Below are 72,089 nucleotides of genomic sequence, written 5' to 3' on the forward strand. Positions count from 1 at the left end.
TTTGCATTGCCCCAAGGATAACTAGCATCTTAGTTCCCTTTACCTTTGGGTGGGACTTCTTGAGAGTGGTTTGAGATCACCAAGCATGCTTGAATTGTATATCATTGCTTTTCTTATTTTGTTTACTAACCAAAAGCACAAAAATATGTCACTAACATCTTTTGTTTGTAGCTTAAGCAATCACAAGGTCAAAGCTTCTAGGAGATCATCTGTGCAATGATAAGGCCAAGAGGAGATGATAACAAGCATGATAATGGTTCCCAAAGCTCTCATCCATCAAATATGCTCCCCTAGCATCTCAATTCTTCATTTTGATCAAAGCAAGTCAAAGGGTTTGAGGTTTGTGCCCTAAGGAAACCCTAATTCATCTGTGCACCATAATGCCTTGCTCTTGAAGCAACCTCAGCCCATGGTCAAATACAATCAAGGGAAGTTCTTTAATTCATCATTCCATGAATATTTGAACTTATTTGAGTATCCTCAATCATCAATTCATCAAGATCTGGGTTGTGGACTTGAGAAGCGGATCAGTCAATTCATCTGACTATTTTGAAATGCACTGAGACCTAACTTTTTATGTGTTGGTCAAATGGAGATGATTCCAAAAGCAAAAATGTTCCTACGGGCAATATGAACAACTTTCATGTTCATCCAAAATTGATTTGAAGCTTGAAAATCCATCTCCCATTCCAATACATTATATGTCATTTTGACTGAAACCCTAATTTTAGGTCAACTTCCCAAGGACATAAAATGTTATGTTGAACAAAATTTCAAAATCGCAAAGGAAATACATGTGATAATGCAAAACATTATAGGTCCTTTTGGACCAAATGCATTAGAAGACAAAAAAGTCCAACTTCAAGTATCCATAAGTCTTTCATCAAAAATCCAAATAATGCAAAATGTAAGTCCATTTTGAGTGTCTAGAAAAGATCTACAACGTTTCTGTTGAAGGTTGTTCCATTTGAGGCTTGCATCATCACATAAGAGGGGCTTGAACATTGACCAAATTTGGAAACCTTCCATTGACATGTTTTGCACATTACACTTTAAACTCAAAATTCACTAATTTTCACACTTCAAATGGATTTTTTCCAAACATAAAAATTGTTCCTTACATCAAGACCTTTCCAACCATTATCCACATGCTTATGTTTGGATTTTCTAATTGGCATTTTCGAAGAGGTGAATGTTTAGGTTCAATTATGGAATGCACATGAAATCTAGATACAAAAGCAAATTCAAAGCAAATCACATGTCCATTTCATTCCAGACTGAGCTCAGCTTGCATTTGGCATTGTTTTTGGGCCTTGTGCATGATCATGCAAGCCCATGCAAGGATTGTCCATGTTCATTCACACGGAGTAATTCATCATTTCCTTGCCATTCCCTCTATAAATAGAGACCCTATTCCATTCAAAATTGGTCCCTGATTCAACCTGTTATGCTGCACAAATCTCTCCATAGCCATCACTAAAGGAATTTCAATTTTCTTCTAAAAAATTTAGATCTAAATTTCAACTACCTTGGTTGATTTTTAGACCTATAATTCCTCAGCCTTGCTTCCTCTTCATCACTAGATCTCATTGCAAGCTTTGGTTGTGAAGGATCGTGCTCTCCATACCTGTATTTCAAAGGTGGATATCAGAACTTTTTCTCTTCGAAACTCTTTGATCCTTGCTTATTTCTTGAGTTCCTTGGTTCAGCTGAAGTCCTCTCAATAGAGGCAACTGATTTGTGCTTTTAATTTTGCAAAAACATGAAGTTCATGATGAACACCATCATACTTCCATCTCTGATTTCTCCATTTATAGGAATCTAGAGTGGAAGTGAATGGTATAGGAGTGATGTAAATCTCTTCCTCTTTCGATTGATGCCTAGATCGCTTCATTTGGTTAAAAAAAATTCTCTGCAACTCTGGACGGAATTATGAGGCTCACCGGAGAAGACGTGGCTCCGGTGGCCACCCCAACTCCAGATCAAATCCTGGCTGTGCGATCTCTTTTCCAGATCTAATTTGGATCCTTCATTGTTATGGCTTTTTTAATGGTAGCGTGTTTCTCGGTTGACTCGAGTGTTTGGTAGGCGCGCGTATATGATCCGTTTGATGGCCAGCTCAATTAATGAGCTTCTGATCCAACGCTTCTCCTTTTTTCCATTTTTTTAATTTCTGATTTCGATTTTCTTTATTTCTTTTAATTCCAATTATTTCCAAAAATCAATATCTTCTTCATTTTTAATCCAAAAATTATGGGACCAATTGCATTAGTCTCCAAGTAAATTCTAGTTTTTATTTTTGATTTTTAATATTTTTTATTTCATCATTTGATATTTTTGGTGAATTTTCTCTTTTCTGGTTGTTTTTAATTCATTCTAAATAGTTTTTGATATTCAAAAAATACAAAAATATTTTCCTAACCTATTTGAATGATGATGAATCTATGAAAAATATTCTCATCAATTTTCTAATTGATTTGAGATTTATTTGAGATTTTAATTCAATTAGGTTATTTATATTCATTTTTAATTGATTAAAAATAGTTTCTGACTTTTAAAAATGCTGAAATTTTTTGTCAAACTTTGTTTGACCTTGTTGAACTTGGGATAAATCACTTGGACCTTCCAAGATTGATTTGAAGTGATTTTGAAGTTTGACCTCTCCTTTTATTTTTAATTCAAGTTTATTTTAATATTAAAAATGCCAAAAATATTTTGCTTATTGTTTGACCTCCAATCTTCATCTCATTTCTGATTTATCATTGTTTGGCTTTGACTTTCAATGTCATTTGGTCAATACATATGGATTGGAACATCTTATTTCATCTTATGCATTTTGATCTTTCCATTTCCTTATCCATTCTTCATCTTCCCATTCTTCTTTCTTCTTCCTTTTTGATCAATGAGTTGAAGGTTGATAAGTTAGCATTGATTGGGGAGACTTAATCTTCCTTGATTCAAATCTAATTCATCTTGATCAATTGATCAAGTGAATGGCTTTGCATTAAGGATAGGTTGTTTTCTAAATCATGCAAAAGGCTTTAACCAATACAAGATCATTTCTCTCCTTCTTTTTGGCATGGCAAGTTGTTGGAACTTGGTTTATTAATAAAGACTTCTAACTTGTGTTGTTGCCTATATTATTATTGACCGGCCTCAGATAGTTGTGACTTCTACATAAGTCCAATTACGATTGCTTAACATAGCGCTAAATTTGCTTTATGGCACACTAACTACTAACACTAACCATTAACAATTAACATTTACTTTTTGCTATTTAATTTTATGCAATTTACTATTCTTGCACATATTATCCATTTGCTTTTCTCTTTGCTCACTTGAGCACATGTTTATGTTAATGCCATATGCCCTTTGCTCACTTGAGCACATAATTGTGTATATACTATTGTGCTTGTGTTTTGTTTGATTGTTGAGAACCAAATGCAAAGAAGTGGACTTAGATCTTAGGACTTTCCCTATGCAAAAATGGACAAATGGACTTAGTTTCTAGGACTTTCCTTATGCAAAATTGGACTAAAAGGATCTTAATGATGAAGATGGGTAGAAGGACCAAATCTCTAAACTCGCTCTTGTCCATTCTTGGTTTACTTCATGAAACTTATGATGTGTGTGCTTTTGTGTTAGGGAATTCTATGAGAGCTCAAATTGGAGGACCATTGCCATGTTCATCCAAAGTGAAAGACACAAGATACATTGGGAATCTCTTAAGAGACTTGTTTGATTGCTTGAGCTTACTATTTTGTGATTGCTTGTTCCAAAGGATGGGAGCTACTTGGATCATCACTATGATCTCAAGAGAGGAACTCCTTGTGTGGTTTGGTTCTCTTTTCTCTTGCCTCTTGTATGCTTAGGACTTTAGCCTTTCTTCTTCTTCTCTCCACTCTAACCCAAGCCAAAACTCTTGGTGCAAACATTTAACCTTTGTTTTCAACTATTAGAAACCTACGTCTTATGCTTTTGATTTTCAAACATTCTTTTCATAACACTTATTTTGAATTGAATCTTTAAGTCAACTTTGACCATTTTGTATATACTTCTAATTGGTAAACATAACCCATTCAAATGTCTTTTTGTGGTTCCAATGGCCACTTCTTTAAATCAAACTTTTCATAACCTTTAGCTATTAGGTTTGAGTTATCTTTGAGGTAGATATAATACTCACCTATATCCTTAGTGATGGACAATGAGTCTTCCATGCTTATCATAGGGTTAACCCCTCACTAGCATGTTGAAGCTATCCTCACATGATGGATTTGTGGTTTGGTTGAGTTGTCTCCCTTTGATAACAAAAGACCTTAAGGCTTTTGGATCAATCAATTCACCAACTCTTTTAGGATTTTTACCCCGAACTACGAGGTTTTGATCCTAATCTTTTTATAAGATGGTACGTAGGCAATGGGTTTATCCATCCAATTACAAAAATGTAAATAAACTTGCATATTCTCCTCTCATCTCTTCAATCATGTTTGCACAAACAAAATTTTCACAAAAACAATAACCTTGCAACAAGTTTGAAAAGGGCTCCCTAGGAGTACCTAGGATGTTTTGGGTGCCTAACACCTTCCCATTACATAACCAACCCCCTTACCCAGATCTCTATTTCTCTTTTTACTAGTTTTTTGTTAAAACTTTTAGGTTTTTGTTCGCTTTCTAACCATTCCTTTGGATAAATAGAAGTGCGGTGGCGACTCGACTTGTATGATTTACCTTGGATTTAGTCAATATCTCTAATGGTAACGAATACCCCGCTACAGGTGTTATCCTGATATATGCAGATTCCTCCTCCCCAGTCTGAGTCTTTCCACTAATTTATTTTCATGGAAAATCCCCTTGTGTCTCTAGGAGTTTTCAAGTCATAGCCTGTCCTACACATATCTTTTATCCCCAAATTCTTTGTCTCCCCAGTGAGTTTTCCTTATGGAATGCATTTTTCTCCAGTGGACTTTCAGTTTCTTCAGATTCTTTTCCTTTGTGGCAATATATTCCCCATAAGGATTATTTTGCATTCAAATCATATGCATCATGAGGTCTCTTAGGGACTAAAATTTGTATCTTGATGTTGTTATTTAAGTCCATTCTACTGAGTTAATACGAAGATTTTAACCATCACATCCTCAGCTAGAATGTCCTTAAATAGTGGCAGCTATAAGACCCCAATTTTGACCCTAAGATCCCTCGTGTTATCCCATCATTTGCATTGCCTTTGGGATCACACCTTGGTATCCTCCCTACCCCTCATTCATTGGGGTTGCACTGGGAAAGGTCAGCAACCACTTTCGACTGTATCATACTTTGTTTTTCTTTGTTTACTAAACAAAAATACCAAAAATATGTTTATGTGTAGCTTTGTTTCTCTTGTAGGTGTGGGAGTGTCCATATGCACCTCACCAAGCTAACAACTAGGGTTTAAGGCCCTTAATGCAAGAGATCAAACAAGAAAAGGTTCATAAATTATCATATATGGATCCCCATATTCTTTATTTATCATTTTGATCAAAAATTCATCAAGAGTTTGAAGCTTGTTTGCCTTGGAAGCCTTAATTCATATGGGTCCCTTGTGTGACTTCCTCAGTAAATATCTTCATCAATTTGTTAATGATCTCAAGAGATACTTCATTATACATCATCTCAAGCATATATTATTCTCCATGAGACCCAAGTATCAAAGGAACTTCAGGTTTGCAAGTTGGTTCAAGGAGGTTGACCAGAGAAAGTCAACTAATTAAATATAGGGTTCCGTAGACCCTATCTCCTACAATTTTTGTCATATGAAAATGAACCCAAGATCAAAAATACTCTTTATGACATTTCAAACAAATTTCATGTTGGAATAAAGAGCTGAGTTTTCTTGGAAAGTCATTTTTTTATGGTGAAAGATTATAGGTCATTTTGTATGTGCCCTAGATGGAAGGTCAACTTACAAGGATCATAACTTGCTCAATTTTTATGATATGAAGGCCATACTAGTTTCATGACCAATTTCAAGATGTCTTCTCCGATGTTTATTATTTGATAAATGCTAAAATCTACTTGCAAGGGCATGTGCCAAGAGGAAACATTATAGGTCATTTTGGGCCATCATCATTGAACAAGCAATTTTCCTCAACTTCTAAAATCCGTAACTCCCTCATGCAAGATTCAAACAGTGTCAAATTTGTTGCCAGATTGAAGAGGAATGAAATATCTACAACTTTGGTGAAGAAAGATTTTTCATTTGCTGCTTATAACATAAGTTATTGAGGTGGAAAAACTGATCATTTGACTTTATACTTAAAAAAATTTCAACTATGTTTGATTTCTCCAACTTCCACCTCAAAATTGATCATGATAAAATCTCCAAATGGAAAGGTATTAAACAGTAAAGTTGTTTCCCTTCATGTTATCTTTCCAAAGAGTCCAAAATCATGGCATTTGGAGAATATTTGAAGAACTTACGCATGGTTGCATTGCATGGTCCCATTTGGGTGATTTTCATGACCAACTTTCAAATACATTTGCATGGCCTCATGTTAAGCTTTCAACATCACTCATGTACGATTTTGGACCTTTTCCAATCATTTCATGGGTCTATCACACGCCCATGCAAGCATGCACATGAGAATTGTTATTTTTGGACAAATTATGGAGTGTGTGGAAATCAATTTCCAAGCCTATAAATAGAACTCATCCTGCTCAGAATTAAGGACACCTTACCCAAGCTTTGCTCCTGCAACCTTCCCACCCTCCATTGATAGGATAATCTTGAAGGTTTAATTAAAAATCGAGTTTCAATTTCACTTCTAGTTTGAGGTTGAAACTCGAAGAGTCCAAACCATTTGAGCATCCAAATCATCTCCTGCAATCAAGTGGAAGCAAGTCTAAGCAAATTGAGATCCAGAGCTTCATCACTGCAAATAGAGGGTGACTTTATGAAACTTTCTCTCTTTGATTCTCTCTTAATTCTCTATTATTTCACTTGATTTTTGGTTGGCTGAAGTCCTACCAATGTAGGTAACAAGATTTAGTTGCTTTGAGGTCAAATCGAAGCAACTTAGGTCATACTTCTAAAATTTCAAATCATGTATCTTCCAATATACGTGAAATTGGAAGAAATTGAGGTCAGATTTGGACTCTTGAGGATTTTTCCTTAAAATTTGTGTATTTATTTTCCACTTTTATGGAGGTTGATGGTGGACTAGTCCGGTGAGGTCCACCGTGGTGTGTTGGAACCCTTCCAAACATTTGATCATGTTTAAATGTTTTAATCTTGACCCTCGGTTTGAATTACCATTGTTGCAACGCGTTGACTAGGTTCCATCGTGGACAACACACACGTGGCCATCAGATCTGCCACCTCAATTAATAAGGGATATCTGATGGCCCTTGTTTTTTCTAATTTCTTTTTAATTTATTATTTTCCTTTTAATCCACTTATTTTTTTTAATTCAAAATAAATTTATTTTTTATCCAAAAATATGGGACTTTCACCAAAAATCTTTAGATATTTCCCTATTCCATATTCCGAATTAAAATCATTTTTTGGATAAATTTTGATATTTTTTGTGAATTAATTGATTTTTGACTTGTTTTTACATATTTTTTAATACTTCTGACATTCCAAAAATTCCTTTTTTTTGGTCTAAGGTCCTTTGACCTTGTTTGACGTAGGATAAATCCCCTGACCATTTATTTGGTGATTTAGAGGGATTTGAGGTTTTTTCTATTTAAAATAGATTTTAATTCATTTTAAAATTGATTATTAATTGGTTAATTATTTTTAAAAAATTGTTGAGCCATTTAATTGATCTTGTGATGTTTGACTTTTCTATTTGGCCTTGTTCATGGTTGATTTGACTTTTATTTGACCAATACTATTGGATTTAGGGGGTTGATGAAATGTACATTTCATCCCCCAAAGTGAACGAATAGTATTTATCAGATGAATTTCCCTCTGTGATCAATTTGGATTTCTATTTCCCCTTCCCTCTTCATCTTCATCCCTATTCTTCCCCAATCCATCATTGACCAATGACTTCTCTAATATCCAAAGGCTAGTTGATTCATCAACATGAGATGGATTGAGATATGTCCATCCTATTTTTATTTTTGTGTGTGGTATGTTTTAGGAGTTTGGTTCTTTGTACCAAATCTCTAACATGCATTAACACCCATATTTTTATTGTCCGGCTTCAGATAGTTGTGACTTCTACATAAGTCCAGTTATGATTGCTTAACATAGAGCTAAATTTGTCCCAAAAAGGCATAGCATTCTTCATGGAATTGTGTGAAGACTTGACCTTTTTTCCTTTCATGAGAGCTAATGGCATACTTAATGATTTATCCAAGTTGGAGCCCTTCTCATGGATGATGTCTTGGTTCATGTACTCATAATTGTGAATGAATGGTTAAGTCTTCTCCAAAGAATGACTTAAACATTCAAAACTCTTCACTAACTTTGACTAACTCTTTATAAATATTTCTTTGCTTTCAAGTTATTTACTTAACGCAATTTAAATTTCAGTACCTTTATCATTCATTTCCATTTTATATTTCATGCAACTTATTTATGTTTCAGTCCTTTTCATTATGCTCACTTGAGCCATATATTATGATTGTATATATTGCTTGCTTGTGATTTTTTTCTGTTTGTGGTCTTAGGACCTTAAAATACCTAATAACAACAAAAATCCTATAAAATATCTTGGTGGACTGTTGGACTTGATATGAACTTTTGGACTTAGAATAGGCAACTTCACTATGCTTTGAGGACTTGGCCAATGCCACTGTTTGAGACTGAGTTATCCTTGATTGTGTTTTTCATCTAATGCAAACCTTGGGTGCTTTTGGTTCATCTGTCACTTTGTCTTCGTGCTTGATTGTTATATTGTTATTATTGTTGATGACTCATGATTGTTTTTGAGAATTTGCCAAGGAATATTTTCATATGATACATTGGAAGACATTGAAGACTGCTAGCTATTGGAGTGCTTGCTTGGATATTATGGCTATCTTTATTTGATGCCTTGGTCTTTATATAGTTTGCTTGTATATTGCTTATGCTTGTTGCTTGCTCAAAAGTCCAAAAGGAAATGGGTTTCTATCGGATATTCTTGTATTGTGGATTAGATCCCATTGGTTAGATCTTTTTAACTCTTAACATTTAATTTTTGTCTAGGATAGTCCCTTCATCTCCTCCCACTTCTTTAATTTCAAAATCTCTCTCTCTTTTTAAAACCTTCTTTGATTGTGTTTTTTCGACTTAGACATGTTTTAATGATTAGAAACTTTGTCCTTATGCCATTGAATTTTTAAACTTTTTCTTAAATCAAACTTATGAATGAGCTTAACTATATTGACTTTAACTTTAAAAAGACAAACAAAAAGAACTAACAACCTCATTCAAGTCTTTGGCCTTTTGTGCCTTTTCTTTTAAACTTTTGTTAAAATCAATTCACCAACTTCTTTAAAAAATTTACCACGAACTACGGGGTTTTGATTCCTCATTTTTATGTTAATACATAGGCCTAAGACCGAAAGTCTTTTCAAACACCAGAATATAATTAATGAATTCTTTTCCCATCCCCTCCCTTTATATTTTTATCAAACATCATTTTGACCAAATCACTTGCACACAAAAAAAGGCTACATAGAAGTACCTAAGACACTTTGGGTGCTAACACCTTTCCTCTGTTTAACCAACCCCCTCACCTGTAATCACTGACATTTTATTAGTTTTGATTTTAAAACTTCTTATCTTTGGGTTTTGTTCGTACTTTTGCCTTTTCCTTTGGAAACAATAAAAGTGTGGTGGCGACTCTGGTTTTATTGACGTCAAGTTTATCCATAGCTTGATAGTCATGAATTTGCCACTACATATAATACTTCTCAGAAAGATTTATAATTGTAATACCCCAATTTTTACCCCTAAGATCCCTCATGCCATCTCATAGTTTTGCATTGGCATTAGCATCACACATTGGTATTCTCCTCACCTATCATTCATTGGGTTTGTATTGGGAGAGATCACCAAGCATATATGATTGTATCATACTTTATTTTATTTGTTTACTAACCAAATAACACAAATATGTCTAGTATAACTTTGTTTCTTTTGTAGGTAGTGTGTGTGTCCATTTATGCCCCCACCAAGCCCACAACTAGGGTTTGAGACCCTCAACGCAAGAGATCAAGCAAGCAAAGGTCAAAATTGGTTCTAAACATCATATATGGATGCCCATGTTCTTTATTTGTCATTTTGATCAATAGTTCATCAAGAGTTTGAAGCTTATTTGTCAATGAATCCCTAATTAATCTAGGTATCTTTTGTGCCTTCCTCGACAAGTTTCTTCAACAGTTGGTCAAAGATATCAAGTGATACTTCACATTACGTAATCCTCCATGAGTCCCAATAGGTTTCTTCAACAATTATGACATATTTCAAGGGATAATTCATATTACATAATCCTAGAGATATATGATCCTCCATGAGTTCCAAAAGTCAAGAGAATGTCAAGCTTGGAAGATTGTTTGTGGTGGTTGACCAGAGAAAGTCAACTGGTCAAAACTAGAGTTCCCAAGGCCCTATCTCCTACAATGTTTGTCATATTAAAATTATTCCAAGAGAAAAGTTACTCAAAATGACATTTCAAACAACTTTCATGTTGAAGTCTAGAGCTAGTTTTACTTGGAAAGTCATTTTTTATGGTGAAAGATTATATGTCATTCTGTCTAAACCCTAGTTTGGAGGTCAACTTCCCAATACCATAACTTTCTCATTTTTTATGTGATGAAATCCATTAAAATTGCATGGTCAAACTTAATATTTCTAATTCAACTTTTATGTTTGGATAAATTTCAAATTCAACTTGCAAATGCATGTGCCAAGAGGAAACATTATAGGTCATTTTGGGCCAATACCATTGAACAAGTGATTTTCCTCAACTTCTAAAATGCATAACTCCTTCATGCAAAATCCAAATTTTGTCAAATTTATGACTAAATTGAAGACGTTAGAAATAAATACAACTTTCATAAAGTAAACTTTCCCATTTAAAATCCATAGAAAAAGTTATTTAAGGTGGAAGAAGTGAACATTTGACTTGGGACTTAGAAATTTTTTAAATATGTTTGATTTCCCAAACTTCCACCTACAAATTTATCATGATCCAAGCTTTAAATTAAAAGGTGTTCAACATGAAAGTTATTCCCCTTGATCGCACCTTTTCAAAAAGTCCAAGATCATCTAATTTGGCCAAAGAATGAAGGACTTGCGCATGGGTGTAAGTAGAAGGACCATTTGGATGATTTCCACTTCCACTTTTCATACACAATTGCATGGCCTTCCAACATGAATTCAGCATGACTTTCACTCAATTATGGATCATATTATATCACTTGATGGGCCTAGCACACGCCCATGCAAACATGCAAAGAGAATTTTCAAATTTTGCCAAAATTGAAAGTGTGTGGAAATCAATCTCATGGCCTATAAATAAGACCCTCATTGCTCAGAATTCAGGACCTCATGCCCAAGCTTTGAACCTGCAACCCCAAACCCTCACCATTTAAGGATAAGCTTGAAGATTTTCATTGAAAATCGAGTTTCAATTCTCCATCTATTTTGATATTGAAACTCCAAGATGTAACGGGAAATTCATGATCATCAAGTTATTGACAAGCTAGAGATCAATTAACAAGAGTCGCCACCGCGCTTTTATTGTTTCCAATAGAAAAGGGTAAAAGTACAAACAAAACCCAATAAGTAAGAAGGTTTCAAATTAAAACTAATAAAAGTCAGAGATCACATGTAAGGGGGTTGGTTACACAAAGGGAAGGTGTTAGCACCCAAAGTGTCCTAGGTACTCCTAGGGAGTCCTTTTTGTGTGCATATATATTTTTGTACAGAGTGATGTTTACAAATAAATAGAATGGGGGGATGAGAAAAGAATTCATTAATTATATTTTTGTGTTTGACAAGACCTTCGGACTTGTGCCTACGTACCAACATAAAAATGAGGGATCAAAACCTCGTAGTTCATGATACAAATTTCAAAATGAGTGAGTTGATTTTGACAAAATTAGGTTTGAAAGGCACAAAGGCCCAAAATTGTTTGAATGAGTTAGTTCTTTTTGGCTTTTTCTAAAAGTTTAAATCAAGTATGGTTAAGTTTATTCACAAATTTGATTTAAGAAAATAAGTTTGAAAATGCCATGGCATAAGGCCAAAGTTTCTATCTGTTTGCAAAAGTGGTCTAAGTTTAGAACAAAAAATAGTTCACACAAAGAAGGTTTCGAAAATGGAGGGAGAGATTTTGGAAATTAAAGAAATGGGGAGAATATGAAGAAACTACCCTATGCAGAAAATTTAAATGTTGAGAGTTGAAAAGATCTGACCAAATGGGTAGCAATCCAATAGACAAGTATGTCAATAAAAACCCAGAATTCCCTTGGACTTTTTAGAATCGAACAACACACAAATGCACAATTATATTATCTTGAAGAGCAAGGCATCAAATAAAGATGGCCTCATACAAGCTTATCCACTTCATGATGTTCTTCAAAATAGCCCATGCAACAGATGAATTCCATAAGTCACAGGTTCAAAATAACAACTTCACAATGATCATATTGCAGATGAATCTAGAGAGATCTTCAAAGATGTATCAGATGAATTTCAAATTGGAAGCACTTGGTTATTCAATAAATTGGCATTGGCTAAGTCCTTTAGCTTAGGAATGTTGTCTAGATTCTAAGTCCATTGCTCAAGATCAAACCAACAGTCCACTCAAATGATATAATGTGCTAAAAGTAAATTGCATTAAAGTAAAAGCTTGAAATTAAAAGTTGATAGTTAGTAGGTTATAGGTTAGTTTTATTTTGCTTTTCATTTCAAGACATTCTTTGGAGAACACTCAACCCACTTACCACAAGCATGGATCCTTGAACCAAAACGTCTTCCAAAGGCAGGAAAGAAGGCCAAGTCTCCACACAATACCATGAAAGAGGGGAGACTTACAATCTCACTAACTACAATGCTTTTGCCTTTTGTGTCAAAAATTTAGCGTTATGTTACGCAATCGTAATTAGGCTTATGTAGAAGTCACAACTATTTAAGGCAGGGCAATAGAATTTTGGTGTTAATGCATGTTGGAGACATAGTATTATGAACTATGCTCATGAAACATACCACACACAAAAAATGTGCAAAAGGTATGACCTAATCTAATCCATACTTATGTCAATTTTTCAATCAACTAGCATTAGGAATTTGAGGTGTCATAGGCCAAATGAAAATGAATGGATGAAGAAGGGGATTTAGATGAAGAGGGAAAGGGATGAATGAGATCACAAATTGGTCAAAGGAGGACTTTTACCAAATTAGTATCATTCATTCATTTTGGAAGATGGAATGTACATTCCATCAATCCCCTAAATACAATGATATTAACTTGACAAAGTCAAATCAACCTTGACCAAGGTCCAACCACAATAAGCAAACTCAAACAAGTCAATACAAATGGTAAACAAGATTTAATTGGCATTTATTCAATTAAAAATAATAAAATAATGCATTTAAATAAAATATGTTTTATCGATTTCCTAAAATCTCATCAAAACACCAAAGAAATGGCCATGAGATTTATCATAGGTGAAACAAGGTCAAAGGACCTTGTAGAAAAAATTTCTTAATTTTTAGACATTTAAAAATATTTTTAAACAATTAAAAACAAATTCAAAATCAATTAATTCATGAAAAATATTAATAATGATCCAAAAAATAATTTTATTTCACAAAATGAAAGAGAAAAATATTTGAAATTTTTTGGTGAAAGTCCCATATTTTTTGGATCAATATTAAATCTAATATGAATTATTGAAAAAAAATGCAATTAAAATAAAATTATGAAATTCTAAATTACGTGGACCATCAGATCTCCCTCATTAATTGAGGTGGCAGATCTGATGATCCAAAGCGCGCCTTCCATATGCACCTTAGTCAACAGCGCTACACAATTGGTATTTAAAACAAACGCTCAGGATTAAAACGTGAAGGATGGATCATGTGGTTCTCAGCCTTTCCAAGTCATCGCCGGAGCCAGAGCTCCGGTCATCTTCTCCGGTGGACCTCACCGGACTGGTCAAGATGAACCATCACCAAAAAGAAAAACAAGGACATGATCTTGAAGAAAAAATGGCACTGAGCTCGAATCTGACCTCCATTCATTCCAATTCCAAATATATTGAGAGATATGTGGATTTGAAATTCGAGGTACATGAACTGAGTTACTTCGATTTGACCTCAAAGCAACTCAATCTTCTTGCCTACATTGGTAGGACTTCAGACAACCCAAGAATCAATGGAATTGAGCAAGAATTTAAGAGAATCGAAGAGTTTAAAATTTCTGCAAATTACCTTCAATGGAGGTCTGAACACGATGGATCTTGATCTGGCTTGTGCTTGGACTCACTTCAATTGCTTGCAGGAAGAGAATGGAAAGGTTTAAAAGCAATGGATTCCTGGATAATTCAATTCCAAAATAGTGGAGATTCAAGCTCAAATTCAAATGAATTTATCAGGTTTATCCTATGAGAGTGAAGGGTTTTCAATGGGGGATCAAAGTTGCGCAATGGTGTTGTCATTTCTGAGCAATTGAAGCTCTATTTATAGCTGAATTGGGTGATATTTGCACACTCACTTTCACTTTCCAAAATTGGAAAATGATGATGCAATGCTTCATGGGCGCGCATAGGCCCATGAAATGATAGCTGGAGGTCCAAATTTGAAGATCAGATGGTTTAAAGTTAGCTTAGATTGCAAGGCACATGTACATTGATGCTTGAAGATTGATCCATGCCAAATGATATCAGCCTATTTAAGCCATGTGCAGCCTATGCATTTCTCATCCAAAATGAATGAATTTTAGCTCTTTGGTAATGTGAGACCAAGAGGAACAACTTTCATGTTCAACACTTTTTCATTTGGAACTTGGAATTTGGAGAAATTTGAGGTGGAAGTTCGGAAAAATTTGATATATCTAAAATTTTCTAAGTGTCAAGCCATATGTCTTAATATTCCACCTTGCTTACCTTTTTATATGACATTCAAATGATAAAAGTGTCTTCATCAAAGTTGTATCTCTCTCAAAGACCTTCAAAATTGTCACCAATTTCATGTCATTTGGCTTTGAAATGATACAGTTATGCATTTTTTAAGTTTTGAAAATTCACTTGATTAATGGTATAGGTCAAAAGTGACCTATAATGTAACCTCATATGACATGCTCAAAAAAGTTGAATTAGCTTCCACTACAAACATCAAAGTTGAAGTAGACACACTTAATTTGATTGTGCAACTTATAAATCTTTCATATCATAAAAATTGAGCAAGTTATGGCCTTGGGAAGTTGACTTCCAAATTAGGGTTTAGACAAAATTAGAGTAAGTTTTCTCTTGAAATAATTTTCATATGGTGAAAAGTGTAGGAGATAGGGTCTAGGGAGACCCAATTTTGATCAGATGAATTCATTTGGGCAACCACCATCAACCAACTTGCTAATTTCCAATTCTCTTGACTTTCTTGGCTCATGGTAGATCATATATGCATAAGATGATGAATTTTGAAGTTTCCCTTGAGAAATTTGATCAATTGGTGAGATAGCTTGTTGGAGAAGTTACTCAAGATACCCAGTCAATCTAGGGTTTCAAAGGAAAATCACCCTCAAACTCTTGAAGAAAGCTTAATCAATATAACATGTAGAGATCACTGGGACTCATATATGATGTTCATGACCATTCTCGAATCAATTCTTTGTTATGCTCTTTGTTCATGAGGGTCTCAAACCCTAGATGTGATCTTGATGAATCAATGAGATCATGCCCTACCTAGAAAAGAGTTAGGTAAATACAAAGACATATTTTTGGTATTTTAGTTAGTGAAATGATAAAAATACAAGTATGATATAATCAAAAAGTGCTTGGTGATCTCTTCCAAAACAAACCTAATGAAAGAGGGGTAAGGAGGATGCCAAGGTATGATCCCAACGCTTATGCTTATGATGGATTTGCATGATGGATCTTAGGGTCAAAATTGGGGTCTTACAGCTGCCCCTATTTAAGGACATTCTAACTGAGGAGGTGAAGGTTAAAATCTTCGGCTCGACTCAGTAGAATGGGCTTAAATAACAACATTTGAAACAAAATTGGGTCCCTAAGAGACCTCATGATGCATATGATATGAATGTAAAAGTTAATGCTCTGTGGGGAAATATTGCCACAAAGGAAAAAAAAGAAATCAGAGAGACCGAAAATCCGCATGAGTATAATGCATTCCGTAAGGAAAACTCGCTAGGGAGACAGAGACTCTAGGGTATAAAAAGGACTTATGCGTAGGCCAGGCTACGACTCAAAACTGCTGGGGGACTAGAGGAATTCCATACAGAATCGAAAACCTCAGCCGGGGAAATAACAACATTTGCAGGGGATACGAGTAAGTTAGAATAAACCTGAAGTACTCAACTCGTGCAGCGAAAAGCGATTTCACTAAGGAAATGCACACTCAACTCAACTGAGGAAAAATAAACTACAACACAGGAGGAGCAGAAATCCATTATCTACTACCTGTTACTGGGTAAAGAGATAACACAAATCTGACAGAGAGAACATCCGTCACCGATTAGGATGAACATATCAAGGATGACTCGCTGAGGGACCGCCAGGAGGGGGTATTCATTACCGGTTACTGGGTAAGAATAGCCTTGCTGGGGGAAACTGCAGAAAATAGGATTTACAACGACCAGTTACTGGGCAGAACACCAAAGGTGAGAGTATCTGTCATCGGTTAGGATGAACATATCAAGGATAGACTTGCCTGGAAATGTTAAGGAGGATACCCTTCATCGGCTATGATGAAAATATCAAGGATATACCAACTGAACAAAAGGGATGAATTACATCTATCGAAAAAAATTGGATAGAAAACCGTCGGAGAGAGAACCCGTCACCGGTTAGGATGAACATATCAAGGATAGACTTTGCGAGGGGGCAAAGAAGGATTTACAACTACCGGTTACTAGGTAGAAAACCAACAAGGAGAAAATCCGTCACCGGTTAGGATGAACATATCAAGGATAGACTCTGAAAAGGGGAGTAAAAATAGGGAATACATCTATCAGTTACTGTATAGAAAACCATAGAAGAGAAAATTCGTCACTGGTTAAAGTGAACATATCAAGGATAGACTCTGCACAGGAGAAAAAAAGTAGGATTTACAACTACCAGTTACTTGGTAGAAGACCACAAGGAAAAGAAAACCCGTCATCGATTAAGATAAACATATCAAGGATTAACTCTCTAAGGAACGAAATAGGGATTACAACTACCTTTTTACTGGGTAGAATACCGAAGAAGAGAATATTCGTCACTAGTTAAAGTGAACATATCAAGGATAGACTCCTGCGGGGAAAGGAAAGATATCCGTCACCTAGTTAAGATGAACATATCAGGGATATACTTCCGGGGACCCTACTGATGAGAAAAAGGGTACTTTTGTCGGGTATTGGGCAAGAAGTAACAAACTGCAAACTAAGAAGAATATCATCATTTACTAGGTAATAGACTCTTATGGGACCAAAACATCTATCTAGGTAAGAGCTAGAAAGAAAATGATCAATCAAGACTCAACCCATTGGGGATATAACTCAAGGGGAGTAACTCCATCCAGAAAATCTACTGGAGAGGAAACTAAAATAACAACCATCCACGAGGAAACAAACTCAGTGGGGAAACAGAGAAAGGTTAAAGTCTTTCTGCTTAAGGGGATGACACTCTACAATTGGAAGAGAACAGACGCCAGATTTGGTATGGGATAAAATACCGTCTCAAACAAATCAAATATGAAGATGCAGGATATGCAAATCATGAAATTATATGAATGTATATTTATGTGTGTGTATATATATATATATATATATATATATATATATATATATATATATATATATATATATATATATCATGATTATGCTGACAAAACGATCACGAAGGATACAAAGGTGTCGCAAAGAAATTGAACCACCGCTTCAACCTATTTTGTGAAGTAGTCAATTGCCACCAAAATGAAATGATGTCCATTCGAAGCTTTGGGCTCAATCATCCCAATCATATCAATTCCCCACATGGAGAAGGGCCATGTGGAGGAGATAACATTCAAAAGTGTCAAAGGAATATGAATCTTATCAACATAAATTTGACACTTGTGGCACTTCTTCACAAATTTGCAACAGTAAAATTCTATTGTCAGCCAATAGTAACCTGCTCGCAACATCTTTTTCGCCATTGCATATCCATTGGAATGAGTACCAAAGGAACCTTCGTGCACTTCAGTCATCAACAAGTCTGCTTCGTATCTATCCAAGCATCTGAGCAAAACCATGTCAAAGTTTCTCTTGTACAGTATATCAGCATTCAAGTAGAAATTACCGGCTAATCTTCTTAAAGTCTTCTTGTCTTTCAATGATGCCCCAGTCGGGTAAATCTGACTTTGGAGGAAACATTTGATGTCGTAATACCATGGCTTCTCGTCTTTGATCTCTTCAACAGCAAACTCATGAGCTGGCATATCAAGACGCATCACAGATAAATTGGTAACTTCATTCCAATACTTCACTACAATCATTGATGCCAATGTTGCAAGAGCATCTGCCATCCAGTTTTCATCTCGAGGGATATGATGAAATTCAACCTATGTAAATAAAGTTGAAATCCTCCTCGCGTAATATCTATATGGTATCAAACCGGGTTGATTTGTCTCCCATTCTCTTTAAATTTGATTCACAACCAAAGCCGAATCACTGAAGACATCCAAATACTTGATTCTGAGATTCATGGCCTCTTCAAGCCCCATAATGCAAGCTTCATATTATGTCATGTTGTTTGTACACTCGAAAGACAATCTAGCTATAAATGGTAGATACGTGCCTTGAGGAGTAATAATCACTGCCCCAATGCCATTTCCATATTGATTAACAGCTCCATCAAATACCATACCCCAACAGGAACCAGGTTCTGGCCCTTCTTCAAGCAATGGTTCATCACAATATTTCATTTTCAAGTACAAAATCTCTTCATCAGGAAAATCATACTGTACTGACTGATAATCTTCAATCGGTTGGTGAGCCAAATGGTCAGCCAAGATACTACCTTTGGTCGCTTTCTGAGATCGGTATTTGATATCATACTCTGATAACCACATCTACCAACAGGCAATCCTCCCAGTTAAAGCAGGCTTCTCAAATATATACTTGATTGGGTCCATTTTGGATATCAACCAAGTGGTATGATTCAACATATACTAACACAGACGCTTAGCAGCCCAAGCCAATGCGCAACAAGTCTTCTCAAGCATAGAATACTGAGTCTCACAGTCGGTGAACTTCTTACTGAGGTAGTAAATTGCAAATTCTTTCTTTCCAGTCTCGTCTTGCTGACCAAGGACACAACCCATACTATCTTCTAGCACAGTCAAATACTTGATCAACGGTCTTCCTTCCACAGGTGGAGACAAAATTGGAGGCTCAAGCAGATATTCCTTGATACTGTCAAAAGCTTTCTGGCAGTCTTCGGTCCAATCACAAGACTGATCTTTCCGAAGAAGCTTGAATATAGGCGCACATGTGGCAATCATGTGGGAGATGAATCTAGAAATATAATTCAAACGGCCAAGAAAACCTCTGACTTGCTTCTCAGTTTTTGGCGCAGGAATCTCTTGTATTGCTTTGACCTTGGCAAGATCAACTTCAATACCCTTCTAACTGACAATAAAGCCCAACAACTTACCAGAACAAACATCAAAAGTACCCTTATTAGATTCAAGCGGAGTTTATACTTCCTCAAAAGCTGGAATAACTTCAATAAATGCTCAACATTTTCCTCTTCATCAATTGATTTAGCAATCATGTCATCAACATATACTTCAATCTCTTTATGCATCATATCATGAAAAAGAGTAGTCATTGCTCTCTGGTAAGTTGCACCAGCATTCTTTAGACCGAAAGCCATCACTATATAACAGAATGTTCCCTAGGGTGTAATGAATATGGTCTTCTCCATATCTTCAGGTGCCATCTTGATCTGATTATATCTGGAAAAACCATCCATAAACGAAAAGACTTTGAATTTAGCAATATTGTCTACCAACATATCAATGTGTGGCAGAGGGAAATCATCTTTCAGACTAGCTTTATTCAAATCTCTATAGTCGACACACATGCGGACTTTTCCATCTTTCTTCGGCACGGGCACAATATTGGCCACCCATTGCGGGTACTCAGTGGTCACAAGGAAACCGACATCAATCTGCTTCTGCACTTCCTCTTTGATTTTCACAGCCATATCAGGATGCGTTCTTCTCAACTTCTGCTTGACTGGCGGGTATTCTGGCTTCAACGGAAATCTATGCTCCACAATCTCAGAATCCAAAACAGGCATGTCTTGATAGGACCAAGCCAACACATCTGAATATTCTCGAAGAAGATCAATCAACCCCTTCTTAGCATCTGGACACAGTCTAGACCCAAACTTGACTTCCTTCACATCATCTTCGGAACCCAAGTTGACTAGCTCAATCTGCTCTTCAAACGGCTGAATAATATTTTCATCTTGCTCAAGAAGACGAGACAATTCCTCACTCACTTCTACATCACTTTCCTCCTCGGCCTAAAACACAGGGAATTAAAAATTTGGAGAAGGAGAAGGATCATTGTATTCAATGGCGTTAGGAACCAACCTGCATAATGATTTGATATTTTGATTTTAGAGAAGTGAATTTGTGACCAAATATTATGCAGATGGACAATTATATTATTTATTTATGTTTTTTGTGATTACCATTTTCAAAATAAAGCAAAAAGTAAAATAAACATCAAAGATGTGGATGAATAGAATTAATTTTATTGATGATCAATTTAAAATGCCCAAACAATGTTCACTTCTCCCTTAGGCTTAGGAGAAGGATTTTAAAAGATAAAAGCAATTACATAGATCGATGCAAAATAATAGGAATATCAATGGCTTCCAATTGTTGCATGTTTGTCCATGCATCACAAAGTTGGTGCAATCTTCCTCTTTGCTATCCTCTAGCACAACAGCTAAGTGTTGTTCATTGCCATGAATGAAACCTCCGCTACGGAAGCTAAGTTGCAGATCTTCAGATCTAACAGCTGATGACCCTCTCTGGAACCCCAAATCAGTTCTGCCTTTGTTGTCGGAGACCTCTACCATGCGCCCCCACTGATCAACAGGACCTTCTTCTACAATCTTCTGGGCATCTTTCAATGAGGACATAGGTGCCCCCAACTCTCTTCTCAGCAGCAATAGATAAGGCTTAGAACGGAGTCCCAACCTCATCCTCAACTTCTACATACGAGAAAGATGACAGATGGCTAACCAACAACGCTTTCTCTCGTCCCATAATCACTAGCTTACCATTCTTGACAAATTTGAGCTTCTGGTGCAGAGTGGAAGTAACAGCCCCTGCCTCATGAATCCATGGCCTTCCCAATAAACAGTTGTAGGTCGGGTGAATATCCATTACTTGAAAAGTAATCTGAAAATCACTCGGACCTATCTTGACTGGAAGGTCTACTTCACCGATAACCGTCTTGCGCGAGCCATCAAAGGCTTTGACAATCACCCCACTATATCTCATGGGAGCTCCTTGGTAACATAACTTTGACAAAGTTGACTTCAGAAGCACATTGAGTGACGAACCGGTGTCAATAAGCACATTTGACAAAGCATCCTCTTTACAGTTCATTGAAATATGCAAAGCCAGATTATGAGTTCTTCCCTCCTTAGGGAGTTCTTCGTCGCAAAAGCTTAGATTATTGCATGAAGTGATGTTAGCCACAATGTGATCAAATTGATCCACAATAACATCCTGCTCTACATACGCTTGTTCAAGAACTCTCTGCAGTGCTTCTCTGTGCGCTTCGGAATTCAAAAGCAAAGATAACACGGAAATCTTTGAGGGAGTCTGGAGCAGTTGCTCAACCACATTAAATTCACTCCTCTTAATCAATCGGAGTACCTTATCATCATCATTGGATTTCAAGTTCCTGGATTCACCAGACTTATCTTTTGAATAGCCAACTGGATCTACAGTAGGTACCTCTACCTTCTTACCAACCACTGTTTCCTCTGGGACAACTCGACCACTTCAGGTCACCTTTGTAACATCAGCAATGCTCACCACTGAACTGGTCGTAGGTAACGGGACCTCTTGACCATTCTTCATCATTGAAGCATTATACTGGTACGTTATAGCCTTATCAGATGCATACGGGACCGGGCCCGCTAACCGTATTACCAACGACAATACTGATCTTTGACTAACGTTCTTGTTATTGCTGCTATCATACTGAATTACCAACCGCTCTTGTTGCTTGAAAACGGGCACTATGACATTGACGTTGTCATCTACACGACGGGATTTAACAATCTGAATCATTCTTTCATCCATCAGATGTTGGATGTCCCTTTTCACCACATCACACCCTCTTGGGTTCACACTACAAACGACACAACCATCATGGTCATGTTCACAGTCACTCATCAAACAAATATCTTTGTGCATCTGCACCAAAGATATTCAGATAAATCGGACATCAAAAACCTTGAATTCACCAGGACAGCCGTCCACCATATTCACTGAAGAGTTCCCATGAGCGGGAAAAGGGTTAGCTTTCACATTAGGCGCGCGGTCCTCAAAGGACACCATACCACTCTTCATAAGTATTTGAACCTCATACTTCAATGGATAACAGTCTTCAATATCATGCCCAGGTGAACCCTGATGAAAAGCACAACGAAGCTCAGGTTTATACCACCAAGGAAGTGGTTCTGGGATCTGCGGTGGGTTCCTTGGTTGAATCAAGTTCTTGAGAACCAATGAGGGATACAACTCTGCATACGACATAGGGATTGGGTCAAAAGGGACCTTCTTCCTTTCGAAATTCTGCTGATGATGATGATTGTTGGTATTGTTGTTGTTGTAGGTGTTTGTCCTTTGTTGCGGTTGTTGTGGTTTGACGTTGATATTGTAGTTGCTGTTGAATTGGTGTTGTCGCACCCCAAAATTTGACTTTGGTTTTGTTGACCATATCCTGATTAATCTCGTTGTCTCGTATTCATCTCAATTTCTTAAACTTCGCATGACAACTGGTTTGATTAGGTTTTGTGTGTTTTCGTTGCTTAACGCGTTGTATTTCGTTGTTTTAGCAAAACCTGGCCGATATCGTTGCCTCGTATTTATCTCGCTTATCTCTTTTGTGCGTGGCATCGCTTCGATTAGGTTTTGTGCGTTTTTATCTATTTAATTGTTTGTTTGTCGGTATTTTGACTGTATTTCGAATATATTAGAGTTTTCGTATTGTCCGATTATTTGTGATTGTGTTTGTCAGCGTTTTCGTGATGTCGTGTTGATTTTATTATTGCCTAGGGTTGTTTATATAATTACGTGTTGTGCCGTGTGATTTAATCGAGTCTGTTTGAGTCGTGTTGTTGATTTTACTGGTTTACTGGTTTATTGGTTTTATCAATTTGTCTGTTTTGCTGTGCAAATTGTCATAGTTTTTATCGCGTTCGTGTCGCTCGATTTTATCGTATTTTAATTGTGTGCCGTTTAATATTATTTGTGCTTAATATTAATTGTGTTTAGTTGTTACTACAGTCATCGCTTCAGAAATCAACGCTGTCTCAGTCACTTCTGTTACCATCACAGCATCCCGTCCTTGGGAAATACCCAGGGATCTTAATCAAGATAGATATCAACAAGAGTTCGTTCCACCAAATGCTCCTGTCTTCACTAATGTGCCTCCCGTTGTTCACTATACTCCTCACCTAGGAGAACCTGTCTATCACGGCCCTACCCCAAGTGAGGATCCTGGTCTCAATGATAGAATGGATGAATTCCAGGATCAGTTTGCGGAATTACAAAAAGAGATAGAAGCTCTTCGTGGGAAAGAACTGTTTGGTAGAGGTGTAAATGATATGTGTTTGGTTCCAGACGTAAGGATGCCAGCAAAATTTAAACTACCAGAATTTGAAAAGTACAAAGGAAGTTCTTGTCCACAGACCCATTTGGTTATGTACGTGCGAAAGATGTCAATGTACACCAACGACCAAAGGATGCTCATTCATTGTTTTCAAGACAACCTTACCGGTGCAGCTTTACGCTGGTATATGGGATTAGACAGTTCTCAGATCAAGACTTTCAACGATTTAGGAGAGGCCTTTATCAAACATTACAAATACAACCTTGATAATGTGCCAGACCGAGATCAGTTGAGGTCCATGCAACAAAGAGAAAAGGAGACATTCCGTGAATACAGGCAAAGGTGGCGCGAAATTGCAGCACAGGTTGTTCCACCTATGGAAGAAAAGGAGATGACGAAAGTGTTCTTAAAGACTCTTGATACTTTTTATTACGAGAGGATGATTGCAAGCGCTCCTACAGACTTTACTGACATGGTAAACATGGGAGTCCGTTTAGAGGAAGCAGTTCGAGAAGGGCGTCTAGTCAGAGAAGGAAGTTCATCTTCAAGCGGGGCAAAGAGGTACGACGGTTTTATGAAAAAGAAGGAACAAGAAACTAATGTTGTGTCCTATGATCATCCAAGAAGGATCAATTATCCTTACCATTCCCAACACCAACATATAGCAGCCGTGACTCCAGTAATCACTTCCGCTCCAGTTCAAGTCCAATACCCTCAGCAGCGTACCAACCGCTTCCAACAGAATACTCAGTATCAGCAACAACATCAACCTCAACAACATCAACATCAGTTACAACAACGTCCACCACAGCAGCAAAGAAGAACCAATTTTGATCCAATTCCAATGTCATATGCAGAATTGTATCCAGCTTTGATCACTAAAAACCTTGTGCAACCACGACCACGACCTCTTGTACCAGAAGTGCTACCTTGGTGGTACAAGCCAGAGGTATCTTGTCCCTTTCATCAGAATGCTCCAGGTCATGACTTAGACAACTGTTTTGCTTTAAAGTTGGAAGTACAGAAATTGACAAGAGCAGGTATCCTGACCTTCAAGAACATGGGTCCCAATGTGAAGGACAGTCCAATGCCAAGTCATGGTCCTTCATCAGTGAACAATATAGAAGTTTGTCTCAATGAACAACGTGTTACGAAGATAGAGGAGATTCGGCGGTCTTTGGTTGAAATTCATTCTGTTTTATGTGCTCATGGTCTATTCCAACATGACCACCAGATCTGTGGTACATGTTCAGTCAATTCAAGAGGTTGTAGAAAGATTCAAGATGATTTGCAAGGCGTCTTTGATCAGGGTTTGATTCAGATTTCTAGACAAGGGAGTTCTCCAGAATCACAAGAACAAGAGGTGAATGTCATCATTCCTTGCTTCAACATTCCAGAGAAAGTAGAGATAGCTTATCATCCGAGGGAGCCAGTGGTGATTTGCCCTCCGGGCCCAATGCCTTACACTTCAGATAAAGCGGTCCCCTACCGCTATGCAGCAACTATTGTTAAGAACGGTAAAGAGGTCGAGATTAAAACCTTAGCCTCAGTTACCAATATCGCAGCAAATAGCCGAATGACGCGCAGTGGCCGCGTGTTCGCTCCACCGGTTATCCCAAGTAGAAATGTTGAGAAAGATCCAGTAGTCGTGGTACCAGTGACAAGAGAAGCAGAAGGGAAAACAAGCAATTCAACCCTTGATAAAGAAACAGATGAACTACTTAGAATTATCAAGCTCAGTGACTACAAAGTGGTAGATCAGTTGCTACAGACACCGTCAAAAATCTCGATCCTGTCCTTATTATTGAATTCAGCTGTCCACAGAGAAGCACTACTGAAGGTGCTTGATCAAGCCTTTGTAGAATAGGATATAACAGCAGAGCAGTTCAACAATGTTGTAGGCAGCATCACTTCGTGCAATGGCTTAGGCTTTTGTGATGAAGAACTGCCAGAAGAAGGAAAGAATCACAACTTCGCTCTCCATATCTCAGCCAATTGTCAAGGGGATTCTTTGTCTAATATCCTAATTGACACCGGTTCATCTTTGAATGTCATGCCCAAGTCTACCTTGGTGAAGCTAAAGTACAAAGAAGGGCAAATGCGGCACAGTGGAATTATTGTGAAAGCGTTCGATGGATCAAGAAAATCAGTCATTGGAGAAGTTGATTTGCCTATTGGTATTGGATCACATGTATTCCAGATCACTTTCCAGGTTATGGATATAGTGCCAGCTTATAGCTGTCTGCTCGGACGCCCATGGATTCATGAGGCGGGTGCCATTACATCCACGTCACACCAGAAGTTAAAAATTTTCAAGAATGGGCAAATAGTGACGGTTAATGGGGAGCAGGCTATGCTGATTAGCCACCTTTCATCGTTTAGTGTGATAGAAGCAGACGAAACGGTTGTTCAAACTCCATTTCAGGCCCTGACCATCGATGATTACAAGAAAAGTGAAGGTTCAATCGCGTCATTCAAAGATGCCCAGCAGATTGTCAAGACAGGTCCTACAGAAATGTGGGGCAAGGTGATGGAGTTGCCAGAAAACGTTAACCATGCAGGATTAGGCTTTGTTGATGAAAAACAAGTGCAGACTTCAGTGGTGCGACCTTTCAAAGATATCTTTCACAGCGGTGGGTTTATCAACATGGTAGCAGTTGAGGAGGATACTTTTGAGGGAAAGACAGAAGAGGAAGGCCCCAGATTTGTGACACCAGGAGTAGTTATGAAGAACTGGACCGCAGTTGACATCCCACATTGTGTCCACATATCAAAGTAATTAAGCTTTTCAATTTTCAAAAATCTTCCGATTTAGCCCAAAGCGCGAAGCATTAATTTTGTAAAATGGGCACTTTTGTCAAAAACGTACTATCCATGAAAAAGATCTTTTGTGTTCCTATACACTTGTGTCCTTTTATCTTTTCAGCTTTTTCGGAAAATGGTAACACAAAAAAAAAACCTTAAAAAGAACACATTTTTGCATGTCATGGTCAGTCCTCTAAAAACAATTGTTTGTACAGGTTACTTAAACCCGTTGAACACAAATGACATCATGCCCTCTCCCAACTTTGAACATTCTGTATTCGAAGCTGAAGAGGAAGAGTGGGATGAGATTCCAGAAGAGGTCGCACGCCAGCTTGAAAATGAAGAACACATTATTCAGCCATACAAGGAGCCTTTGGAAACAGTCAACTTGGATTCGGAAGAAAATGTGAAAGAAGTCAAAATTGGAGCATTGTTATCCCCACAGGTCAAGGAGCAATTGATCAACCTGTTGAAAGAGTATGTAGGTGTGTTTGCTTGGTCTTATCAAGATATGCCTGGTCTCGACACTGACATCGTAGAGCACAAGCTACCTTTGAAGCCAGAATGTCCACCGGTCAAACAGAAATTAAGAAGAACACATCCAGATATGGCCGTCAAAATTAAAGAAGAAGTTCTGAAGCAAATAGATGTTGGTTTTCTTGCCACTTCAGTGTATCCAGAGTGGATAGCAAATATTGTGCCAGTTCCTAAGAAGGACGGGAAGGTACGAATGTGTGTCGACTATCGTGACTTAAATAGAGCAAGCCCAAAGGATGATTTCCCCCTGCCTCACATTGACATGTTGGTAGACAATACAGCAAAGTTTGACATATTCTCCTTCATGGACGGATTCTCCGAGTATAACCAGATCAAAATGGCTCCCGAAGACATGGAAAAAACTACATTCATAACACCATGGGGAATATTCTGTTATCAAGTGATGCCGTTTGGGTTGAAGAACGCAGGTGCTACTTACCAGCGAGCCATGACAATGCTCTTTCACGACATGATGCACAAAGAGATTGAGGTTTATGTGGATGACATGATCGCGAAGTCTCGTTCAGAAGAAGGTCACTTAGTAGATCTATTGAAGCTGTTTCAACGATTGAGGAAGTACCGTCTTCCCCTCAATCCGAACAAATGCATATTTGGCGTCAGGTCAGGTAAACTCTTGGGCTTCATTGTCGGCCAAAAAGGCATTGAAGTTGATCCAGATAAAGTAAAAGCTATCCAAGAGATGCCCGCACCAAAAACAGAAAGGCAAGTGAGAGGTTTTCTAGGACGATTGAATTACATATCTCGGTTTATTTCTCACATGACTGCCACTTGTGAACCTATCTTCAAATTGCTGAGAAAGAGTCAGAATTGTGTTTGGACAGAGGATTGTCAGAAAGCATTTGACAATATCAAAGAGTACCTCATGGAGCCTCCTATCTTGTTACCACCTGTTGCTGGAAGACCGTTGGTTATGTATTTGACAGTGCTTGAGAATTCTATGGGTTGTATTCTGGGTCAACAAGACGAAACTGGAAAGAAAGAGCATGCCATTTACTACTTAAGCAAGAAATTTATTGACTGTGAATCACGATACTCCTTACTCGAGAAGACATGTTGTGCATTGGCTTGGGCTGCTAAGAGATTGAGGCAGTATATGTTAAGTCACACCACTTGGTTGATATCCAAAATTGATCCAATCAAGTACATTTTTGAGAAGCCTGCACTCACTGGTAAGATTGCAAGATGGCAGATGCTGTTATCAGAATACGACATTGAGTATCATACCCAGAAAGCTATCAAGAGCAGTGTGTTAGCCGAGTACCTTGCTCACCAACCCGTTGAAGATCACAATGATAATGAGGATGAGTTTCCTGATGAAGATGTCATGTTCCTAAAATCCAGAGATTGTGAAGAGCCACTTCCTGAAGAAGGACCTGAACCAGATTCTCAATGGGGTTTAGTATTTGATGGAGCTTCCAACGCTTATGGACATGGAGTAGGTGCAGTCATTATCGCTCCAGAAGGTTCTCATAATCCTTTCACGACAAGAATTTGTTTTGAATGTACAAACAACATTGCTGAATATGAAGCCTGTATCATGGGTCTTGAAGAAGCCATTGACCTCCGCATCAAAAATCTTACTATTTATGGTGACTCAGCGTTAGTTATCAATCAGATCAAAGGAGAATGGGAAACACGCCACCCTGGCTTGATCCTATACAAAGACTATGCAAGAAGATTATTGACTTTCTTCACCGAGGTTGAGTTGCATCACATTCCTCGGGATGTGAATCAGATGGCGGATGCTCTAGCTACGTTGTCTTCAATGTATCAAGTGGGTTTTCCAAACGAAGTACCCAGAATTGTGATCAAGCGACTTGATAGACCAGCACATGTGTTTACAGCTGAGGCCAGTTTTGATGATAAACCATGGTACCACGATATCAAGCATTTCCTTCAGACTCAGGAGTATCCTCTTGGAGCAACAGAAAAAGATAAAAAGACTTTGAGAAGATTGTCAGGCAGTTTCTTCCTTAATCAGAATGTGCTCTATAAGAGGAATTATGACATGGTCTTACTCAGATGTGTTGACAAAAAGGAAGCAGAAATGTTGATGAAAGAAGTTCACGAAGGGTCCTTTGGTACTCATGCAAATGGCCACTCTATGTCAAGAAAGATGTTGAGAGCTGGTTACTACTGGTTGACCATGGAATCAGATTGCTACAAATTTGTAAAGAAGTGTCACAAATGTCAGATCTACGCTGATACGGTTCATGTACCACCAACCTTTTTGAATGTGATTTCTGCTCCTTGGCCATTCTCAATGTGGGGCATTGACATGATCGGTATGATTGAACCCAAAGCTTCCAACGGACACCGTTTCATTCTCGTGGCAATTGATTACTTCACCAAATGGGTGGAAGCAGCTTCGTATGCAAAGGTGACAAAGCAAGTGGTGGTCAGATTCATCAAAAATAATCTCATTTGCCGATATGGCATTCCGAACAAGATCATCACTGACAATGGCTCCAATCTGAACAACAAAATGATGGATGAATTATGTGAAAGTTTCAAGATCGAGCATCACAACTCTTCTCCTTACCGTCCCAAGATGAATGGAGCAGTTGAAGCTGCAAATAAGAATATCAAGAAGATCATTCAAAAGATGGTTGTTACCTACAAAGATTGGCATGAAATGCTGCCTTTTGCACTACACGGATATAGAACATCAGTCTGTACTTCAACTGGGGAAACCCCATTTTCACTTGTATACGGTATGGAAGCTGTGTTACCGATAGAGGTTAAAATTCCATCAATGAGGATACTAATGGAAACTCAGTTGTCAGAGGCTGAATGGTGTCAAAGCAGATACGATCAATTGAATTTGATTGAAGAAAAAAGAATGACTGCCTTGTGCCATGGACAGTTATATCAAAAGAGAATGAAGCAGGCATTTGATAGGAAGGTTAAGCCGAGAGAATTCAAAGAGGGTGACCTTGTACTCAAGAAGATGATACTATTTCACAATGATTCTAGGGGCAAGTGGACTCCTAACTATGAAGGACCCTATGTTGTCAAGAAAGCCTTCTCAGGCGGTGCTTTAATTCTTACAAACATGGATGGTGAAGAGCTTCCACGTCCCATGAATACAGATGCAGTCAAGAAATACTTCGCCTAAAAAATGAAAAGAACAGCTCGCTAAGTTGAAAACCCGAAAGGGCGGCTTAGGCAAAAATGAGCGTCTCGGTGGACTGAAAACCTGAAAGGGCGGTCCAGGCAAAAATTAGAGACATAAAAAACAAAGAAAATATTATCCCGGTGGATTGAAAACCCGAAAGGGCAATCTAGGCAAAAGTTAGGGATTTCAGGCAAGTAACTGCATAACGGAGACAAGATCATTGAAGTATCAGAATATTTTCAACAGTTCTCCAACTTTCTTAAGGCTGCAATACAGGTTTCAAAAGTGGAAGAGAGAATGATGTCATTGTAGTTCAACGTACCCTTTTTCCACGAAATTACCATTTTCCAATTTGTAAAGATATATGGAATCATGCTGTTGGCTGATTACCATCCTATCAAAACAATTTGAGCCTTTCTATATTTCTTGGCACTCTTAATTTTCATTTCAATTTACGAAAGTTCTTTTACTTTGACAGATATGTTTTGAAACAAAAGTTTTGAATTAAAAACAGTTTTTGAAAACTATAAAGATTATTTACTTTGATTTGTGGAGATCAATAAAAGGATTGAGACATGCGGTCCCAGTAATTCTAAAATCATGTGATTCCAACTAGACATGTTCATGTTACTATCCTCATATGTATATGATGAAAAGATCTCCACAGGTGTCTTGGCAGTAATATTTCTCCAGCAGAGGTTGTGATTCTGGATATCCCCAGTTTTGCTTCCTAGTTTTCCTCAAGAGATCATGCAAGAAATATTTCAAGAAGATTGTTCCCTTCACTTGGGGCATGAAGACTCCCCGGTTAATTGATCATGAAGACTTTGATCCAGGCCTATGGGATTACTACAGGTATTTCCCCAGTAATTTATTAAGGAGGGATCAGCAATGTCCCCAGCAGAGGATGAGAAGGAAGCTTTGATTTCCCCGAGCAGGAGTAATACAGAGGTCTCCATCCCTCAGCGAGTGAAGAAAGTTGATATTCAGAAACTACAGGGAATCTCCTGTTGTTCTCTGTCCATTCAATAGAAGGACATGTCTCCTCCTCAGTAATGTTTTGTAGTAAAGAAGAGTGTGTTGCATTTTAAGCAAATTCAAGAATTGCAGGACTTCTCTTACAATATCATCTTATTTCCAGAGGATAACACCTTGTATCCCCAACGGAGTCCTCAGAAAGGTCCAATCCTCATATACCTCACAAATTCAAGAACCACAGGGAATCTCCTGCATTTTTGAAGTAGAAAGCATCTCCATTCTTCTACGGAATCCTCAGCAGAGACAGACTTTTAAAGAAACCTGGATATGGTGCTCTTGTACCAATTCCCCAGCAAGTCTTTGTACTACTCCACAGCGAGTCTCAGTGCAAATCTCCAGCAAGTCCTTATGCAGCTGTTAACATTTTTAGTTATTCCTAGTTTTGTTTGTCCATCATGTATTCATTACTAAATATTCATGCATATCTATGACATATCATGCTTGCATTCATATGCACCTTGTTTCCTTGTTTATATTGTGGGTTGAGTCAATCTCTCCATATAGAGTATCCTCATAAGCAGCAAAATACCTTTTATTGGTCATGTTCCCCACAGAGATCTATGCCTCGTGGAAGATGGTTGTTTCAGTTGTAAATCCTGATGAGTTCATTCCTCTTCAGTTGAAGTCTTGTTTGACCATTTCATTCTAGTTCTATCCTAGTTTGAACCTCGTGTCTCCAGATAACGCTCAGAAATTTCCAGTAAAAGAAGGCAACAATATAGTCTTTGTGACTCTCATTCAGTAAAACAGACATGACAGATATTGTGTCCAAGTCCTTTATACCTTCATCTTTGAGTTGGTACCCATTACAAACTTGAGTTACCTACATCCATGAGTGGTAACCTTTGTTATCCCTCGGATAAATTAATTACTACCTCCATCTATGAGTTGATAACATCCTCACAGAAAGTTCCATGGTTCTACCTGCAACTTTGAGCTGGTAGCGTGCTTTCGTCTTTGAGTTTAGCACAAATTCCTTTTGATTCCACCTTCGTCTTTGAGTTGGTGAAGTACCTGCAACTTTGAGTTGGTAATATGCATTCATCTTTGAGTTAGCAAGATTTCTTTTGATTCCACCTTCGTCTTTGAGTTGGTGAAGTACCGTCGTCTATGAGCTGGTAGTGTGCATTCATCTTTGAGCTTGCACAGGTTTCTTTTGATTCCATCTTCGTCTTTGAGTTGATGGAATGCCTTCATCTATGAGTTAGGTACACTTTATCCTGTTACCTTCATCTTTAAGCTGGTAACGTGCTTTCGTCTTTGAGTCAGCATAATTTTCTTATGTTTCCATCTCCGTCTTTGAGTTGATGGAGTACCTTCATCTATGATTTAGGTACATAGTGAGCCCTCATCTATGAGCTGGTAGTATGCGTTCATCTTTGAGTTCGCACATTTTCCTGTGATTCCATCTTCGTCTTTGAGTTGATGGAGTACCTTCATCTATGAGAGGGTATGTTTGATCCTTGTTGAACTGATAGTGTGCTTTCATCTTTGAGTCTGCACAGATAACTTCTGATTCCATCTTCGTCTTTGAGTTGATGGAGTACCTTCATCTATGAGTTAGGTACATTTTGTCCTTCCACCGTCATCTTTGAGTCGGTAATGATAAACATCTCCAGGAGAATATGTTCTAAATTCTTTTAAACACCTTTGTCAATGAATCGGTGGTTGCCTTCAACTTTGAGTCGGCATTTCTCTGTCTACCTCATCAATGAGTTGGTAGTGTGCATTCAACTGTAAGTCTGCACAATGATCCTTAGATCTGATTCTTCATCTACACCATCATCAATGAGTTGGAATTTGATTTCCCTAGCAGTGTTATTATCAATCTTTTGAAGCTTGCCTTCAACTTTGAGTTGGCATGTCCTGTTTACCTCATCAATGAGTGGGTAGTGAGCTGTCAACCATGAGTTAACGCAGTTCGATTCTTATTATGCCCTTGTTATACCTTAATCCTTGAGTTGGTATTCATCTTTTCTGTTACCTCCATCTTTGAGTTGGTAATGTACTGTCACATCAGTACTCTTGTTATATTGATCTTTTCCCACTTTCATCTATGAGATAGTGATGTATCGTCAACATTGAGTCGATATCTCTTTTCCTCCTATTTTCCATCTATGAATAGGTAGTGAATCTTCCCCAGCTGAGTATTCTCAGTGTTTACCTTCATGCATTGAGTCGGTGTATGTCCTTCCCCAGTAGAGTTTGCACTCCTGTGTCTCTGTGTCTGTCTGTCTTTTGCATCATGCATACATGCATTTGCGGTCAAATTTTGTGGCGTTTGTCATATTTAATTACCTTACGCCATTCGATAGCCTCCGTCTATCTGGCCTAAGTTAATTAAATAGGGGCATCTGTCGCACCCCAAAATCTGACATTGGTTTTGTTGACCATATCCTGATTAATCTCGTTGTCTCGTATTCATCTCAATTTCTTAAACTTCGCATGACAACTGGTTTGATTAGGTTTTGTGTGTTTTCGTTGCTTATCGCGTTGTATTTCGTTGTTTTAGCAAAACCTGGCCGATATCGTTGCCTCGTATTTATCTCGCTTATCTCTTTTGTGCGTGGCATCGCTTCGATTAGGTTTTGTGCGTTTTTATCTATTTAATTGTTTGTTTGTCGGTATTTTGACTGTATTTCGAATATATTAGACTTTTCGTATTGTCCGATTATTTGTGATTGTGTTTGTCAGCGTTTTCGTGATGTCGTGTTGATTTTATTATTGCCTAGGGTTGTTTATTTAATTACGTGTTTTGCCGTGTGATTTAATCGAGTCTGTTTGAGTCGTGTTGTTGATTTTACTAGTTTACCGGTTTACTGGTTTATTGGTTTTATCAATTTGTCTGTTTTGCTGTGCAAATTGTCATCGTTTTTATCGCGTTCGTGTCGCTCGATTTTATCGTATTTTAATCGTGTGCCGTTTAATATTATTTGTGCTTAATACTAATTGTGTTTAGTTGTTAATTAGTTTATTTAATTAGGATTAATATTATATTAGTTTCTTATTATTATTATTATTATATAATATATAAATTATATTATTAATTTATGTTAGATATTTTTTTAGGTTTCCTATTGTTTAAGTAATCTAAATATATATTATTAATTTATGTTAGATATTTTTTAGGTTTCCTATTGTTTAAGTAATCTAAATATATATTATTAATTTATAATAGATATTTTTTAGGTTTCCTATAGTTTAAGTAATCTAAATATATATATATAGATGTTGTTAGTAAGAAAAAGGAAAAGAGTGGATCAGTAAGGAAAAAACGTGTGGTGAGAGAAACAGAGAATTGAAAAGAAATATTTTTCCAAAATCATTACCGTATTTCACTTGTTCTTCATTTTCAGTAACCCAAAATCGTCCCGATTATTCACCGAAACACAAAACCGATTTCATATCTTTAAAGTTCGTTGAGTCCAGGTCACAAATATCCAAGGTTCATTTCATTCCGGCGTCGTTTCACCGATCAAAAGCGACGTTGAAGTCAGGTACTCACGAAGGCAGCCAGCACTGCGTCGGTGACGGTTTCCAGCTTTCGGTCGATCATTTGGACGATCAGAAGTTCATCCTCTTCACACAAGGTAATATTCTTCACTTATCTCTGAAATCGGCAAAGTCCCGGTTTGCCGACATGTGTTTTAATATATTATTTATCTAAATATATATATATATATATATATATATATATATATATATATATATATATATATATTTATATTTATATATATATATATATATATATATATATATATATATATATATATATATATTATTTTTGTCTCTTATATATCTAAATAAATAAATATATATATATATATATATATATATATATATATATATATATATATATATATATATATATATATAGAGATATATATATATATATATATATATATATTACTTTTGTTTACTAAATATTGTTTATCTTTTATTATTATTTTGCATATATGTTTTATTTAAATGTTAGTTAAATTAATTATTTGTTTAAATGTTTATTTTAATTAAATGTTTATTTATATCAAATGTTTATTTTGTCTAAAGTAAATGTTTATATTGTTTTTTTATATTTGTTTATGTTGTTACTAACCGTTTCGTTTCAGTTTCAGCTCGATTAACTCCACTAACTATTCGTAATACTAACTATTCATAGCTAACTGTGTTGTAATAATTTACTTTCTCGCATTTTTTATGTTCTGTATTGTGTGTTTAATCGTATTGTTCACGTTTTATGTTAAAAAATCGAAAAATCCACAAAAAAGAAACCCGATGCGATTCCAACGGTCGCCGTTTAAGAAACCCTTTTCACACACTCACAAGCTTACTCTTGGGCTTCCTTATAATGAGCCCATTTATTTATTGTTTCAGGGTTTAGGCTCATTCAAATCTTTTGCCAGCTTTGGCTTTTCAGTTTAAAAACATTTTCAAAAGGACGTGTCAGTCTCGAAGCCTCCCGCCTAGGTCGAGCAAGAGATGGCAAGACACGCCAATCTAAAATCCACAAAACAGACTTTCCCCTTTTCTTTTGGGAGAACTACGTGGATTCTGATTTCTCCATTGCGCCTTGGAGATACGTAGGCATGAAGTCTACGACTTTATCGAGTCCAAAAGCAATAAAATCAAGTACTTTTCTCATCTCCCCAATCAAACGATCAAAGCGAAAAAAGCAAAGCATTCACATAAACATAAGCAAAAAGGTTCCTGTGGAGTACCACAGATGTAGAGGGTTCTAATACCTTCCCTTTGCATAACCAACCCCCGAACCCGTAACTCTAAAGGGATTTATCGTTATTTTTCCCTTCCTCTTTTTGGATAAAATAAAAGACGGTGGCGACTCTTGCATTTAAAATGGGTTAAGTTCAATCAATACCTAATCTCGTGAAAAATCCCGCCGCGACAGGTGTTGCTTGTTGATTAGAAAATATCGGAATTACTGATGATACTTGATGATGATGATGTTGACGGGGTGGTGGGTTTCTTCTGATCCGAGGCCTCCTCTGCCTCCCACTGGTAATTGCGTTTGTTTCGCTGTCCTTCTTCTTGCTGAAACTACTCCCATACCTCTTACTCGTTGACGCCTCATCTTTTGGCAAATGTCCTTCACGGACCCCTTCTTCAAGTCTCATCCCCATATTTACCATTTTGGTAAAATCATTGGGGGGACTGGCGATCATGCATTCATAATAAAATGAACTCAGGGTTTTCAAGAAAATTTTTGTCATTTCTTTCTCCTCCAAAGGAGGAGTGATATAGGTAGCCAACTCCCTCCATCTCTACGCATACTCTTTGAATGTCTCCTTGTCTTTTTGAGACATAGACCTCAACTGGTCTCTATCCGACGCCATGTCCACATTGTATTTGTATTGCTTCACAAAAGCCTCCCCTAGGTCATTGAAAGTACGGATGCTTGCACTATCCAACCCCGTATACCAACGGAGTGCAGCACCAGTCAAGCTATCCTGGAAGTATTGAATCAGTAATTGGTCATTATCTGTCTGAGTTGACATCTTGCGGGCATACATCACAAGATGATTGAGCGGACAAGAGTTCCCCTTATATTTTTCAAAGTCAGGTATTTTGAATTTCACCGGGATTTTAACATTGGGTACCTAGCACAATTCAGCAGCACTCTTCCCAAACAAATCTTTACCTCTCAGCGTCTTCAGTTCCTTGCGCAACTCAAGGAATTGGTCTTTCATTTCGTCCATCTTCTCATAAACATCTGGGCCTTCAGATGGCTCAGAATGATAAATGGTGTCCTTTATGCGAGGCAAAGTGTGCACAACGGGAGATGGCACAGACATGACCGGGCTAGATGTCGGAATGAAAGCAAAGGTAGGCGCAAATCCTTCTAGCACAAAGTTTGGCGGAATTCCCCACGGGAATTCGGCAGGCAAGTTCGGCGCAAAGTGGGCGACAGAAGAAAGCACAGTAGAGGTAACCACTTCCGAAGTAACAGTCCTCGTGGGAGGAGTTGCAGGTGTTGGAGAAGCTTGGCTTTGAACAACAAGGACTGACTCCATCATCGCAGTCAGGCGGGCGATCTCGTCCTTCAGCTCTTTGTTCTCTTGCTCAAGGTGTTCCATGATTTTCTGATGATTGACCTTGGTGTTGTACCGGTGAGTCAGCTTGGCTAAAGCATAGAAGAACATCAATCAGACACCTGGAAAAAACCTGCTTATGCAAATGATGCATGAAATGCAATGCTTGATTATTTTTATTTTCAAAGAACTTACTATATCATTTGCAAATATATATATTTAAATGGAAAATTGCAATGATTTGATATGACCAAAAAAATCTCTTTTTATTTATATAAATTGGAAGGATTACACTGAGTACAATTTCAGAAACCAAAAATAAAAAGGTACAAGAGAAAAGGAGACTAGTCATCCTAAGGATCCCTAACAACAATGTCAGAAGATCTGGCTGAAGGCACGTACTTCCTTCGGATGCAACATATCTCGGTCTCAAAAGAAGCCTTCGTATGAGTCTTCTCGAGGATAAGCTTATCAACAATCTTCTTCCAAGCAACGGAAGGCTGAGGCATGCTAGAAGATGAAACCTCTAGCTTTCTCTGTCTCTTCGTCACTCGGTCCTCAAGTAGCTCAATCAGTGCATCTTTGTCCTTAGACTCCAACTACAACTCTTCATGCTTCTTGCTCAAAGCACGGAAACGCTCTTCCCATATATCCTTCTCTTGCTTCATCTTGGCGAGCGCGTCTTCCAACTGCTCTACATCTTGGTTAGGGAGAGTTAATGGCTCAACCACAACAATAGAAATAGGTCTTTCGCAAGGATAAGGCATCTTCAACTCCATAGCTCTCTTCTTCACCCAAAGAGTGTAAGCTTCCAAAGCTACACAATTGCACAGACCAAGCTCGGATCTTCCTTTCCTAGCACATTATTCCAAGCATGCACAATCTTTTTCTTCAAATGTTGGGGATATTTACCCTCTTGATAGAAAATACCTTCTAACAACATGTTATTAGGTTTGTCTCTCAAGGGGAACCCAAGTTGACGACGAGGCAAAGCAGGGTTGTAGTTAATTCCTCCTTGTGTACCAATGAGAGGCACATTAGAGAATTCACCACAACTATCGATAATCTCCAAGCTACTTAAGGACGGATCATACCAAACTATATCATCATTAGTGAGAGACATAAGTCTCTGAGACCACCTTAGACATTGTTTGTTCTCCACAAAAGCAGGCGTTTGAGGCAAGTGCAAAATAAACCACTTGTACAGAAGAGGAATGCAACAGACAATTGTCCCACCACCTTTAGAATTCCTTAGATGCAAAGAGAAATACATATCACCCAACAAAGTAGGCATATGATTCCCAATCAAGAAAAGTCTAATGGCGTTAACAACAACGAAACCGTCAATGTTAGGGAACAAAGCTAATCCATAGATGAGCAAAATAGATGGCAATCCAAATAACCCTCCTTTCTTCACCTAATGAGCCTCTATCTCATACTTCTTCAAGTGAAGAGCTTCAGCAATAATACTAGATCGGGGAATCTCCTCCAATCCATTAAAGGGCACTCTACTAGAAACAGGTATCCTCAAAAGATGAGAATACTCCTCCAATGTAGGCACAAGATGAAAATCCGGGAAAGTGAAACAATGGTAGAGAGGATCATAGAACTGCACCAACATACTCAAGAGTCCCTCAACTACATCAGCAGAAAAGATGGACAGAAGCTTCCCATGACGTTGTTTGAAGTCTAAGGGATCTAATATAAAGGATGCTAGCTTCCTTAACTCTTTCAAGTTAGGACATCTGAAACTGTACTTCTTAGTGTTCCTTCGTCCATAATCCATGGTCTGAAAATATTTGGAAATGATACCTTAGTTCCTTGAAACTTTCGTGTAATGGATGTTATGATGCACATGAATGCCAGAATGCAACAATCACAAATAAAAGATCATACACAAGGCAAAGAAAAGGTCAAGGGATGAATCAAGTCATTGTCAAGATCAATCATCCATTTTGGTGGATTATGGTTTACACCTTATCAACACCCAAGTTCCATTGATATTGACAAGACTTGATTGGATCAACCAAGAATCAAGGGTTTGTTGCAAGTCACGAGCATGGAGTCTGGGTAAGAACCATCCCAAAGGAGTGAACTAAGGATAAAAACATGTAGATCATGTTCTAAAAAAGTTCCCAGAGTCTTAATTCCATCTATCGGATATTTCAGGTTAAGATGACTGACTCATCGACCCATAATATTCTCGAGAGAAACTCGTCTGAGTGTAGTATCGCGTAACAACTGTTATCAAGTCTACACTTGGACAATTTCCGCACTATGCCCTAAATAGGCCAAGATGGGTTAAATGTTCTAAGTTCCTCAGCTTCTCGGACCCAATTAGAAATAGTAATGCCTAACCACAAATACTTGTGTGACATTTCCAAATCCAAAGGAGTCTCCACTGAGCGGATGGATCTCAAGCAAACTTGTTAAGGACTACTCCACACAAGTCGAACATGACTATACCATCCTCCTACCTTAATTTCACTCAAGTTCGGGTTAGAACTTATCTCACCACTCAGAGATCACCAAGCACAACAAGCAGGTTATATCACACATACATATATACAAACATCACATATAAATAAATATATTCACACAAAAAGTAGGCTAAACCCACTTGAGACTACTCCCCAACTGAGTCTCCACTTAATTTTTGTAGCGGGAAATTCATGATCATCAAGCTATTGACAAGCTAGAGATCAATTAACAAGAGTCGCCACCACGATTTTATTGTTTCCAAGAGAAAAGGGAAAAAGTACGAACAAAACCCAAAAAGTAAGAAGTTTTCAAATAAAAACTAATAAAAGTCAGAGATCACAGGTAAGGGGGTTGGTTACACAGAGGGAAGGTGTTAGCACCCAAAGTGTCCTAGGTACTCCTAGGGAGCCCTTTTTGTGTGCATATGTATTTTGTACAAAGTGATGTTTACAAACAAATAGAATGGGGGGATGAGAAAAGAATTCATTAATTATATTTTTGTGTTTGACAAGACCTTCGGACTTGTGCCTACGTACCAACATAAAAATGAGGGATCAAAACCTCATAGTTCGTGATACACATTTCAAAATAAGTGTGTTGATTTTAACAAAATTAGGTTTGAAAGTCACAAAGGCCCAAAATGGTTTGAATGAGTTAGTTCTTTTTGGCTTTTTTTGAAAGTTGAAGTCAAGTATGATTAAGTTTATTCACAAATTCGATTTAAGAAAATAAGTTTGAAAATGCCATGACATAAGGGCAAAGTTTCTATCTTTTTGCAAAAGTGGTCTAACTTTAGAACAAAAAATAGTTCACACAAAGAAGATTTTGAAAATGTAGGGAGAGATTTTGGAAATTAAGGAAATGGGGAGAAGATGAAGAGACTACCCTATGCATAAAATTTAAAAGTTTAGAGTTGAAAAGATCTGACCAAATGGGTAGCAATCCAATAGACAAGTATGTCAATAGAAACCCAGAATTCCCTAGGAATGTTTAGAATCAAACAAAACACAAATGCTCAATTATATTATCTTGAAGAGCAATGCATCAAATAAAGATGGTCTCATCCAAGCTTATCCACTTCATGATCTTCTTCAAAATAGCCCATGCAACAGATGAATTCCATAAGTTACAGGTTCAAAATAACAGCTTCACAATGATCATATTGCAGATGAAACTAGATAGATCTTCAAAGATGTATCAGATGAATTTCAAATTGCAAGCACTTGGTTCTTCAATAAATTGGCATTGGCCAAGTCCTTTAGCTTAGGGAGGTTGCATAGATTCTAAGTCCATTGCTCAAGATCAAACCAACAGTCCACTCAATTTTTTTTAGGGTTTTTGTTTTTATTATGTACATTAATGGTCAAAGACCACAAAAAACAAACAGAGTAAAACAAACAAAATATATCACACAATATAGTCCAAATGGACAAAGTGAAAATTACTTTAACATAAACAATTAGAATGATATGTACAATGGAAAATGATATAAAGTGCTAAAAGTAAATTACATTAAAGTAAAAGCTTGAAATTAAAAGTTAATAGTTAGTAGGTTAGAGGTTACTTTTGCTTTGCTTTTCATTTCAATACATTCTTTGGAGAACACTCAACCCACTTATCACAAGCATGGATCATTGAACAAAAACATCTTCCAAAGGAAGGAAAGAAGGCCAAGTCTCCACAAAATACCATGAAAGAGGGGAGACTTACAATCTCACTAACTAGAATGCTTATGCCTTTTGTGTCAAAAATTTAGCGCTATGTTAAGCAATCGTAATTGGACTTACGTAGAAGTCATAGGTCGGGCAATAGAACTTTGGTGTCAATGCATGTTGGAGATATACTATTATGAACTATGCTCATGAAACATATCACACACACAAAATATGCAAAAGGTGTGGCCTAATCTCATCCATACTCAAGTCAATTTTTTAATCAACTAGCATTAGGACTTTGAGATGTCATAGGCCAAATGAAAATGAATGGATGAAGAAGGGGAATTAGATGAAGAGGGAAGGGGATGAATGAGATCACAAATTGGTCAAAGGAGGACTTTTACCAAATTAATATCATTCATTCATTTTGGGAGATTGGAATGTACATTCCATCAATCCCCTAAATCCAATGATATTAACTTGACAAAGTCAAATCATCCTTGACCAAGGTCCAACAATAATAAACAAACTCAAACAAGTCAATACAAATGGTCAACAAGATTTAATTGGCATTTATTCAATTAAAAATAATAAAATAATGCATTTAAATCAAATATATTTTGTCCAATTCCTAAAATCTCATCAAAACACCAAAGAAATGGCCATGAGATTTATCATAGGTCAAACAAGGTCAAAGGACCTTGGAGAAAAAGATTCATAATTTTTGGACATTTAAAAGTATTTTTAAACAATTAAAAACAAATGCAAAATCAATTAATTCATGAAAAATATTAATAATGATCCAAAAAATAATTTTAATTCATAATATGAAAGAGAAAAATATTTGAAATTTTTTGGTGAAAGTCCCATATTTTTTGGATCAATATTAAATTTAATATGAATTATTGAAAAAAAACTGCAATTAAAATAAAATTCAGAAATTCTAAATTACGTGGACCATCAAATCTCCATCGTTAATTGAGGTGGCAGATCTGATGATCCAAAGCGCGCGTTCTACATGAACCTTAGGCAACAACGCTACACAATTGATATTTAAAACAAACACTTAAGATTAAAATGTGAAGGATGGATCATGTGGTTCTCAGCCTTGCCAAGTCATCGTCGAAGCCAGAGCTCCGGTCATCTTCTCTGGTGGACCTCACCGGAAAGGTCAAGATGAACCATCACCAAAAAGAAAAACAAGGAAATGATCTTGAAGAAAAAATGGCACTGAGCTCGAATCTGACCTCCATTCATTCTAATTCCAAATATATTGAGAGATATGTGGATTTGAAGTTGGAGGTACATGAACTGAGTTGCTTCGATTTGACCTCAAAGCAACTCAATCATCTTGCCTACATTGGTAGGACTTCAGAAAACCAAAGAATCAATGGAATTGAGCAATAATTTAAGAGAATCGAAGAGTTTAAAATTAATGCAAATTACCTTCAATGGAGGTCTCAACACGATGGATCTTGATATGGCTTATGCTTGGACTCACTTCAATTGCTTGCAGGAAGAGAATGGAAAGGTTTAGAAGCAATGGATTCCTGGAGAATTGAATTCCCAAATAGTGGAGATTCAAGCTCAAGTTCAAATGAATTTATCAGGTTTATCATATGAGAGTGAAGGGTTTTCAATAGGGGATCAAAGTTGGCGCAATGGTGTTGTCATTTATGAGCAATTGAAGCTCTATTTATAGCTGAATTGGGTGATATTTGCACACTCACTTTCACTTTCCAAAATGTGCAAAAAATGATGCAATGTTGCATGGGCGCGCATAGGCCTATGAAATGATAGCTGAAGGTCCAAATTTGAAGATCAGATGCTTTGAAAGGGACATGTACATTGATGCTTGAAGATTGATCCATGCCAAATGATATCATCCTGTTTAAGCCATGCGCAACCTATGCATTTCTCCTCCAAAATGAATGAATTTGAGCTCTTTGGAAAGGTGAGATCAAGAAAAACAACTTTCATGTTCAACACTTTTTGATATGGAACTTGGAATTTGGATAAATTTGAGGTGGAAGTTTTGAAAAATTTGACATATCAAAAAATTTCTAAGTGTCAAGCCATATGTCTCAATATTCCACCTTGTTTAACTTTTAATATGAGCTTCAAATGAGAAAACTGTCTTCATAAAAGTTGTATCTCTCTTAAAGACCTTAAAGATGAGAACCAATTTCATGTCATTTGGATTTGAAATGATAGAGTTATGCATTTTTGAAGTTTGGAAAAATCACTTGATCAATGGTATAGGTCAAAAGTGACCTATAATGTAACCTCATATCACATTCTCAAAAAAGTTGAACTAGCTCCCACTCTAAACATCAAAGTTGAAGTAGACGCGTTGAACTTGATTTTTCAACTTTTAAATCTTTCATATCATAAAAATTGAGCAAGTTATGGCCTTGGGAAGTTGACTTTGAAATTAGGGTTTAGACAAAATGACCTATAATGTTTCAACATGGAAAATGATTTTCCAAGCAAAACTACCCCTAGGTCTCAACATGAAAGTTTTTTGTAATGTCATTTATAGTAAGTTTTCTCTTGTAATAATTTTCATATGGTGAAAAGTGTAGGAGATAAGGTCTAGGGAGACCTAGTTTTGATCAGATGAATTCATCTGGCCAACCACCATCAACCAACTTTCTAACTTCCAATTATCTTGAATTTCTTGGCTCATGGTAGGTCATATATGCATAAGATGATTAATTTTGAAGTGTACCTTGAGAAATTTGATCAATTGGTGAGATAGCTTGTTGGAGAAGTTACTCAAGATACCCAGTCAAACTAGGGTTTCCAAGGCAAATCACCTTCAAACTCTTGACGAAAGCTTTATCAATATAACATGTAGAGATCATTGGGACTCGTATATGATGTTCATGACCATTCTTGAATCAATTCTTGGTTATGCTCTTTGTTCATGAGGGTCTCAAAGCCTAGATGTGATCTTGATGAATCAATGAGATCATGCCCTACCTACAAAAGACTTAGGCTAATACAAAGACATATTTTTGGTATTTTAGTCAGTGAAATGATAAAAATACAAGTATGATATAATCACAAAGTGCTTGGTGATCTCTCCCAAAACAAACCCAATGAAAGAGGGGTAAGGAGGATGCCAAGGTATGATCCCAATGCTTATGCTTATGATGGAATTGTATGAGGGATCTTACAGTCAAAATTGGGGTTTTACACAAGAGTCCATACCTATCCTTGATCCATTTCACTTCCAACAAGCATATGAATCAAGGCCAAGCATAATTTAAAGCAAGATCGTGCCAATCTGAAGCTCCATTAAAGGTGAATTTTCAGAATTTTAATCTTTTCTCATCCCCACACTCTATTCATTGCAAACATCTTTTATACCAAAACACATACACACATAAAAAAGGGCTCCCTAGGAGTACCTAGGACACCCAGGGTGCTAACACCTTCCCTCTGTGTAACCAACCCCTTTACCTGTAATCTCTGGCATTTTATTAGTTATGATTTGAAAACTTCTTATCTTTGGGTTTTGTTCCTACTTTTCCCTTTTCCTTTGGAAACAATAAAAGCGAGGTGGCGGCTCTGATTTTATTGACGTTAAGTTTATCCATAGCTTAATGATCACTACGCCAAAAAGGTTTTTTAACAGCGCATCTTAGACAGCGCTTTTAAAAGAAAGCGCTGTCTAAGGTTAAAATAAAAATAAAACACGGAAAATGTTCTAAAAAAATAATGAAAGCGCTGTCTAAGGAGGGGTCTTAGACAGCGCTTTTAGAAAGCGCTGTCTAAGACCCCCCCTTAGACAGCGCTTTTAGAAAGCGCTTTTAAATATAGACCTTAGTCAGCGCTTTTGAGAAAGCGCTGTTTAAAGTCTTTCAATTAAAAAAAAATTAAAACCAAAAGCGCTGTCTAAGGTGGGGGTTTAGAAAGCGCTTTTGGAAAGCGCTGTCTAAGGCATATCTTAGAAAGCGCTTTCCACAAAAGCGCTGTCTAAGGTCTAATTAAAATTAAATTTCAGACTTCTATTTTCGTTCTCAGTTCTTTTTGTTTTCCCTCCTGCGATTAAACCCCTCCAGCGAACCCTAACAGCGAACAAGAATACATTGTAATCATTCGGTTTCAATACCAGAAAGTGTTTGAAGAATCGGTTTCAGAATGTCATTTCTACTGCGGTATGTTCTTCATTTCTGCATTTTTTCATTTCTGATTCAGTTCGTCATTTCTACTGCGTTTTATTCGTCTTTCACCGTTTCCGAAACCCGCAATACGTGAAACAAATTACACAAAGGTTATTCGTTATCGATTGCATACCCAAGACAAATTTTTTCATCTTTAGCATGTGAGTAACAATGGGCTCGGCAAATTTATCACCATCTTCTTCTGGCCATATTGATATGTCAATCTCAGGTTTGGTTTTTTCTTATAATCAGTGTTTTAGCATTCACTCATTAATGATTTTTGGTTAAATGTATTTTACTTGTCTGTGAAATTTCATTAATTTGGATCTGTGAAATTGGCTGTCTATTATATAGATAGCTACTAGATTTGATTATGACTTGGTTTGATTTTGAATGGATGATTTTTTATGTGTGTGGTGGAAGAAAGTTTTTATTTTGTCAGTATTGTTTTTCTTCCGGGTTAATGGAAAGTGCCCACTTTCTAGTTTTTTTATGTATCGGACTCTCAGTTTAACCTTAATTTGAAATTCAAATCCAAAGGAGTATATTTATCATGACCTATAAAGCACATACACAGTCACTAGACACCGGATAGACATTGTAATTTCCGTCTTCATTGCGGTCCGTCCCTAGTCGCCTAAATCGTTCACGCTTCAGTCTCATTGAGGCCCAAGCGTGAGGAGGTGCGTTGAAATTTATGCCTTGATGTCCACCCCTAGTCGATTAAATTGTAGCATTTGGTCTGCCTTCATTGCAGCCTCCAACACCTTCACTGTGTTGGGTTTGAAGGGGTGGATTTAGTCCCATATTGCTTAGATATATAGCGCAGTCTGTGTTGTGTTTAGTGTTATCAAATTGCGGCGCCATGACTGCAATGGTGGATATACATTGCAGTTTTTGGGTTTGCTGCAATGGTAAATATCGGCCGCTATTGCAGGTTTTCCCGCCATAATCCACAATAACAATAACGGTGCAGCAAAGTGGCCGGTATGGTGGGATTTTGGCTCTCCTCCATGGACCGCCATCTGCCATCAACAACACTTGTGTTTATAAGAGGGGGCAATTTTCACCTTACAATCCGGTTTTGTAGGGATGAGTTAAATCCAACCCACATATTCTAAGATGGTATTAGAGTCTATCCTAGATCCCTTGTTGGGCTTCCCGCATCCTCCACGCTTCGGCCTCGTTGGGTCGAGCATGAGGGGTGTGATGATGCTACACATATCATGGTTAAATTAGTTTGCATGGTTATAGAAGCTGTTACTATGTTTCATCACAAAACGGTTAAGCTTAGGGTAAGTGGGGAGGAGAAGTTGAATTGCTAGGTAAGGTTCAGAACATAAAACAAGGTATGACATGATAGCTATTAGACTTAAGATAAAGCGTAGAGATTGCTAAAAGTAAATCTATTTGCAAACTTGGATTGCCATTATTATGTTTGAAAAATTCTCCTAAAAGTAAGAATAGGTTGACTGGCATGTGTTTATTTTGTAGGGCTTCATGAAAATGCGTTTTGGTCGTATTTTCGTCTGGATTAATTGTTTACTTTAATAAGTAGGAAAACCATGGATAAAACATGGATCTGTGCCGATCGAATGACCAAAGAGTACGAGAGTGGGGTTTTGGAATTCGTTAAGTATGCTGTTCAACACGCTGAAAACCCCAGACGAATGCATTGTCCTTGCTTGCGTTGTTGTTATATTGGTAAGGTTGACGCACATGGATTGAAATCGCATTTGCTGAGGCATGGAATTGATCAAAGTTATCAGTGTTGGATATTTCATGGTGAGAAAATTAACGAGAATGTTGAATCGAGTGGAAAAAGTAATACGACCTATGCTTCATACGACAAAGACACGGAAACATACGATTGTGATCGAGTTGAAGAGATTGTAGAAGCACTGGAAGAAGATCTTCATGATTGTCCTAAAATGTTTGAGAGGATGGTAAGCGATGCAGAGAAAACGTTGTACAAAGGTTGCACTAAATTCTCAAGACTTTCTACGGTATTAAAGTTGTACAACTTAAAGGCGGGCAATGGATGGTCGGATAAAAGTTTCACAGAGTTGTTGGCCCTTATGAGAGAAATGCTACCGGATGATAATGTTCTTCCTAATCGAACCTATGAGGCAAAAAAATGTTGTGCTCTATTGGCATGAGCTATGATAAGATACATGTTTGTCCTAACGATTGCATTTTGTTTCGTAACGAATATGCAATGTTAACTGAGTGCCCTAAATGTGGTTTGTCTCGATATAAGAAAAGATTATCTCCCGCAAAAGTCTTATGGTATTTTCCGATAATTCCGAGATTTAGGCGCATGTTTCGTAGTGAAACCGATGCAAGACATCTTACTTGGCATGCAGATGAAAGAATTATTGATGGAAAGTATCGGCATCCGGCTGATTCACCACAGTGGTCGAAGATTGATAATGATTATCCTGAGTTTGGATCAGAAGCAAGAAACCTTCGATTGGCATTATCTACTGATGGAATGAACCCACATGGTCTTCAAAGTATCTCACATACCACATGGCCTGTGATTCTTATGATTTATAACCTACCTCCGTGGCTATGTATGAAGCGTAAGTACATGATGTTATCTATGTTAATCTCTGGGCCTAAACAACCAGGGAATGACATAGACGTATACTTGACACCTCTGATCGAAGATTTAAAGATTTTGTGGGAGAACGGTGTGGAGGTTTATGATGGATATAGGAAAGAAAGTTTCAATTTGAGGGCGATGTTGTTTGGCACAATTAATGATTTTCCAGCATACGGGAATCTATCTGGGTATAGCATTAAAGGTCAACGTGCGTGTCCTGTTTGTGAAGACGGAACCGATACGATTCGATTGGAACTTTGCCAGAAGAATGTGTTTCTCGGTCATCGTAGATTCTTACATTCTAAACATCACTACCGTGGGTGGAGAAAAGCATTCAATGGAGACACCGAACATTGTAGAGCTCCACCCGCATTGTCAGGTGAACAAGTTTTTGAAAAGGTGAAAGATGTGCGTACTGAGTTTGGCAAGCCTTTTGCACATAAGATTGTGAAAGGTGGGTGGAAGAAAAGGTCGATATTTTTTGAATTGCCATATTGGAAGTCTTTGTACGTGAGACATTTTCTCGATGTTATGCATATTGAAAAAAACGTATTTGAAAGTGTTATCAGTACATTACTCAATATAAAAGGCAAGTCTAAGGATGGCCTTAAAGCAAGGGAGGACATGTTAAAAATGGGAATGAGAACTGAATTAGCACCCGTGAAGAAAGGAAGACGAACATATCTACCACCTGCTGCTTTTACTTTATCTAGAAAGGAGAAAAAAAATTTGTGTAAGTCTCTGAGTGAAGTTAAAGTTCCAGAAGGATACTCATCTGATATCAGAAGACTTGTTTCTATGAAAGACCTCAAGTTGAAGAATTTGAAGACACATGATTGCCATGTTATAATGGAACATTTTCTACCGATAGGTATACGTCCTATTTTGCCAGAAAAAGTAAGAAGTGCCATAACTAAATTGTGTTTTTTCTTTAGGTCAATTTGTAGTAAGGTGATCGATCCTGAGATCTTACCAACACTACAAAAAGAGATTGTAATTACCTTGTGTGAGCTTGAAATGTATTTTCCTCCGTCTTTTTTTGACATAATGGTTCATTTAGTTGTTCATCTTGTGAAAGAGACACAGTTGTGTGGACCAGCTTATATGAGATGGATGTACCCTGCTGAACGGTATATGAAAATATTAAAAGGTTACGTGAAATCCCGAAGTCGACCAGAGGGTTGTATTGTTGAACGATACATTGTTGAAGAAGCTGTTGAGTTTTGTACTGAATATTTGTCTAACGTTCAATCGATTGGACTCCCCAGAGCTCAGATTTTCGACAAAATGGAAGGTAAAAAATTAATTGGGAATAAAATTGTGACAATATCAAGGGATGAACGGGATCAAGTTCATTTGTATGTTCTGCACAATAATAATGAGGTTGAGCCGTATGTTGAAATGCACAAGGATGTACTCCGAAGGTTAAATCCGAACAGAAATGAAAACTGGATAGTTATAGAGCACAATCAAAGTTTCATACAATGGTTGAAGGATCATATTTATTTGAAGCGCTCTTCAGATCCTTCTTCGGTAACAGAAATGTTGAGATGTTTGGCATATGGTCCAAGTTTGCATGTGTTTTCTCATAGCGCATATTCAATTAATGGATACACATTTTATACCAAAGAACAAGATGATAAGAGTACTATGCAAAATAGTGGTGTCACCGTGCTAGCTGAAGCAATGCATATATCAAGTATGAAGGACTTAAACCCCAAATATGCAAATTTGTCATATTTTGGAGTTATTGAGCACATTTGGGTGTTTGATTACGAGAAGTTTCAGATTCCCATCTTTGGTTGCAAGTGGGTGAATAGTAGTGGCATACGAATGGATAAGTCTGGATTTTTGCAAGTTGATCTTACTAGGGTGGGGTACAAAGATGAACCTTTTATTCTAGCATCTCAAGCTAAACAAGTGTTCTATGTGAATGACCCGAAGAGTACAAAATGGTCTATAGTGCTTTTCTCTAACAAAGTGACTGATGATAGCGGTGTCGATCAATGTGATATTGATGTTGAGAATGAGTCATGCATTAGACGGAATGAGTTGAATAGAAATGATGAAGTTGAGGATCTTATACCGGATGAGTCATATATAAGAAACGATCATAATGAGGGAATTTGGATCAATTCATCCGTACGCATTGCTAAGAGACAAGTGATTAATATTCCAACAAAGAAAAGAAAGAGATGTTAGTGACTTAGGTAAATTATCCATGGTTTCTTTATTTATTTTTTTCAATTGTTTTGATTATAAGTTATATGTGATAATGCATGATTTCATTATATTTTTGTTTTCAATTGCTTTGATTATAAGTTATATCTGATAATGCATGATTTCTTTATTTTTTTGTTTTCAATTGCTTTGATTATAAGTTATATCTGATAATGCATGATTTCGTTATATTTTTGTTTTCAATTGCTTTGATTATAAGTTATATCTGATAATGCATGATTTCTTTATTTTTTTGTTTTCAATTGCTTTGATTATAAGTTATATTTGATATTTGATGGTTTCCTTGGTTTATTACAGGTTAGACATGGCTGATGACCAACATGAGGAAGTTAGTAAAAAAGTATCCGCGGAAGAAGAAATTCGAAGAGGCATCACAGTAATGAGAAGGGTGGTCCAAGGAAGATCTCGAGGCATCATACTAGATGTCTATTGGAGCAACCAGGGACAACTTATAGAACCTAATGGGCATACCTTAACTAGTTTTATCGGTGCACTAGTAAGGAATGAAATTCCCATTACATGTGATGATTGGAGAAACAAAGAGCTGAATGAGTCCAAAGAAAAAATTTGGAGTGAGATAAAGGTACAATCATTTGGCCCTTAATTATACGGTATCAATTATGTTTTTTCAATTACCGATACTAACTATCAATCTGTATGTTTTTCTTAGCGATGTTTTAACATCGAAGAAGAAAGAAGAGGTTTTTGTATGAAATTGGCCGGAAAGCTTCTAAGAGGGTTTCAGACATTTTTATCATCCAAGTTCCTTAAGGATGCGAATGGTAATTTTGTGGATGCGGAGCTTCCTAAAAAATATGAAAGTTTGATATCGGCTGAAGAATGGGAAGCTTTCAAATCCAAAAGACAAGACCCGGTTTTTCAAATAATAAGTGCTACAAATCGGGAAAGAGCATCAAGTCCCGCATATCCGTACCGAAAAGGACGTGTCGGATATGGACGCTTAGAACAATCCATGGTAAGTATTTATAAATTGCGATAACAAATTTGTTCATCATATATTAGTTTTATCTGATCAAATTGTATGACTTAATGTGTAGCTGCAGAAGGAGGAAAGTTCAGAAACATCTCTTCCTGCACATGTTTTGTGGAAGGAAGCCCGTGTGGGCAAATCTGGAGTTCCTCAAGAAGAAGTTTTACACGTATACCAGAAATGTGTAAGTATAACATTTTTCCATTAATTGAATAACATTTTTATACACAAATATTTGACAAGTATACGGTATTCATCTGATTTTTCAGGAGGAGCTATCTCAGTCTTTATCTCCCGATGATACTAAGGGCATACTTAGTCGGGCATTAGATGTCCCTGAGTATTCTGGTCGGGTGAGGGGTAAGGGATTTGGAGTCACTCCGACCTCCCTGAGTATTAAAAAAGGAAAGGCTCCTAGTAATCGGGAGCTTCATGCAAGATTGGAAGCCATGCAAGCTGAGCTTGATGCATTGAGGAGAGAAAGAGAGGCTAGCGCCTCAACAGTATACAGAGATGCTTCGGACAAAGACAGTATCAACTGTACCTTTCAGCCGAACATTCCAGAGGTAATTACATATAATTGTCTTAAATTGAACTATTTGCTTAAATTATGTATTTGACATATATACACATTAACGATTTCTTGTTATTATTGGTTTTAGGGCATTTCCCATTGTCAGCTGTATTTGTCGTCACCATACTATCGGATGGTTGGCAAGGGAAAAATGCATAACGTTAGCGGAGTATTACTCCACACTAGAGAGCTCCCTTCTGGATGTTTGAAGGTATCAGTTGATATTGCAGTTGAGCCGAATGCAGCATTACCATATCCTAGCGATGATTCGGATGCAACAACGGTGCACGAAGCAGTAGGTTCATTTGTTGCATGGCCGACAAACCTCATATACGTAGGATATGAGGTATGCTTAAAACTTATGTTAACTTTAATGTGTATATTCAAAGTTTAAAATTTATGCTTAAAATTTTACTTACATATTTTCCTTGGTTATGTTAAATAGACTCCCACAAAATCCAAATCAAAAGATAATGCGATTCCACGGCATACCGAGTCCACGGTTTCAAGAAAAGAGGTAATATACAATTATATGACATATATTCATGGAAGTTGTTACATTCTTAATTTGATCTAACTATTTATATGACATGTAGCTTCAAGAAAATGAGGTTAGCAATGCCTCCGCACAACAAAAAAAGGAGGTTAGCAACGCCTCCGCATGGGTAAAAAGTTCTGGTGCTAAGAAGACCGTAGCTAGGAAAAAACCTACCACCAAGTATAGGTCGTGCCTCAGGACATTTCTAGAGATGACCGATATACCGACCGGAGGTGTTCGGACTGTACATATGGAGGTAGGGATTTTCGGCTTTGATTACGACCAAATGATTGGTAATGAAGACTTCATGCAAGTTTTTAGTCATGAAGAAATCGGCGTCACCGTTGTCAATACATATATTAGGTAAATCCGGTCTACTTTGTTTTATTAATTAAACAACTTATGTTAATGATGTTTACTTTATGTTAATTCGGTTTACTTTATGTTTCAAAAGAGGTGTTAATGATGTTTTTATATTAGGTTTTTGTATGACAAATTGATGCGCCCCAATGGTTTGGACGTGTCATTCGGATTCTTAGCACCCGCGACCGTCAACTTAGGTTTAATCTTAAGTAAACCGGATACCGTGACGGAGTACGTTCTTCGGATCCTCATGGACAATAAAGATGCGGAGAAGTTGTTTTTTATACCGTTTAATACCGGGTTAGCATTTCATTCTAAATTCATCTATTATAATTATTTTCCAAGTTACCATCTAACATTTGCCTAATCATTACAATGGACATTGGTTGTTGCTCGCAATCAATCCTATCCGAGAAATTGTGTATTATCTTGACTCGTTAGGAAATGATTGGACAACATACCCGGATATGAAGGTCCTAATTGACACGTAAGTGAGAATGTTCAAAAATTTTCTTAGTTTATGTGAATTGTTCTAATTGCTTCATTTTTATTTTATTAGCGTCCTACAAGCTTTTCGGGCCCAACGAGATATCCAAACCTCAAGGAGGGGCGCCAACTCCATTACATGGATTAAAGTGGCGGTATATTTTTAATTACCACATTTTTTATTATATTAGTGATGACACTTGATAAAACTTAGGATTTATAATCCATATTTTTTTTTTCATATGTAGTGTCCTCAACAACGTAATCAAATAGATTGCGGGTATTTCATGTTGAGGTTTATGCGAGATACTCTTGCTTTGGGCCGATTAAAGATTCCCACCGATGTATGTATTTCTAACTTATGAGTTATTTTTATATTTACACATATCTCATATAATTAAATAGTTGGAATTAATTCAAAATATGTTATATTATTATGTAGTACTTTGATGAATTCAAGTGTGCATTTTATACAAAGGATCAAGTGGACGAAATCAAAGAGGAGTGGTGTCAATTCATGATAAAGCTCAATGTTTGTTCATAAATTTGTGTAATTAATGTGTACATTTGTAGTATATGTTATGACTTGTAAATGTGTACATAACTTTGTATATATTTTGATACATTTAAGGCAAAATTGATTTGAATTGGTATATATATATATTTGTTAGCCAAAAATTGGTAGAAAAAAGGCCAAAATGGCATATATAAAATGTGATAATTGTCTGTCAAAATCTGGTTGAAAACAGGTAGAAATTCTGGTTTATAAACCTGGAAAAAATGTGGTTTAAAACAAAAGCTTCAAAAATTTTCGTATACCTTAGACAGCGCTTTTGTAAAAAGCGCTGTCTAAGGGGGGGATTAGAAAGCGCTTTAGACAAAAGCGCTGTCTAAGGGGGGGGGGGGGGGGGGGCTTAGACAACGCTTTTTGAAAAGCGCTGTCTAAGGTATACCTAAAAAAATTAAAATAGGAGGGTCTTAGAAAGCGCTTTTGGCCAAAGCGCTGTCTAAGGGGGTGGGGCTTAGACAGCGCTTTTCAAAAGCGCTGTCTAAGGTATACCTAAAAAATTTAAAATAAGAGGGTCTTATAAAGCGCTTTTGGCCAAAGCGCTGTCTAGGGGGGGGGGGGGCTTAGACAGCGCTTTTAAGATTTAAAAAAGCGCTGTCTAAACCTTTAGCAGCGGAGGTTTAGACAGCGCTTTAAAGCGCTGTCTAAGGCTAAAAAAAGCGATGTCTAAGGTCTTGTTTGTTGTAGTGGATCATGAATTTACCGCTACACAAATTAAGTGCCGACTCTGTTGGGGAGTTGTCCTCAGTGGGTTTAGCCTACTTTTTTATGTGTATGTAATTGTATATTTGTTTTTTGTATTTACTTGTGTAATATAATTTGCTTGTTGTGCTTGGTGATCCCTGAGCGGTGAGATAAGTTTTAACCCGAACTTGAGTTCAATTAAGATAGGAGGATGGTATAGTCATGTTTGACTTGTGTGGAGTAGTCCTTAACAAGTTGGCCTGATACCCATCTACTCAGTGGAGACCCTTTTGGAGTTATTGATGTCACACAAGTTATTTATGGTTAGGCATTACTTTCTTTGATATGGGGTCCGAGAAGCTGAGGACCGTAGAACATTTAACCCCACTTGGCCTATTTAGGACGTAGTGCGAAGAATGTTCAAGTGCAGACTTGATAACAGTTGTTACGCGATACTACAATCAAACGAGTTTCTCTTGAGAATATTATGGGTTGATGAGTCAGTCATCCTAACCTTTAATATCCGAAAGATGGGATTAAGACTCTAGGAACTTTTTAGAACATGATCTATAGGTTTTTATCCTCAGTGCACTCCTTTGGGATGGTTCTTAACCTGACTCCATGCTCGTGACTCATAACAAACCCTTTGATTCTTGGTTGATTCAATCAAGTCTTATCAATATCAATGGCACTTGGGTGTTGATAAGGTGAAAACCATAATCCACCAAAATGGATGATTGATCTTGACAATGACTTCATTCATCCATTGACCTTTGTTTGTTTGCCTTGTGTGTGATCCCTTATTTGTGATTGTTTCATTCATGCATTCATGTGCATCATAACATTCATCACAAAAAAATAAACTTCAAGGAACTGAGGTTTTATTTGCAAATATTTTCAGACCATGGATTATGGACAAAGGAACACTAATAAGTACAGTTTCAGATGTCCTGACTTGAAAGAGCTAAGGAAGCTATCATCTTTTGTATTAGATCCCTTGGACTTCAAGCAACATTATGGGAAGCTTTTGTCTATGTTATCTTCTAATGTAGTTCAAGGACTCTTGAGTGTATTGGTTTAGTTTTACGACCCTTTCTACCATTTCTTCACTTTTCCCGATTATCAGCTTATTCCTACGTTAGAGGAGTATGCCCATCTCTTAGGAATACCTATTTCTGACAAAATTCCCTTTAGTGGATTGGAGGAGATTCCCATATCTCATATTATAGCTGAAGCTCTTCATCTGAAGAAGTCTGAGATTGAAGCTCATTGGGTGAAGAAAGGAGGAATGTTTGGGTTGACTTCGAAGTTCCTTTTTGGGAAAGCTATTGTCTTTGCTCAAGCCGGTAGTGTGGATGCTTTTGAAGTTATCTTTGTGTTTCTCATCTATAGTTTGGATTTGTTCCCTAACATTGACAGTTTTGTTGATGTTAACGACATTAGAATCTTCTTGATGGGAAATCATGTGCCTACTCTATTGGGTGATGTTTACTTCTCTTTGCATTTGAGGAATTCTAAAGGTGGTGGAACTATTGTGTGATGTGTTCCTCTTCTGTACAGGTGGTTTATTTCGCACTTGCCACAGACGACTTCTTTTGTGTAGAACAAACAATGTCTACGATGGTCTCAGAGACTTATGTCCCTCACAAATGATGATATTGTTTGGTATGGCTCTGCATTGAGTAGCTTGGATATTATTTATAGTTGTGGTGAATTCTCTAATGTGCCTCTCATTGGTACACAAGGAGGAATCAACTACAACTTTGCTTTGGCTCGTAGTCAACTTGGGTTCCCCTTGAGAAATAAACCTAATAACACTTGGTTAAAAGGTATTTTCTATCAAGAGGGTAAAGATCCCCAACATTTGAAGCAGAAGATGATACATGCTTGGCATAATGTGCATAGGAAAGGAAGATCCGAGCTTGGTCCGTGCAACTGTGTAGCTTTGGAAACCTACACTGCTTGGGTGAAGAACAGAGCTTTGGAGTTGAAGATGTCGTATGCTTGTGAGAGACCTATGTTTTTGGTTGTGGCTGAGCCATCAACTCTCCCTAACCAAGATGTAGAGGAGTTGGAAGATGCACTCGCCAAGATGAAGCAAGAGAAGGATATGTGGGAAGAGGGGCTCCATGCTTTGAGCCAAAAGCATGATGAATTATAGCTTGAGTCAAAGGACAAAGATGCGCTTATTGAACTTCTTAAAGACCGAGAAGTGAAGAGACAGAGAGAGCAAGAGGGTCCAACTTCCTCTAGTATGTCTCAGCCTTCCGGTGCTTGGAAGAAGATAGTTGATCAGCTTGTCCTCGGAAAGGCTCAGATGAAGACTTCTTTTGAGTCCAAGATCCGACGTATCTGAAGGAAGTACGTGCATGCAGCCAGATCATCTGACATTGTTGCTAGCGATCCTTAGGATGATTAGTTTCCTTTTCTCTTGTATTTGTATTTTGGTTTCTGAAATTGTATTCAGTGTAATACTTCCAAACTTTATGAATAAAAGACATTTTATGGTCAATCAAATTGTTACTATTGTTATTATATATTTGCAAATAAAATAGTATGTTCCTTAAAAATAAAACAAAAATGTTGCATTTCATGCATCATTTGCACAACAGGTTTTCTTCTGCCAGGTGTATTATCGGTTATTCTTTTGTGCTTCAACTAAGCTGACTCACCGATACAACACTCGCACCAATCAACCGAGAATCATGGAGCACTTAGAGCAGGAGAACCGAGAATTGAAGGATGAGATTGCTCGTCTAACTGCTATGATGGAGTCTGTTCTAGCTGCTCAGAATAAGTCTTCTCTAACTCCTACCATTCCTCCTCCTCGGAGGACTGTCATCTCAGAGGTTGCTACCTTAATTGTTCCTATCGCTGCTGCTCAACCTGGTCCAACTATGCGTGATGGATTCTCGTGGGGGATGCCACCGAATTTTATGCCTGAAGGGTTTGCACCCGCATTTGCTTCTATGTCGACATCTAGCCTGGTCATGTTTATGCCGCCTCCCGTTCATACCTTGCCTCGTGTTGAGGACACCATCTAACATTCTGAGTCATCTGAGGGCCCTAATGTTTATGAGAAGATGGATGAAATGAACGATCAGTTCCTTGAGCTGCATAAGGAATTGAAGACATTGAGAGGAAAAGACATGTTTGGTAAGAGTGTTGTTGAACTCTTCTTAGTACAAAATGTTAAGATCCCGATGAAGTTCAAAGTCCCTGACTTTGAAAAGTATAAGGGAAATACATGTCCTCTTAGTCACCTTGTCATGTATGCCAGGAAAATGTCAACTCAAACTGATAATGATCAGTTATTAATTCACTACTTCCAAGACAGTCTGACTGGTGCCGCTTTGAGATGGAACATGGGGCTGGATAGTGCAAGTATTCGCATGCTCAATGATTTGGGTGAAGCTTTCGTGAAACAGTATAAGTATAATGTGGACATGGCGCCTGATAGAGACCAGCTGAGGTCTATGTCTCAGAAGGACAAAGAGAGATTCAAAGAGTATGCCCAAAGGTGGGTAGAGCTTTTCTCTCAGATCAATCCTCCATTGGAAGTGAATGAGATGACCAAGATTTTCCTGAAGACCCTGAGTTCGTTTTATTATGAACGAATGATTGCCAGTGCCCCCAGTGACTTAACCGTAATGGTAAACATAGGGATGAGATTAGAGGAAGGAGTCTAAGAGGGAAGTTTGTCTAAAGAAGAGGTGTCATCTAGTAAGAATTATGGAAGTGGTTTTTCTAGAAAGAAGGAAGGGGAAACCAATGCAGTATCTGTAGGGAGGCAGAGGAGGCCTCATGTCAAAAGAAATATGCAACCACGTCAACATCACCATCAAGTTTCATCAGTTATTCCGGTATTTTCAAACAATCAATCAGTGCCATTTTAACAACAACGCCAACAACAACCGCCACAAAGAACCAACAACTACAACAACGACAACAATAATCAACAACAACCAAACTTCGAGAGGAAGAAGGTCTCTTTTGACCTTATTCCTATGTCATATGCCGAATTATACCCATCTTTGGGTCAAAAGAACCTACTCCAACCAAGAAATCAACCTCAAATCCCAGAACCACTTCCATGGTGGTATCAGCCTGAACTCCATTATGCCTTTCATTGGGGAGCTCCCGACCATGATATCGAGAACTGTTACCCATTGAAGTATGAGGTACCGAAGCTAGTAAAAAGTGGGATGGTGTCCTTTGAGGACCGTGCGCCGAATGTGAAAGCCAACTCATTGCCCACTCATGGTAATTCCTCTTTTACTATGGTAGATGGTTGTCCAGGAAATTTCCAAGTCTTCGATGTGCGATGTATTCGTCGGTCCTTGGTAGAGATGCATAGGACCCTGTGTACCATCAGTGATTCTGAACACGACCATGATGGTTCTGCAATTTGTAGCGTGAACCCCCGTGGGTGTTCGATCGTCAAGAGAGATATCCAAAATTTGATGGATGAGAATGTAATCCAAATTCAACAGTCGAGGGATATAGATGATGTGAATGTAATTGTTCCAGTGTTTAAGACCTAGGAGCGGGTAGTGGTTCAGTTTGATAGCGGCAGCAGTAACAACGTCAACAGATTGATATCGTCGTTAGTGATACGGTTAGCGGGCCCCGTCCTGTATGCATCCAATAGAGTTGTTCCTTACCAGTATAATGCTATAATTGTGGAGAATGGTCAAGAGGTTCTGTTGCCTATGACTAATTATGTTGCGAATATTGCTGATGTTGCGAAGGTGACCCGTAGCGATCGTGTTCTCGGTCCCGTTTTCCCGAAAGAGGTGATAGAGGATGTTTCAGTTGGTAAGAAGGTTGATGTACCTGCAGTAAGCCCAGTAAGTGCTCCAATATTTCAGTCTGGTGAATCCAGCAAATTAAAGCCTAATGATGATGATGAGGTACTATGATTAATCAAGAAGAGTAAGTTTAATATGGTGGGGCAGCTGCTCGAAACTCCTTCGAAGATTTCAATATTGTCTCTACTAATGAATTCTGAAGCTTACAAATAAGCATTACAAAGAGTGTTGGAGCAAGCCTATGTCGAGCACGATGTTACTGTGGATCAGTTTGACCACATTGTGGCTAACATCACTTCCTGTAGCAACTTGAGCTTTTGTGATGAAGAACTTCCTGAGGAAGGCAGAAATCACAATTTGGAACTGCATATATCGATGAATTGCAAGGAGGATGCATTGTCAAATGTGTTGGTTGATACAGTTTCCTCTCTGAATGTACTCCCCAAATCAACTCTTTCTAGATTATCCTATCAAGGCGCCCCTATGAGGTATAGTGGCGTGATTGTTAAAGCTTTTGATGGTTCTCACAAGACCGTCATAAGAGAAGTGGACCTTCCAATGAAGATAGGTCCGAGTGATTTTCAAATTACTTTTCAAGTAATGGATATCCACCCGGCCTATAGTTGTTTGTTGGGAAGGCCATGGATCCATGAAGTTGAGCTGTAACATCTACTCTGCACCAGAAATTGAAATTTGTGAAGAATGGAAAGCTTGTCATTGTGGGTGGAGAGAAAGCTCTTTTAGTGAGCCATCTTTCATCCTTTTCATACGTTGAAGATGAGGAAGAGGTAGGAACTCCATTCCAAGCCTTTTCTATTGCTGAGGTAAAGAAAACTGGGGCACCCATGTCTTTCTTCAAGGATGCTCAGAGAGATATTGAGGCAGGCAACACAGGCCAATGAGGCCGAATGGTAGAAGTCGTTGAGAATAAGAATAGAGCCGAGGGGGATTCCAGCGAGGTTCGTCTAATGATAAAGCTGAAAAAGTGCAACCTAGTTTCCGTAGTGGAGGGTTCATCCATGGTAATGAACAACACTCAGCTGTAGTGATCGAAAGCGATGAAGATGAAGACTGTGCCAATTTTGTGACGCATGGCAAGACTTGCAACAATTGGGTTGTAGTTGATGTTCCTATTATTGTCCACCGTTCTAAGTAATTTTCTTTTTCCCATTATTTTTAAGAAAAATCGTTCTCCTATGCCTAAGGGAGAAGTGAACATTGTTGGGCATTTTCAAATTATCATCAATAAAATGCAATTTTATATATCCACATCTATGATGTTTTTTTTTTTTCTTTTTGCTTTTCTGAAAATGGTAATCACAAAAAAACATAAATAAATAATAATTGTCTATCTGCATAGTATTTGGTCACAATTCACTTATCTAAAATCAAAATATCAAATCATTATGCAGGTTAGTTCCTAAACCCATTGAATACAATAATCTTACTCCCTCTCTGAACTTTAATTTCCCTGTGTTTGAGGCTGAGGAAGAGACTGTTGAAGAAGTGTCTGATGAACTATCTCATCTACTTAAGCATGAGGAAATATCCATTCAGTCGAAGAACAGATTGAGCTAGTCTACATGGGTTCTAAAGATGATGTTAAGGAAGTCAAGATTGGGTCTCAACTGTATCCAGAGGTGAAGAAGGGGTTGATTGATCTTCTCTGAGAGTATTCATATGTGTTTTCTTGGTCTTATCAAGACATGCCTGGTTTGGATTATGAGATTGTGGAGCATAGATTGTCATTGAAGCCAGAGTGCCCGCCAGTCAAGTAGAAGTTGAGAAGGACTCATCCTGATATGGCAGTAAAGATCAAAGAAGATTTGCAAAAGCATATTGATCTCAGTTTCCTTGTTACCACTGAGTATCCGCAGTGGGTGGCCAATATTGTGCTTGTTACGAAGCTGGATGTGTAAGACCCTAATTTTGACCCTAAGATCCCTCATGGCATCATAACATTGCATTTACATCTTGCCTCAAGGATCATAAGCATCTTGAATCCTTACCTTTGGGGGGGAATCCCTTGAGAGATGGTTTGAGATCACCAAGCATGCTTGAATTGTATATTATTGCTTTTCTCATTTTTTATTTACTAACCAAAAGCACACAAGTATGTCACTAACATCTCTTGTTTGTAGCTTGAGCAGTCACAAGATCCAAAGCTTCTAGGAGGTCCTATGTGCATTGATATGGCCAAGAGAAGATGAAAACAAGAATGGCAATGGTTTCCAAAGTTCTCATCCATCAAATATGCCTCCCAAGTATCTCAATTTATCATTTTGATCAAATTCAATCAAGGGAAGTTCTTTCATTTATCATTTCATGCATATTTGAACCTATTTGAGTGTCCTCAATCATGAATTCATCAAGACATGAGGTGTGGACTTGAGAAGTTGATCAGTCAATTCATCTAACTATTTTGAAATACACTAAGACCTAAACATTTATGTGTTTGTCAAATGGATATGACACCAAGTGAAACAATGTTCTTAAGGACCATATGAACAACTTTCATGTTCATCAAAAATTGATTTGAAGCTTGTAAGGTCATCATCCATTCCAAGACATTATAGGTCATTTTGACTAAAACCCTAATTTTGGGTCAACTTCCCAAGGACATAACTCCTTCATTTTTCATGATTTTGAGGTGGGATCAAATGCATTTGAAGTATTAAGATGTCTATTCAAATGTTATGTTGAGAAAATTTTCAAAATCCTAAAATAAGTACATGTGATAATGCAAAACATTATAGGTCACTTTGGACCAAAGGCATTGAAATGAGAAAAAGTCCAACTTCAAGTACCCATAACTTCTTCATAAAAAATCTAAATGATGCAAAATTTAAGTCCAAATTGATTGCCTTGGAAAGATATGCAACTTTGATGTTGAAGATGTTATCATTTGGAGCTTGCATCATTGAAACAGAAGGACTTGAACTTTGGCAAATTTTGAAAATCTCACATGTACATGTTTTGCACCCTACACTTCATGGCCACTTTTCATCAATTTCCAAGGCTCAAATGAAGTTGTGATTGAAATTCTAGTTATCAGACTTTGGATGTCACACTGATTGTTATGACATCCAATTCTGCACAAACAGGGATTATGCAGAACTTAACAGTAAGTGCAGTAAATAACACAAGTAATTGTTCACCCAGTTCAGTCCAACATGACCTACATCTGGGGGCTACCAAGCCAGGGAGGAAATCCCCTATTAGTAGTATCAATTCAAAGCTAAACTCACCCGTTTACAACTTATCACTTAATCCCTACCCAATGCAATTTCAATCTTAACCTAAGATCAGAGTTCCTACTCACTCCCCCTCAATCACCTAAGTGATATCAAAGACACTTTGAAGTCACATACCAAAAACAACTCTTGATTATGCTTCACAGCTTAAATCAAGATACACAGCACTCACGCTTAAGAGCTTTGAGTGACACAACACTTACAACTCAATGAACACCCTATGCCAAAGCAATCATCTACTTGATAATGGCTTGGCTTACAAGATACGTCTAATACAAGACTCACAAAATACAGCAGTGAAGTATGATGGACACACTAAATCTTCACGCCTCAAAATCCCCGAAACTGAATGAAGGAATGCCTTCCTTTTTATATTGCAGCACCTGGGCTTTTGCACCTGTATTGTCCTGAATTTTAGGTCACACAAGTTCCCTCAAATTCAACATTTAGGTTGCTAACAAATAGGCTATTTGTTAGGTTCATTGAATGTAGCTTGGTTGTTGATTTCCTGGATTTTCTCTCAGCTGTTGAATCCCTAAAGAATAGCCTGAGAAAAAGCTGAAACAGAAAACTGAACAACCTACAATTTAGCATATGCTGTCAGGAATGAATGTCACGACATTCAGCTTGACATCAAGGTCCATATGCTGAGTCTGTTTTTCCAGAAAATAGACTATACAAATTTGCTGATCTGTACCTGATCAAAATGACCATACTACAGTAACAGCTTACATTAATAAATGTTAAAGTGTCCAACTTAACATTTATACATTTGGCCTTAAGTTAGTTCTGTTATTCTCTTGAAGAACAAACTAAGTTTTATGCTGAAGTATAGCAGAACACCACTCTGCCTAATCTTCAGTAGCTGCTGTCAATGATGAATGTCACAACATCCAGTTTGACATTCAGTCAGTAGGCCTTATGCCAGGTCTGGTTCTTCCTTGATAACCAGACTGCAAATGAATACTAAGTTCTAACAGAACTTCTGTTCCTTAGTATTTGTTGACAGGTATGAATGTCACAGCATTCAATAATCCTGTGTTAGCTAGTCCTGCAGTAACTACAATGTAGTCACATATGCATGTCATGACATCAGTCAAGACATTAGTGTTTTACCATATAATGCAGCCAATTAAACACCTACAAACTCCCCCTTTGGCAAATTTTTGGCTAAAACACTTTGATCCCCATAACAGAGTTCATAGCAGCGGAATAATACTAGCTAATACACTCAGAGTGGCAGCACACTCACACACATGGAAGTTAAATAAAAACTTCACATAGCAGCACACACATATTAAAAGTTGCACCTAAACTTCAACAACAGCTGTAGGGGGGGGAATCTTCAGATCTGTCATCACTCTGTTTGTCAGGGGTATTGGTGGTTATTACTCCCCCTTTTTGTCAAAAATGTTGCCAAAGCCAGCAACATAGCCAGAGCACACTGACAGAGTTCCAGACTTGGTTTTACTTCACAGTTTCAACCAAGTTCACATCCACTTGATCTTGCTTCACAGCTTCGATCAAGTAATCACCCACTTTTGCTTTACAGTAGGTACCACCATATCAGATGCCATGATTTTGTTTCTGACATCCAGAACCACTCCTGCATGAACATCATCCTTGAACTCCTGCAGGTACATTGGTCTTCTCTCTGTAGGGTGTCTCCTTACCCTCTTGTATCCACCCTTGTTGTAAGCAGCATAGCTATGATCTGTTGACCCATCATAGCCTAGTACAAATTGTTTAATAGGCAGAGATATTAAACAATTTATCCCAAACATCAGTGGTTGCTATAAGGTCTCAGAGAGACATATTCATAGTTTGCTCCTTAAGTTTTCAAACTGAGTAGCATCCAGAGCCTTTGTAAATATGTCAGCCAGTTGAAGATCCGTGGCTACATGTTCCAAAGTGGTCACCTTGTCTTCCACCAGATCTCTGATGAAGTGGTGCCTAATGTCAATATGTTTGGTCCTGCTGTGTTGGATGGGATTCTTGGAGATATTGATGGCACTGAGATTATCACAGAACAATGTCATGACATTTTGAGAGACATTGTACTCAGTGAGCATCTGTTTCATCCAGACCAGTTGGGAGCAACTGCTTCCTGCAGCTATGTATTCAGCCTCTGCAGTGGACAGAGAGACACAATTCTGCTTCTTGCTGAACCACGATATGAGGTTTTCTCCTAAGAAGAAACATCCACCTGATGTGCTTTTTCTGTCATCAGCACTTCCAGCCCAATCAGCATCACAGTACCCAGATAGGACAGGCTCAGACCCATGTGAATACAGCATCCCATAGTCACACGTCCCATTGATGTACTTGAGAATCCTTTTGACTTGATTCAAGTGGCTCACCTTGGGCTCTGCTTGGTATCTGGCACACACTCCAACTGCATAAGAAATGTCAGGTCTACTTGCAGTTAGATACAGCAGACTACCTATCATGCTTCTGTAGAGGCATTGATCGACACTAGGTCCTCCATCATCTTCGGTTAACTTCAGATGAGTAGGAGCAGGAGTCCTCTTGTGCCTGGCATTATCCATACCAAACTTCTTAACTATGTTCTTGGCATACTTGCTTTGGGAGAGAAACATAGAGTCCTCCATTTGGTTTACTTGCATTCCAAGGAAATAGGTCAGTTCTCCCACTAGACTCATTTCAAACTCAGACTGCATCTGGTGAACAAATTTGTTAACCATTTGTTCTGACATTCCACCAAAGACTATATCATCAACATAGATTTGAGCTATCATGATTTTGCCTTCTTCATCCTTCACAAACAAGGTTTTGTCTATGCCCCCCTTTCTGTATCCATTTGTGGTCAGAAATTCGGTTAACCTTTCATACCAAGCTCTGGGTGCTTGCTTCAACCCGTACAAGGCTTTCTGCAACTTGTATACATGCTCAGGTTGGTTAGGATCACAGAACCCTTTGGGTTGTTCCACATAGACTTCTTCATTCAGGTAGCCATTCAAGAATGCACTCTTCACATCCATTTGGAATAGCTTAAACTTCAGGATGCATGCTACCCCCAACAGCAATCTGATGGACTCAAGTCTAGCCACAGGAGCAAATGTCTCATCAAAGTCTACTCCTTCAACTTGAGTGTATCCTTGAGCTACTAGTCTTGCTTTATTTCTAGTAATTACTCCTTTCTCATCAGATTTGTTTTTGTAGATCCACTTGGTACCAATGATGTTGGACCCTTCAGGTCTTGGAACCAGCTCCCATACTTCATGTCTTGTGAACTGCTCGAGTTCCTCTTGCATGGCAATGATCCAGTATTCATCAGTCAGGGCTTCTTTCACATTGTTTGGTTCAACCTTGGAAACAAAGCAGGAATTTGCGTTTATTCCTCTTGACCTGGTAGTTACACCACTGGTGGGATCCCCTATGATAAGATCCTTAGGGTGGTCTTTCTGAATTCTGATAGATGGCACTTTGGTGGGTGCCTCTACTTCACATTCAGGAGAAGGTTCCTGTACTTCTTCAGACTTGACTGGACTGTCAGTTGGACTGTCAAGGAATGTTTCAACATCCTCCATGACATCGGTTCCTTCCTCTTTATCATCCACAATGACATTTATGGACTCCATCAGGACATTGGTCCTGTAGTTGAACACTCTGTAGGCTCTGCTGTTAGTGGAGTATCCCAGAAATACGCCTTCATCACTTTTGGGATCTAGCTTCCTTCTCTGTTCACGATCTGTGAGAATGTAGCATTTACTTCCAAAAATATGAAAGTACTTCACAGTGGGTTTTCTGCCCTTCCATATTTCATACAGAGTGGAGGAGGTTCCTTTTCTCAAGGTGACTCTGTTGTGCACATAGCACGCAGTATTCATTGCTTCAGCCCAAAAGTGCATAGGGAGCTTCTTTGCATGAATCATTGCTCTGGCAGATTCTTGAATAGTTCTATTTTTTCTTTCAACTATTCCATTCTGCTGAGGAGTTATAGGGGAGGAGAACTCATGGCTTATTCCTTCAGATGAGCAAAACTCATCAAACTTGGAATTCTTGAATTCAGTACCATGATCACTTCTAATCCGGACCACACAACTGTCCTTTTCCCTTTGAAGTCTTATGCACAGATCTTTGAAGACATCAAATGTATCTGACTTCTCTCTGATGAAGCTTATCCACGTGTATCTGGAATGGTCATCAACCACCACGTAAGCATACTTCTTCCCACCAAGACTTTCAACCTGCATAGGTCCCATTAGGTCCATGTGCAACAGTTCCAGAACTCTGGAGGTTGTGGAATGTCCCAGCTTCGGGTGTGACATCTTGGTTTGCTTGCCCACTTGGCATTCTCCACAGACTCTTCCTTCATCAATCAGAAGCTTTGGTATTCCTCTGACTGCTTCCTTGGATATGATCTTCTTCATTCCCCGTAAGTGGAGATGTCCAAGTCTTCTATGCCACAGCTTCACCTCCTGTTCTTCCTTGGCTGAGGAGCATGTTGTGGAAAAGTTAGAGAGATCAGGTTCCCACAGGTAGCAGTTGTCTTTGGACCTGGTTCCTCTCATAACTTCCTGATTGTCACCATTTGTTACAATGCACAGCTCCTTAGTAAACTGAACATGAAAACCTTGATCACACAGCTGACTTATGCTGATGAGGTTTGCTGTTAGTCCTCTTACTAACAGCACATTGTTCAGTTTTGGCACTCCAGAACAGTCCAGTTTGCCCACACCTCTTATTTTTCCTTTGGCACCATCACCAAAAGTCACATAGCTGGTAGTGTGAGGTTGAATATCTACCAGTAGATTTTCCATACCAGTCATATGTCTTGAGCATCCACTGTCAAAGTACCAGTCTTCTCTGGAAGAAGCCCTTAGGGCAGTGTGTGCTATCCTAGCATACCATTGTTGCTTCTTAATGGGAACACATCGCTTACGTGTTTTATGCTTAGGTCTGACATGTAAGGCTCTGTTAGGGAAACCATGAATCCAGTAGCAGAAGGCTTTTATATGTCCAAGCCTGCCACAGTGGTGACACCTCCAATTCTGGTATTTCCTCTTCTGATGATCATTCATCCTAGCTCCTCGATGTTGCGACATTGGCTTTGACATCTGCTTGACCTTCTGAACTCTAGCCTTTGGGCGTTTGTGTTCAGCTCTTTTTCCAAATCCTAGCCCAGATTTGGTTCCAGACTGCTGTCCCACTTTTAGAATTTCTTCCAAGGTGTCAGTTCCCTTATTCATCATTCTGATGGATTTGGTCATCTGGTTCAGCTTGGAGGTCAGCAGGGCTATCTCATCATTTAGCCCCTCTATGGCAGACAGTTGCTTCTGTCTCTCATCTTCCAGTTCCTTGATGCGTTTCTTCTGCTTTTCTCCTTGTGCACGCACTTCTGCACTGGTGGTACACAGCTTCTTATATGCTGCAGCAAGTTCATCAAATGTCAGCTCATCTGCACTTGTGTCATCTTCAGAGACACACACACTGGTTAGTGCAGTAACATGTTTGGCAGATTCACTTTCAGAATCTCCTTCAGACCATGTGATAGCTAGCCCCTTATTTTGCAATTTGAGGTAAGTAGGACATTCAGCTCTGACGTGTCCATACCCTTCACAACCATGACACTGGATTCCCTTCCCATGGTTGAATTTCTCCTCAGAAGTTGATCTTTTCTTAATGTCAGACGGGATGTTCTTGACATTAGGTCTACCTCTTTGATCAATCTTCTTCATGAACTTGTTGAATTGCCTCCCAAGCATGGCTAAGGCTTCTGATATACTTTCATCACCTCCAGTATATCCTTCTTCTGACTCCTCTTCAGCATTAGATATAAAGGCTATGCTTTTCTTCTTCTCAGCATACTCACCTAAGCCCATTTCAAAGGTTTGGAGAGAACCAATGAGCTCATCTACCTTCATATTGCTGATGTCCTGAGCCTCCTCTATGGCAGTGACCTTCATAGCAAACCTCTTAGGCAAGGACCTGAGAATCTTTCTTACAAGTTTCTCTTCAGTCATTTTCTCACCTAGTCCACCAGAGGTGTTTGCAATTTCAAGAATATTCATGTGAAAGTCATGAATAGTCTCATCCTCTTTCATCCTCAGATTTTCAAACTTGGTTGTCAACATCTGAAGTTTGGACATCTTCACCTTGGAAGTACCTTCATGAGTTACCTTGAGGGTATCCCAAACTTCCTTAGCTAGTTCACAATGGTGCACCAGCCTGAAGATGTTCTTAGTGATTCCATTGAACAGAGCATTCAAGGCTTTGGAATTTCCAAGAGCTAATGCCTCTTGTTCCTTGTCCCAATCTTCTTCAGGAATCTGCACACTGACTCCATCTTCATCAGTCCTCGTTGGATGTTCCCATCCCTTGTTGACAGCTCTCCAGACTTTGCTGTCTAGAGACCTTAAGAAGGCTATCATACGAGGCTTCCAGTCATCATAATTAGATCCATCCAACATGGGTGGTCTGTTTGAGTGTCCTAAATCCTTGTCCATGGTACTAGAAAGTAACTTCCCTAGATCTCACCCAGAACTTCACAGGCAGGGTGCCTGCTCTGATACCAATTGAAATTCTAGTTATCAGACTTTGGATGTCACACTGATTGTTATGACATCCAATTCTGCACAGACAGGGATTATGCAGAACTTAACAGTAAGTGCAGTAAATAACACAAGTAATTGTTCACCCAGTTCAGTCCAACATGACCTACATCTGGGGGCTACCAAGCCAGGGAGGAAATCCCCTATTAGTAGTATCAATTCAAAGCTAAACTCACCCGTTTACAACTTATCACTTAATCCCTACCCAATGCAATTTCAATCTTAACCTAAGATCAGAGTTCCTACTCACTCCCCCTCAATCACCTAAGTGATATCAAAGACACTTTGAAGTCACATACCAAAAACAACTCTTGATTATGCTTCACAGCTTAAATCAAGATACACAGCACTCACGCTTAAGAGCTTTGAGTGACACAACACTTACAACTCAATGAACACCCTATGCCAAAGCAATCATCTACTTGATAATGGCTTGGCTTACAAGATACGTCTAATACAAGACTCACAAAATACAGCAGTGAAGTATGATGGACACACTAAATCTTCACGCCTCAAAATCCCCGAAACTGAATGAAGGAATGCCTTCCTTTTTATATTGCAGCACCTGGGCTTTTGCACCTGTATTGTCCTGAATTTTAGGTCACACAAGTTCCCTCAAATTCAACATTTAGGTTGCTAACAAATAGGCTATTTGTTAGGTTCATTGAATGTAGCTTGGTTGTTGATTTCCTGGATTTTCTCTCAGCTGTTGAATCCCTAAAGAATAGCCTGAGAAAAAGCTGAAACAGAAAACTGAACAACCTACAATTTAGCATATGCTGTCAGGAATGAATGTCACGACATTCAGTTTGACATCAAGGTCCATATGCTGAGTCTGTTTTTCCAGAAAACAGACTGTACAAATTTGCTGATCTGTACCTGATCAAAATGACCATACTACAGTAACAGCTTACATTAATAAATGTTAAAGTGTCCAACTTAACATTTATACATTTGGCCTTAAGTTAGTTCTGTTATTCTCTTGAAGAACAAACTAAGTTTTATGCTGAAGTATAGCAGAACACCACTCTGCCTAATCTTCAGTAGCTGCTGTCAATGATGAATGTCACAACATCCAGTTTGACATTCAGTCAGTAGGCCTTATGCCAGGTCTGGTTCTTCCTTGATAACCAGACTGCAAATGAATACTAAGTTCTAACAGAACTTCTGTTCCTTAGTATTTGTTGACAGGTATGAATGTCACAGCATTCAATAATCCTGTGTTAGCTAGTCCTGCAGTAACTACAATGTAGTCACATATGCATGTCATGACATCAGTCAAGACATTAGTGTTTTACCATATAATGCAGCCAATTAAACACCTACAAACTCCCCCTTTGGCAAATTTTTGGCTAAAACACTTTGATCCCCATAACAGAGTTCATAGCAGCGGAATAATACTAGCTAATACACTCAGAGTGGCAGCACACTCACACACATGGAAGTTAAATAAAAACTTCACATAGCAACACACACATATTAGAAGTTGTACCTAAACTTCAACAACAGCTGTAGGGGGGGGAATCTTCAGATATGTCATCACTCTGTTTGTCAGGGGTATTGGTGGTTATTACTCCCCCTTTTTGTCAAAAATGTTGCCAAAGCCAGCAACATAGCCAGAGCACACTGACAGAGTTCCAGACTTGGTTTTACTTCACAGTTTCAACCAAGTTCACATCCACTTGATCTTGCTTCACAGCTTCGATCAAGTAATCACCCACTTTTGCTTTACAGTAGGTACCACCATATCAGATGCCATGATTTTGTTTCTGACATCCAGAACCACTCCTGCATGAACAACATCCTTGAACTCCTGCAGGTACATTGGTCTTCTCTCTGTAGGGTGTCTCCTTACCCTCTTGTATCCACCCTTGTTGTAAGCAGCATAGCTATGATCTGTTGACCCATCATAGCCTAGTACAAATTGTTTAATAGGCAGAGATATTAAACAATTTATCCCAAACATCAGTGGTTGCTATAAGGTCTCAGAGAGACATATTCCCAGTTTGCTCCTTAAGTTTTCAAACTGAGTAGCATCCAGAGCCTTTGTAAATATGTCAGCCAGTTGAAGATCCGTGGCTACATGTTCCAAAGTGGTCACCTTGTCTTCCACCAGATCTCTGATGAAGTGGTGCCTAATGTCAATATGTTTGGTCCTGTTGTGTTGGATGGGATTCTTGGAGATATTGATGGCACTGAGATTATCACAGAACAATGTCATGACATTTTGAGAGACATTGTACTCAGTGAGCATCTGTTTCATCCAGACCAGTTGGGAGCAACTGCTTCCTGCAGCTATGTATTCAGCCTCTGCAGTGTACAGAGAGACACAATTCTGCTTCTTGCTGAACCACGATATGAGGTTTTCTCCTAAGAAGAAACATCCACCTGATGTGCTTTTTCTGTCATCAGCACTTCCAGCCCAATCAGCATCACAGTACCCAGATAGGACAGGCTCAGACCCATGTGAAT

General features: G+C 38.0%; 1 protein-coding gene across 1 annotated transcript; it reads left to right on the forward strand.

The window, feature by feature from the left end:
- The first annotated feature begins 23,023 nt into the window (after positions 1-23,023).
- Positions 23,024-46,018, forward strand: LOC127103859 (uncharacterized). The gene is made up of 4 exons (XM_051041100.1): positions 23,024-23,033; positions 23,726-25,803; positions 25,918-26,769; positions 45,959-46,018. The coding sequence occupies exons 1-4, from the start codon at positions 23,024-23,026 to the stop codon at positions 46,016-46,018; spliced, it is 3,000 nt and encodes a 999-aa protein (XP_050897057.1).
- The last annotated feature ends 26,071 nt before the right edge of the window (positions 46,019-72,089 follow it).

Source organism: Lathyrus oleraceus, chromosome 7 (assembly GCF_024323335.1).
Source record: "Lathyrus oleraceus cultivar Zhongwan6 chromosome 7, CAAS_Psat_ZW6_1.0, whole genome shotgun sequence".
NCBI lineage: Eukaryota > Viridiplantae > Streptophyta > Magnoliopsida > Fabales > Fabaceae > Lathyrus > Lathyrus oleraceus.

Coding starts and splice junctions, on each gene's coding strand:
- LOC127103859 (XM_051041100.1), top strand. Junction 25,804..25,917: donor AGCTCAGTGACTACAAAGTG/GTAGATCAGTTG, acceptor TTTGTAGAATAG/GATATAACAGCAGAGCAGTT. Junction 26,770..45,958: donor CCAGATTTGTGACACCAGGA/GTAGTTATGAAG, acceptor TTTCTGATTCAG/TTCGTCATTTCTACTGCGTT.